Source organism: Bombina bombina, chromosome 12, assembly GCF_027579735.1.
Source record: "Bombina bombina isolate aBomBom1 chromosome 12, aBomBom1.pri, whole genome shotgun sequence".
Taxonomy (NCBI): domain Eukaryota; kingdom Metazoa; phylum Chordata; class Amphibia; order Anura; family Bombinatoridae; genus Bombina; species Bombina bombina.
Window position 1 is genome coordinate 106,377,649 of NC_069510.1, and position 70,016 is coordinate 106,447,664.

General features: G+C 37.8%; 2 protein-coding genes across 2 annotated transcripts in view; both read right to left on the reverse strand.

Annotated features, from left to right (window-relative positions):
* Positions 1-23,718: 23,718 nt before the first annotated feature.
* HSD17B10 (hydroxysteroid 17-beta dehydrogenase 10) lies at positions 23,719-37,727 on the reverse strand. Its single transcript, XM_053695927.1, has 6 exons — positions 37,644-37,727; positions 31,724-31,888; positions 29,059-29,223; positions 27,347-27,475; positions 26,852-26,960; positions 23,719-24,275 (listed from the first exon to the last, which is right to left on the reverse strand). The coding sequence occupies exons 1-6, from the start codon at positions 37,665-37,667 to the stop codon at positions 24,085-24,087; spliced, it is 783 nt and encodes a 260-aa protein (XP_053551902.1). The 5' UTR covers positions 37,668-37,727; the 3' UTR covers positions 23,719-24,084.
* Positions 37,728-67,565: 29,838 nt separating this feature from the next.
* RIBC1 (RIB43A domain with coiled-coils 1) overlaps positions 67,566-70,016 on the reverse strand; it is a 52,098-nt gene continuing 49,647 nt past the window's right edge. Inside the window, exons 7-8 of the mRNA XM_053695495.1 lie at positions 69,932-70,016; positions 67,566-67,756 (exon numbers count right to left, since the gene is read on the reverse strand). The exon at positions 69,932-70,016 is cut by the window's right edge and continues 82 nt beyond it. Coding sequence (XP_053551470.1) covers positions 67,675-67,756; positions 69,932-70,016 — 167 coding nt within the window. The 3' untranslated portion in view covers positions 67,566-67,674. The remainder of the gene's footprint in view (positions 67,757-69,931) is intronic.

The following is a 70,016-nucleotide window of genomic DNA, read 5'->3' on the forward strand; positions in this document are numbered from 1 at the left end:
CATTTGCTGTGAAGGGTGGGATATCTGGCCTCTGGAGATGAGGCGTTACCCACTCTTCAGCGGCAATGGCAGCAACACGCCTCCTTCTAGCAGGGGGGCTGGCAGGGGGGCTAGCAGCCACAGATACATCACTATCAGTTGAGACTGCATCTAATGATGTATCTGAGCATATGGCAGGGTCAAAATTGGGGTCTGAGTCAGACATAGAGGCATCTGACTCTGACGCAAGGATGGCATACGCCTCCTCAGCACTATATCTTTTCTGTGACATTTTTGTATCTGTCACAGAAAACCAAAATTAATTAACTAAATGGCCTTTGGTTTTTTTTTTTTAAAAAAGTACAGCTATGCTAATGCCAGTGATTTATAGCGATCACTGGCAAGCTAGGGGTTAAATACTCTTTAAATTAAATTAAATTAGCTAAATGGCTCTGAAAGGAGCCTTTGGGTTTTTAAAAAATTACAACAACAAAAATTAACCCCTAAAAAAATGCACAGACAGCAAAAAAGTACAGCTATGCTAATGCCAGTGATTTATAGCGATCACTGGCAAGCTAGGGGTTAAATACTCTTTAAATTAAATTAAATTAACTAAATGGCCTTTGGGTTTTTTTAAAAAAAAGTACAGCTATGCTAATGCCAGTGATTTATAGCGATCACTGGCAAGCTAGGGGTTAAATACTCTTTAAATTAAATTAGCTAAATGGCTCTGAAAGGAGCCTTTGGGTTTTTAAAAAATTACAACAACAAAAATTAACCCCTAAAAAAATGCACAGACAGCAAAAAAGTACAGCTATGCTAATGCCAGTGATTTATAGCGATCACTGGCAAGCTAGGGGTTAAATACTCTTTAAATTAAATTAAATTAGCTAAATGGCTCTGAAAGGAGCCTTTGGGTTTTTAAAAAATTACAACAACAAAAATTAACCCCTAAAAAAATGCACAGACAGCAAAAAAGTACAGCTATGCTAATGCCAGTGATTTATAGCGATCACTGGCAAGCTAGGGGTTAAATACTCTTTAAATTAAATTAAATTAGCTAAATGGCTCTGAAAGGAGCGTTTAGGTTTTTAAAAAAAATACAACAACAAAAATTAACCCCTAAAAAATGCACAGACAGCAAAAAAGTACAGCTATGCTAATGCCAGTGATGTATAGCGATCACTGGCAAGCTAGGGGTTAAATAGTCTTTAAATTAAATTAAATTAGCTAAATGGCTCTGAAAGGAGCCTTTGGGTTTTTTAAAAAAAAAATACAACAACAAAAATTAACCCCTAAAAAAATGCACAGACAGCAAAAAAAAGTGCAGCTGTGCTACTGCCAGTGATTTATAGTGATCACTGGCAAGCTAGGGGTTAATGGCTCTGAAAAGAGCCTTTGGATTTTAAATTTTTTAACAAATAAAAGAAATAAATCTCTCTCTGCTGAAATACAGGTCTCTCTCTCTCTCCAACAAAATAGCAAGTGAGGAGAGGGAGGGAGATCCACACTGATCAGAGTCAATATTTACAAATATTGACCTGATCAGACAAATGGGAGATTTTATTATTATTATTTTTTTTTTCTAAGAAGGCTCAGATTGGGTGACCCTAGCTTGCCCCTATGGTGAGACAGGCTAGGGACACCCCCAGAGGCCCCATGATGCACCGGGCATCGCCATTTTGGAAGCCTCATGGGGGAGGGGGGGGGCTATATGTGGGGGCTTTTTATTTTATTACTGTTTTTTTTTTTTTTTTAATTTTTATTTAATTTATTTACTAACTAAGTGCCTCGACCCACCGAGGCACTTAGCACACTAGCAGAGCATCGGAAGCGTGTCCGATCGCTTCCGATGCTCTGCTGCACTGCCGGGCTCCACGTGGAGCAAAACCGGAAGTGATCACTCAAGGGGGAGTGATCGCTCCGGTCCCGGCACTCCGTAACAGCACTGCAGGGATGCCCAGACATCGAGGCATCCCTGCAGTACTGTAATAGTGCCTGGAAGCGATCTTGATCGCTTCCAGCACTCACTTTAGCCGAGGACGTGCAGGGTACGTCGTCAGGCGTTAACTGCCTTTTTTTTTCAGACGTACCCTGCACGTCCTCGGTCACTAAGGGGTTAATACTGCACAATTAGAATCATACACTTATTAGCATATTCGGCTGTAGTCCCTTTTCAATTTGAGATGACTCGAAGGGCTCCATTTATTTAGGCAGCAGATGCTATTTCGGAAGCCTAAAACAAAAGTTAAAAGGGACAGTCTACCAAGAATATTTATTGTTATAAAAGATAGATAATCCATTTATTACCCATTCCCTAGTTTTGCATAACCAACACAGTTATATTAATACACGTTTTACCTCTATGATTATCTTGTATCTATGCCTCTACAAACTGACCCTTATTTCAGTTCTTTTGACAGACTTGCATTTTAGCCAATCAGTGTTGGTTCCTATGAACTCCACGAGCGTGAGCACAGTGTTATCTATATGAAACACATGAACTAACTCCCTCTAGTGCTGAAAAACTGTTAAAATGCCCTGAGCTAAGAGGCGGCCTTCAAGGGCTTAGAAAAGAAAATTTATGCTTACCTGATAAATGTATTGTCCCTTACATTTTCCTGAGAAAACTACAAACAATGCAGAAGACTGACAAAAGTCCTTAGTCACCTGCAGGTAAAACTTTAAAAAAATCCAAATTGTGTAGAAACCGATCCTTCTGAGAAGTAGGATTGGGACACAAGAAAGAATAACAATCTCCTGATTAATGTTCCGATCAGAAACTACCTTAGGAAGAAATCCTACATTAGTAAGAAAAAAACTACCTTAACAAAATAAAAAATAAGGTGAGACTCGTACTGCAGTACCCAGAGCTTTGACACTCTGCAAGCAGAAGAAATAGTATCAAGAAATAAAGGTTTCCAAGGAAACAACTTAATATCCAAGGAGTTAATAGGCTCAAACTGAGCCCCTTGAAGAATTCTTAAAACCAAAGTAAAACTCCATGGATGAGTAACTGGCTTGAACAAAGGCCTGATCCTGACCAAGGCCTGACAAAAGAATTGTACATCTGGGACATCTGCCAGACGCTTGAGTAATAAAATCGATAAAAAAAAAACCAGAAATTCGACCCTTTAGGGTGCTTGACGATAGTCTTTTCTCCAACCTCTTGGAGAAAAGACAATATTCTAGGAATCCTGACTCCACTCCAGGAATAATCCCTGGATCCACACCATTAAAAATATTTATGTCATGTCATAGGAGTAAAATTTTCCTAGATACAGGCTTACAAGCCTGATTCATGGTCTCACTGATCAATTACTAATCCACGCTTGGATGAAATAAAACTTCCATCTTACAGTAGTCCGCTACAGAGAAACCGTTTTTGGATAAAGGAAGGGTCTTTGAAGTAGAAGGTCCTTTCCCCACGGAATTTCCAGGTGGAGGAAGTGACATGTCCACCAGGCCTGCATACCAATCCTACGGCCACGCTGGTGAAAAGGGAATCACCGATGCCTCTTCCTGCTTAGCTCGAGCCAAGACTAAGAAGAAAAAATAAACAGAGGAATTAAGTATGCAAGACTGAAATTCCAAGGTAACGAGTCAAGAAGCCATGAGATTCAGTTGTAACTGACCCCATTGAGAATCCGGCTGGAATTCCCCCTCCCCTGGGCAAAAAGTCTGCTTACTTACTAAGACCGCCACTCAGAAGTCCCATCTGGAATGCAGGTTGTCAACAGACAGCAATTGTGGGTCACAGCCCACTGAACGATCTTGACTACTTCTGTCATGGTCGAGAAAACTCAGAGTCCCCGACGGTTGAAGTAAGATCTAACTAAAACCTGATAAACCCAGCCGAAGCTAACTGAGGCCAGGCTAGGAGATGATTTACTCTTTCAAAACGGTTATGGGAAGAACCGATTCCACCCAAGTCCATGATCCCTGCTCTTAGAGGGTCCCAAATAGATCCCCAGCCCAAGACTGGCATCTATTGATGCATTCACCCAGAAGAACTGTGAAAGCAGGTTCCCTGGGAAAAAAGAATTCGAAGATAACCACAAAGAATTATTAACTGTTGAGAACTAAGGTGGAAACGGGCAACTGGAAGGATGTCCATTGCCGCTACCATCAGCCCAATTACATCCATGCACTGAGCCACTGAAGAATCGAAAACCTCGAATTCCTGACTACTGTCAGCTTCATTGATGAGGAGACTAATATAGCTCTCCAAGAAAACTACCCTTATAGATGGAACTAAGGAACTCATTACCAAATTCACCTTCCATCCGGGAGACCACAGGAAAAATCGAGCGTTATCCTGCATGTTTAAAGGCAGGCTGGAATGTTTGTCTAGAAAGGCAAAGCCTATTAATTTTTAGATAGTCCTTATGGATGGGAAGATGCAAGTATGCATCCTTCAAATCTCCCGTGGTCATCCTTGGACCAAAGGAAGAATGGAACGATAGCGTCTATCTTAAATACGGCAGTCTAAGAACCCTGAGTGGGTTCCAAAATAGGTCTGAAGGTTCCCTCCTTCTTAGAACCACGGACAGATAGAGGTAGCATCCCAGGTCTCATTCCTGGATTGGACCAGGAACTATCACTCTCAGGTCGGAGAGGCTCCTTAAGCGTAAAAGCGCCTATTTAGTCTGGTCTGCCGATTATCTTGAAAGCAGACACCTGCCCCTGGGAGGAAATCTTTAACATCATTGATTGGACAGCAGGCTTCTTGGACTGTTTTCTCCTATTCTAAGACTGATTGGGTCTTCCATGAAGACTAAGACTGCTCCTGCTTGGGAGAAGGAGGGAAAGGATTTCCCTAGAAATCTCAAAAGGACCTAAAATCTCTGACGTCCCTTCGCTTATTTCTCTCATCCTGTGGATGAAACATCTGCAGACCAAGATTTTAACCATAATGCTCTACGGACCAATATGGCAAAGCCTGAATTTTAGCTCCCAGTTTAATAAACCTCTGTATTAAAGGAGATTACTAACTTAAGGGCCTTCATTCTATCCCTTTGAGAGGGGAATCTGTCCAATAGAAACAGACAACGCATCAAACCAGTATGCCGCCGCACTGGTGACCATAGCCATACCAACCGCAGGTTGACAATGTAAACCCTCTAACTTCTGACCATAGGGTCTAAAAGGAACTACTATCCTCTATGGGAATAGTATCTCCCTTCTGCAACGACTCCTTGATAGAGTCTGCTATAGAAAGCATCCCTTTAAATATAGGGGAGGAGAAAAACAGGGATACCCGGTTTCTCCTATTCTTGAGCAAATATCTGCATAACCCTATCTGGTACAGGAAATGCTTCCACCATGAAGGGCACATCACAATATTTGTATAATTTACTGGACTCTCTAGGATAAACTACGCCGGTAGTGTCGGAGCTGTTCAGGGTAGCTAAAACCTCCACAATTTACAAATGTAAGTATTCAAGCTAAAACTAAAGGAAGCAATCTCAGGATCAGATAAAAAGGTATTACCCCATCTGAGTCAGAGAATACCCCCTCAGATACCACCGAAGTATCCTCCTCTTTCAGGATACAGGAAAAAAACATTAGGAATAGCTACTATTGAATTAGTCACAGTATTCATTGATTGAATATATGTCCTCTTGTACTTTTCCCTACAGTATGGGAAAAACAGACAGACAATGCATGAAATGCAAGGTAACTCCAGGTGGAGTGCGAGAGGAAGCGCAGGGCACTGTGTGTGGGCTATAAATTTTAGGGACATATTAGGAAACATTTGTGGCATATCATGACCATTGTCAATAGACTCCTAAATAGCATGCGGCTTATAAGAATTAGTTTCAGAAAAATCAATTTCTATAACACATTAGCATCAAAGCATAAAACCAAGAGACCCCTAGCAGGGCCTCTAGGTCCATCCTGAGTCACAAAGGATAAGTTAGACAAAGAAACAGGTTACATTTTGTAAACAAAATTAACACATAAAAACGTTACTGTCTCTTTAAATTTTAAAGTGCAAGTTTTTATTTTTGTGTGCTGAAAGAATCTAACATAGTACGCAACTACTGCAGACCATATTTACACCTCAGCCTATCCTTGCTGAGATGCCCATCTGCCCTTTTGCTACCAATTATATTTTAAAAACGTAGGTAACCATAGACAAACGTTACACATAATTTGAGCCTAAAAGGTCCGGAACTCAGCTGTAACGCTGTCCGGCCCAACCTCTGTGTAGACACTAAGGACTGTAAGTCTAGCACTTGATGTTACTGTCTTTTTTGTAAGTAACCAGTCTCTCGTTTAGAAAACATGTCAGGAACTCAGCTGAAGCGCTGTCCGGCTCTACCCTTACGTCACTGTCTCATTTTTAGTAACCAGTGACTAGTCCCACTTACTGCAAATTAGAATTAGTGCAGGAGAGTGCCCGGGCCAAATTGGCGCCACACATAGCTCCGCCCATCGTGGGCAGTACAACAAGTAATCTCCCGGTCCCCATTGTTAACTACAGAGAAGCCACCGAGAGGTAATGAACCCACTGGAAAAAAAAAAAACCTGGAGGCAAATTGGGTCTACCGCTTCCTAGACAGTGGTTTACCCCAAAATGTAACACAATCAATCACCTCACACTGAGTCTTTTCCCCTCAATTTAGCGACTTTAGTCCCCAGAGAACCACCACCAATTTAAGTTTCCTGAGCCCCAGTGCCTGCTATGCTGTCAAGTCCTCTCCCGTAGGAGACATAAGGTGTCCCAGAGAATAAAGGAGTTTAAATCTTAAACCCATTCATTCTCTCCTTAGTAAATAAAGTGCGCACTTAGTCTGAGAGAAATCCTTCCCCAGAATATAATTTAAGTCAGCACTTACCTTAAATTGCTGCCCGACAGCAGGGCAGTGCACTCGGCTTGTGAGGTCCTCTCCCTCACATGGGCCTGTGTAGAAAAGAAAAGACCGAGTATATCCCCTCAGACTTTCATAAGTAGGGCAGCATACATTTATGGGAGGCGCAGTGAGAATTATGTCCCACAAGTTACCATTGCTCTACTGAAGAGACTGATATGGACTATGGCTACACCCAAGACAAAAGCAGCACAATCTGGCACCACTTTAAAAATCATAAACTCTTGATTGAAGAATCTGTTCTAACACCTCACTTTACCACATCCTATCACCAACGTAGGCAAAGAGAATGACTGGGGCGGGAGGGAAGGGAAGAGCTATTTAACAGCTTTGCTGTGGTGCTCTTTGTCGCCTCCTGTTGACCAGGAGTTCAATATCCCATTAGTAATTAAGATGATCCGTGGAATCATTGTGTCATAAAAAAGAAATTAGCACATGAACCTCCTAGATTTAGCTTTAAACTAAGAATACCAAGAGAACAAAGCAAAATTGGTGATAGAAGTAAATTGGAAAATTGTTTATAATTACATGCCCTATCTGAATCATGAAAGTTTGTTTTGGACTAGACTGTCCCTTTAAGAAGCTGCTCCTTAACCTCTCCACCACCTAAAAGGTGGTGGCTTGAATTCATCCTGATACGATCGAGATGATTGACAGCCCCTGCTAGTGGCTGATTGGCCACCAGTGAGCAGGGGGCGGCTTTGCAGACGCATTTCTGGTGAAATCCTTATGCAATGAGAAATGAGGACAGCGTATGCTGTCAGCATTTAGCAATGTCCAGCGTACATGATTCGCTATAATGAATCATTTCCGCTCGACACCTTAACTTGGGACAGTCCTGTTCAAGGTGATAACAATCCAATGATTCAACAGATTTTCAGGAATATTCACTTATCAAATTAACACCTGAAATATGACAACTTGGAATAAATGTGAAATACACTATGAAATAGACAAAGATGCTATTTTAGATGTCTATTCAAATATGGTCTAGAATCATTAAACCTATATTCCCTATTGTATAGGCCTATATGTATAGGCACGCTATATGTGATCTCATACAGCAAACGAGTTCTTTAGGAAATGCAAGATAATGGACATTCCCTTCACAGCATCTAGAAATCACATTCTTAAAGGTTTCCTTTATTTCATACTAACATTTGTCTTTTTAAATAGGCTTTCTATTAGCAATCATATCATCATGAATGGGATTTAGTTTGCTGTTTCACTTTGTTTGTTGATTCCTTAGTCCTTTTTTTGGATATTTAAAGAAAATCTTAAGTATCAAAAACCGTTTTGTGAATAATTATGGATTTACAATACCTAGAGCATTATACCGCCATCTTTTTACAGTATTCTGACGACAAATGTGTCATGCCTGCCTGCTTGCTGTAACCGTCACTTTAAGACTGCTTCCTCTGCTTCTGTCAATCAGGTTGCTTGGGGCATTGCCTTCCCCTCCCTACTACTGCCTCATTATACTCCACCTGATACACCCAACTATATAAGAAAGACTTAAGCTTTCATTCATTTTTCCTGCATAGTCTATCTTCTAATTGGTTCTACTGTTCCTGTCCACAAGTAATTGGTTATTTTGTTCCTTCATTGATTATTTAAGTTTATGTTTTCTACCTGCTTTATTCTCAAGTGCATATTTACTCTGCCCTGGACATTGCTTCCTATAAATATTACACTTACTAAGTTTATACCAAAAGCATTTATCTGCTAAAGTTTCTAAGTTTATGACGGTGAACTGTTTCCAAGTATATTTCTGCTTCACCCTGGATTGTATGGCCTTCTCTGTGACTTACTGCTTTATCCTGGACACTGCTTATATTACCTGGTAAATGCAACAATGTTTCTCTGACCTCTGTTTCCTATTTCACATTACTTTCCATAATGCTGAATCATGTACTCTGACCCGTTATTAATTGATTACTGCTGTACTTACTCGGTAATTCTGCAAAATCTTAGAACGGTTGTTTTACTCTGGTCTGTCCAGTCCTAGTTTGTAACAGTTCTTCTCAATTCAAACTTGCATTTATTCTTCAAGATTTTCTACAGTAATAACCATCAGTATCACGTTTATCCACGTCCAGGATCCTGATTCCTGAGTCAAGGGTTGATGTCTCAATATCTCTGCCAATGCTCCGAGGGTCCCGTTCCTGAATGATTTTATGCCAAATCGCAACAAAACATATTTCTGTACAGTGAGGTTTGGAATTTTTGGCAATATTTTAAACCTCTTAACAAAGCAGTTTCATGATTTACAGTATGAAAGCAGTTAAAATTGTGTTATAAAAAAGTTGATATGTTTCAGCCTCTTTCTCTGAAAAATAAATTCATGCAATGTTCTTGGATTCAGAAAAAAAAATCTTGACTAAAGTGTGTTTTCTAAACAGATGATTGAAATACTTTGAAAATATTAAAAGTTTAAATAAAATCAATGAGCAAACATGCTAAGTATATCGCATCATGCCCATATACAAATGGCATTCAGATTTTTTTTTAACAGGATGATTTAGTTAATAAAAGGTTAATTTTAATTACTGTAATCTAATCTTTAGAGGTGCTAAATGACCAAATTATTAGTTTTGATCTTGATTACCGAAAACATATTTTCAAGAGGTTATGGGACCCTTCTAATTTCTGCTGAAAGCTTGTTATCAGGAGCCAATATCAGAAATAATGTGATTGTGCCCTAAAAGTTTTTAGTGACATGAAGAATTCTGAAGCGGCAGAGAATGATTAGAACTCAGTTTAAAGAGATATGAAACCTAAAAAATTATTTTGTGATTCAGACAATTTTTTTCAATTTACATCTATTATCAAATGAGCTTTGTTCCCATGGTATTCTTTGTTGAAGAGATATCCATGTAGGGCTCTGGAGTACTACATGGCAGGAAATAGTTCCGCCATATAGTGTTCTTGCAAATGGATAATATTGTTGTAAAACAGCTGCCTTATAGTTATCCAGACATGTGCACGCTCTTAAAAGGGACATTAAACACTTTGAGATGGTAATATAAAATGATACATTGTATATAATAAAACAACTCTGCAATATACTTTCATTATTTATTTTGTCCTCTTTGCCTGTAATTCCATTCTGAAATTGTGATCTTTTCAGTTCCTGTTAGAAATAGAAGTGCAGAACACTGTTAAATCCAGCACAACCATTGGCTGCACACTCTAGTGACCTATTTATAAATGTCCCTAATTGGCCACAGCAGAGAAGGTAACACAAGTTACAACAACATGGCAGCTCCCATTGTTTTATAGACACTAAAACTTTACACTTATTTTTTTAAACAACTAATGAAACTTTAAAAATACATCTACATGTTAGTCATGGACTAATCTTTTCTTTGAATGCATCATTCTATCTAGCATGTATTTAGTGTTTAATGTCCCTTTAAGCTTAGGTCCCTGCTTTTTCTGATAATAGAAGTAAATTAGAACATTGTCTAAAATTGCATGCTCTATCTGAATCCTGAAATAAACATTTTGGGTTTCATGTCTGAATGGCAAATAAAAAAACACCCAACAGTAATTTTAGAAAATAGAGGACATGCAGAGAAATTTTAAGAGCCATTAAACATTTAGCTGCGGAATAAAGTTTAAGCATATTGAAAAAAATGGTACCTATTATCTCTTTATTTGTACTGTCAAAATGGTAAAGAGAGGGTTGTACATAGGCTGTGTATACAAAAATAAAAAAAAAAAAATAACTCCATTTAAAAAAATAAAAATAAAAAAGAAATCAATCTGCCTCATACAGAAAGGACTACTGGATGCCAGCTTAACATTGCTTGGCGTTGTCATCTGCTGCACTCTTGGAGGATCTGGACTCCAAAATTTAGAAAGACTTGCTGCTACCTTTAAAATTCGCACAACAGTGATCTATGGTCAGAAGTTGAGTCAGGCTTAAGCTTGTTCCTTATAACCTGTATATACTGTATATAAAACAAGACTTATTCTAACAGAAAAAGAAAATTTATGCTTACCTGATAAATTTATTTCTTTTTTGACATGATGAGTCCATGGATCATCTTAATTAATAATGGGATATTCAACTCCTGGACAGCAGGAGGAGGCAAAGAGCACCTAGCCTCCCACTCCAGTCATTCGACCGAAGTTAGGAAGAGAAAGGAAAAACCAAGGTGCAGAGGTGTCTGAAGTTTACAATAACCCACAACCTGTCTAAAACAACAGGGCGGGCCGTGGACTCATCGTGTCAAAAAAGAAATAATTTTATCTGGTAAGCATAAATTTTCTTTTTTAAGACACAATGAGTCCACGGATCATCTTAATTATTAACGGGATTCAATACCCAAGCTAGAGTACATAGATGATACGGGAGGGACAAGACTTAAACTGAAGGCACCCCTGCTTGAAGAACCTTTCTCCCAAAAGCGGCCTCAGCTGAGTCAAATTTGTAGAACTTTGAAAAAGTGTGAAGAGAGGACCAAGTTGCAGCCTTGCAAATTTGTTCCACAGAAACTTAATTTTTGAACGCCCATGAGGAAGCAACAGCCCCCATAACTCTCTCTGGAGGCTGCTGTCCAGCAGTCTCATATGCAAAACGTAGGATACTCTTCAGCCAAAAAGAAAGATAAGTAGCCGTAGCTTTCTGTCCCTTACGTTTTCCTGTGAAAACTACAAACAAAGAAGAAGACTGACGAAAGACCTTGGTCGCCTGCAGGTAAAAAATTTAAATCACGGACCACGTCCAAATTGTGCAGAAGTCTTTCCTTCTGAGAAGAAGGATTAGGACACAAGGAAAGAACAACAATCTCCTGATTAATGTTCCAATCAGAAACAACTTTAGGAAGAAATCCTAATTTAGTACGTAAAACTACCTTATCTGAATGGAAAATAAGATAAGGAGACTCATACTGTAATTCCGAGAGCTCTGACACTCTCCGAACAGAAGAAATATCAACAAGAAATAAAACTTCCCAAGATAACAACTTAATATCTAAGGAATGCATAGGCTCAAACGGAGCCCCTTGCAGAACTCTGAGAACTAAATTCAGACTCCATGGAAGAGTAACTGGTTTGAACACAGGCATGATCCTGACCAAGGCCTGACAAAATGATTGTACATCTGGGATATCTGCCAGACGTTTGTGTAACAAAATAGATAAAGACAGAGATTTGACCCTTTAGGGAACTTGACGATAAACCTTTCTCCAAACCCTCTTGGAGAAAAGACAAAATTCTAGGAATCCTAACTCTACTCCATGAGTAGCCCTTGGATTCACACCAATAGAAATATTTACGCCATATCTTATGATACATTTTTCTAGTGACTGGCTTACGAGCCTGAATCATGGTCTCAATGACAGACTCAGAAAAAACCCAGTTTGGTTAATATTAAGCGTTCAATCTCCAAGCAGTCAGTTTCAGAGAAACCAGATTTGGGTGAAGGAGGGGCCCTTGAATTAGAAGGTCCTTCCTCAACGGAAGTCTCCAAGGTGGCAGAGATGACATGTCCACCAGATCTGCATACCAAATACTGCAAGGCTAAGCCGGTGCTTTGAAGATCACCGATGCCCTCTCCTGCTTGATTCGAGCAATGACCCGAGGAAGAAAAGCAAACCACAGGCAGCAAGAATGGGGCTCCACCCACTGAATTATATTGGATAACTCTGTCATCGCTAAGGAACACCTCGTTCCTCCCTGATCATTGATGTAAGCCACTGACGTTATCTTGTTCGACTGGAACCTGATAAACTGGACCGAGGCTAACTCAGGCCAGGCCAGAAGAACATTGTAGATCTCTCTCAGCTCCAGAAAGTTTATAGGAAAAACAGACTCTAGCTGAGTCCAAACCCCTTGAGCCCTTAGGAAGCCCCAAACTGCTCCCCACCCTAGAAGGCTGGCGTCTTGTCACAATCACTCAAGATGGTCTCCGAAAGCAGGTTCCCTGGGAGAGATGATCCAGAGACAACCCCATTGAAGAGAATCCCTTGTCTCCTGCTCCAGTAGTATTCGAGGAGACAAATCTGTATAATCTCCGATCCATTGCCTGAGCATGCTTAACTGCAAAGGTCTGAGATGGAACCGAGCAAACAGGATGGTGTCCATTGCCGCCACCATCAGCCCGATTACCTCCATGCACTGAGCCACTGAAGGCCGAGGAGTGGACTGAATGACTAGATAAGTATTGATAATCTCTGATTTCCTGACATTTTGACAGAAAATTCTTCATGGATATGGATCTATTATGGTTCCCAAGAAAGATACCCTTATGCTTGGGACTAAGGAACCCTTTTCCAAATTTACCTTCCACCCGTGAGATCACGGGAAGTATAACACCATGTCCGTGTTAAATCTTGCTAGCTGTAAGGATGGCGCCTGGACTAGAATGTCGGCCAGATAGGGCGCCACTGCAATGCCCCGTAACCGAAGCACCTTTAACAGCGCTCCCAGAGCCTTTGTGAAAACTCTGAGAGCTGTGGCAAGGCCGAAAAGAAGAGCCACAAACTGAAAGCGTTTGTTCCAGAAAGGCAAAGCATAGAACTTGTGAATAAACCTTCCTTTAAATCCTACACTAAGAAAATTTGTTTAGACTCTTGAGATCTAAAAAGTGGTCTGAAGGTTCCCTCTTTTTTGGGAACCACAAACCGATTGGTATAAAAAAAAAAACAGACCCAGTACCTGTATTGGAACTGGATCATTCCCAGGTGTGAGAGGCCTCCTACGCAGTGTAAGAATGTCTCTCCTTTTGTCTGATCTGCAGATAATCTTGAAAGCAGAAACCTGCCTCTGGGAGGAAAACTTTTGAACTCTAATTTGAATCCCTGGGACACTATTTTCTATTGCCCAGGGATTCTTAACATCTCGAACCCAAGCCTGAGCGAAGACTGAAAGTCTGCTCCCTACAAGATCCGATCCTGGATCGGGGGCACGTCCTTCATGCTGTCTTTGATTCAACAGCAGGCTATTTAGATTTTTTATTTATTTTTTTCTGTTGAAATTCTTTAAATTTCAAAAGAGATTATTTACGCCAAGCCAGGTCCCAACAAGATCTTCCCCTTGTAAGGAATCGCTAAAAGCTTAGACTTAGAGCATACATCCGTAGAACAAGGCTCTAACCATAAGGCTCTGTGAGCTGGAACAGAGAAACCTGAAACCTATGCTACCAGTTTGATAACTTGAAGGGAAGAATTTGAAATAAAGGAATTAGCCAATTTGAAAGCTTTTATTCTATCCTGGATCTTATCCAGGGGAGTTTCTGACTTAGTAGTATCAGACAACGCATCAAACCAATATGCCGTCACACCACTGACGGTAGCAAAGTACACAGCTGGATGCCATGGTAAACCCTGGGGTACATCCCTTTTCTAATTTCTGTCCATAGGACCTTTGTAAAATCTAACTATCCCCAAGGAAATAGTAGATCTCTTAGCTAAGCTGGAAACTACTTCTTCCACCCCAAGGAAAGTTTTCCCAACCTCCTTAGCTGAGTCAGCTATAGGAAACATCTTTCTAAATACAGGGAATGCGGTCTCTTCCATTTCTTATAAAACTTACCGTACGCACACAGATAGATTACACCGGTAGTGTCGGAGTCGCCCAGGGTAGCTAAAACCTCCTAAAGTAACAAATGGAGATGTTCAAGCTAAAACTCTGAGAGAAAAACAACCTCAGGATCAAATAAAAATAGTATTCATTTGAGTCTGATAATTCTCTCTCAGACAATCCCGAAGTATCTTCCCCTTTCAGGTAAGAACCATTTGGAATAGCACCTACTGAATCAATCACCCTAAACGATTGAAAACAATTTCTCTAGTAATGTCTTCTGCCACGTGGGAAAAACATATAGTGCATGACATGCAGAGTAACCCCGGGTGGATTGTGAGAGGAAGCGCAGGGCACTGCAAGTGGGCCATAACATTTTGTGGGACACCAAATGAGAAATTTGTCCACAGACTCCCAAGCAGCAAATGCCCTAGAAAAAGTAGGTGCAGAAAAAAGTGATATTTTTTAAGAAAAATTGACACATAAAAAACATTACTGTCTCTTTAAATTGTAAAAGTAATTTCTTATGTTGGTGTGCAGAAGCAAGCAAATTAGCATGTCAACATTGCTGTTCATAGACATCGCCATGACATTAAAGAAGCAATGTCTTTTGCAGCAATTCCAGATGGAAATTGCAAGGAACCGCAAGGCACTGCATGTGAAATAGAAAAGTTAATGTACACTTCTTTAATTAACCTGCCTCACATATAGCAGATTAAATAAAAATTTAACCAGTTGCTAATAAAAATCAACATATAGCAAGTGATACTGTCTCTTTAAATGTTAAAAAGTAACATCTTTATTTTTACTAGGTCAAACATGACTAAGATGTATGAGGAATTGTCAGTACTCTATACTTCAGCTTGACCCAGCAGAAGCGTCAGCCAGCCTGCCTATACAGAAAATGAACTTATTATAGCGCTGACTGAAGCGCAAGAATTCCTTTGTGTCTTCCGATAACCGGAAGGAAAAGTTTTCTGTAAGGCGCCATCCTCCACTCCTAGCGTATATTCATAACTGTCAGGAGGGAGGAGAAAAAAAAAACAACTTGGCACCGTTTATCAACTCTGCCCCTCGTGGGCGTTACCCAAGTCATCTCCCGGTCAACATTGTCTGAGTAAAGGCACCGGGAGCAAAAGGCTAGACCCTTACTTAATTGCCAAATTGAGCTCTACTCAATTTAAAAGATGCTAAGCCGCTGTTATCGCAGAAACACCGTTCACACTGTACCAACAGCTCATCCCTATACATGAATAAAAATGCACCACCGGGATCAAGCAGACAGACTGAACAGCAACATATCTAAACAGCTGCTCAGCCCAATAGTTCCACTGTTAGCAGAGTCTCCTCTGTGCACTTGATGTTACACAATAAGCATTGCACAGATTCTATGTCGTCAGCCCCTTAGGCTTGTAGACAACTTCACATGTTTAAGAGCACACCGCCATGCAAATTTCTGTGTGCAGATAAACGTCTCTTTCACCCAGTCAGCCTCTTATTAGACCGGGAAATGAAAGACATGCTAGTGTCTGCATCCTAACTGCCTTAATGTCCCCTACTAAAATTAGGAGAATCTGAATCCAAGTATAATAAGGTTAGATGGAAAATTTAAGAAAGTGACCAAACTTTCTCTGAGATCTCTACACCCAGAAAAAAGGTTAGCACTTACCTCATTTTCTGCCTGGCCGCAAGGCAGATCCCAGGTTTAAGAGATCCTCTCCCTCCCATGGACCTGGAAAGAAACGAAAGTCCTGAGTAAAAATCCTTCAGGTTTTCTTAGTCAGGGCAGCATCAGAATATGGGAGGCGCAGTGAGAATTAGGTCCCACAAGTTCCCATTGCTTTAAAGCCACCAAAGCTCTACTGAAGAGACTTATATGGACTACGGCTACACCCTAGAACAAAGCAGCACAATCTTGCACTACTTTAAAAATAATAAACTCTTGATTGAAGAATCTAATCTAACACCTCACTTTACCTCTTCCTATTACTAACATAGGCAAAGAGAATGACTGGAGTGGGAGGGAAGGGAGGAGCTATTTAACAGCTCTGCTGTGGTGCTCTTTGCCTCCTCCTGCTGACCAGGAGGTGAATATCCCATTAGTAATTAAGATGATCCGTGGACTCATTGTGTCTTAAAAAAGAAATACATTTATTAATAAATCACAACCAGAATTGTTGTGCTTAGATTTTCATCTTGAGAAAGGCTTTCTTGGAATCAAAATGCATTGTTACCTCAAAATTATAGTGAGCACAGCACAAATCTTTGACTGAAATAGAAGAAACAAACTAGGAACAATGCCCCTAAATATACAATCATGTCAAGCAGGAATTCTAAGGATAAGGACAAAGTCACAATAATGATGTGAGAAGAGAGAGACAAGCAAGACTCAGCAACATTGAGACTGGAATGTCTCAATGTAAAGACGGCATCCCAACATCACAGAGGCATTCTTTTGAAGAAGACTTCTGGGGATGTTCTATTTTACACTTTTTTTGCAAGAGCACTAAAACATACATTAGACGTATGACTCTTATTTCATATATGTTTAATTGTATATTAACAGCGCCCCTTTAGCGGACCTATTTAATTTACAATTTAAGAATCTTAATTTAAGAACATTACTTTTCTCTCATGAAATACTGGGATATTTATCTGACTTTTATGCTGAGCGAACAAAAAATGTCCTAATGGAGAGACCACTCTTGAATGGACCAATCGACTGCTGGGATGATCCACCTCCCAAGAGTTCACACATGGTATGTGAATTGCCAATAGGGAGCAATAATTCCTCTCTAGGCACTTCATGCATGGTCAGTGGACAGCAATTACCCCCTTGATGATTTATGTAGGCCACCGAGATGCTGTCCGACTGAAAACAGGAACTTTTCCTCCTTCAACAGGTGCCAGGGCTGAAGAGCCCAAAGATTACTCAAAGTTCCAGAATATTGATTGGTAACCTTGCCTCTAGAGCAGTGTTGTTTCATTATAGCTGAACTAGTGCACAGGTTAAAGGGACAGTCAACACTTACTTTAACATGTTTTGATATTGAAAATAAAAAAAAACGGAGGTCCGCATACACTATACCCCTCCTGCCTTGCGCGTGCAATTTCTGTCCGAGGACTCGATTCTGATTTGCTTATCAGTTGAAGAAGAAGGCAGCTACGTAATGGTGGGGGGAGTTCGGCATCCATATTTACCGGGTATTAGAGTAGTTAGTGACACTGATTAGGACAGAAGCAAGGCAGGAGGGGTATAGTGTAGGCGGACCTCCGTTTTTTTATTTTCAATATCAAAACATGTTAAAGTAAGTGTTGACTGTCCCTTTAAATAATCAGCTGATGGCTGAGAGCAGATTCAGCTGAAACTTCTATTAAAGCTAAGTTTTATTTAGTTATTCATGGCTCTCACCCCCATAAAACAGTTGATTTTGTGATCTCCATTATTCTATTTCTTTAATAAACCCACAGACTCCAGATTGCTTCATAGTGTATTCTTCAGAGGGGGTGTTTCATCTCTCTCTTTTTTCTTCAGCTGAATATTTAACCTGTGTACTGGTTCAGCTATAATGAAAACATGGCCTGTTGGAGGAACTTGAGGTCCGCGGTTGAGAAACACTGCTCTAGAGGATACAAAACTCCTTGCACTCTTCGAGAAACCCAGAACGCCCCGCATCCTGAGAGACTGGTGTTCGTCAGCACAATAGATCAAGACTGATGAAGGATGGATGTCCCAAGGATAAAAGATAGACTTTGTGTCCTCAAGAAAAAGATTGACTGACAGAGAAAGCCAAAGCAATCTGTATGCCAAATTTAGATAGCTATTTGACCACTGAGGTAGCAAAGCCATTAGAGGGGTCTCCAGTAAAGAAGGGACAAGAGAAACAGTGACTGAAGCAGTTACCATAAGACCCACAGCCTCCATGCAATGAGCTACCAATGGAATGTAGCTCTTAGTGGGGAGAGACATGCCCTCTGATCTTTAGTTTGAGAAGTTCTGTCAGGAACTAGATGCATAAGAATTGAGCCTAATATGACTCCTGTAAATGCTACCCTTATAGCAGGATATAAGAAGCTTTAGGTACATTGATACTAGCTTTTAAAAGAAGACAGGAGCTTGAGAGTATGAACAATAGCTATTGACAGTAAATAAGCTTGCACTAGATATCAGCCAGATAAGGAGCAAATGAAATGTCCTAAGTCTGATCACCGGCAAGATTGCATCCCACACAGAGTGGCAAACTGGCAGAATTTTGCATATATACAAACCTCAGGAACTGAAAGTTATCCCTGTTTATAGGGATGTGCAGATGAGAATCCTTGAGGTCTATAATAGCCAGTAATATGAACCTTTAGATTAAAGGTTGAAACACTTGAATAAATGTTGAAACACTTGAAAGTGATGCAGTATAGCTGTAAAAAGCTGACCAGAAAATATCACCTGAACATCTCTATGTAAAAAAGAAGATATTTTACCTCAAAAGTTTCTCAGTAGCCACATCCCATTGTAAAGGACTTCTAAGCAGCAAATCAGTATGTCTGTCCCGGGACAGCAGAAGGAACTAGCTTTTGTGCACACTCATCTTATTTCCCTATTCAGTGTAAGGAAGTTTACAATGAAATCTCATGAGAGTTAAGTGAAATCACTTGAGATCACAGTAAAAGAGTTCACAAACCTCAGCACTGTTGATGCTGATTGATTGCTGTTCATTTCTTAATTTTTTATTTTTTTTTTTACCTGCAGCTGGGCAGCAGCTGAGTATACCTTTTTACACAGAACTTACTCTGCTGAGCTGAGGAAATTGTGAGGTAAAATATCTTCCTTTTTTACATAGAGATGCTCAGGTGATATTTTCCTCAGCTTTTTAGTTATACTGCATCAGTTTCAAGTGATTTAGCATATGAGTATTATGTCCCTTTAAGGGGGAAAAAAAGTGAGAAATGTTCCCATTATGGAAACCCTGGCCAATATGTCTAGGGATGTTAAAATCTAAGACAGGATTGTAAATCCCTCTGGACAATGAACAAATTGGGGTAAAAAAAAAAAAAAAATTTTTTTAAAAATCTCTTTACCCTGAAATTACACAGGTACTGGGATAAAAATTTCCCCTATTCTCCAAATCCTTTCCTAAAGGTTGGCGCCTCTAAAAGATTATTGGCAACTTTTAGATGGGACTGTTGGCCAATAAGGAGAACAAACACACTCGATCTCTTGAAGGACAAAGAGAACGAATCCCAAAATGTACAAGCGTATACACAAGTTTATACAAAGTTTAATAAATCTGTACATGACATAAGCATCAGATGTAGTATACATGTACTTATTTAAGCATCTGTAGATATTTAGACTGACATGTGGCCTTCCTAACTAAAGGAGCAGGTACACAGATATTTGTAAATCCATGTCCAGAGAAAATATACTCATAGTAAATATACAATGTGCATAGTCAACGAAAATATTCATAACTTAATGCTCAGTGTCTGCATAATAAATGTGCATAAATATAAATTAATCATACAATGGTATAAAAAAAAAAAAAAAAAAAAAGGAGATACCAATAGATCTCTACCGACAGTGAAATTATATTTATGACCAATGTTCAGTATCTGCATGAAAGAACCTTTGTGCGTATAAATTACTAATTACATAGGTATACAAGAGATACCTATAGATCTTTTTTCAAAATACAGATAAAATCGGCAGGACTGCATTTGGAAATAAACATGCAGAGTATGTATGCATGCAAGGTATATACCTAGAAGAAATATACTATAGATTGTGTACACTAATAGCTAGGGATGCACCAAAATTTCGGCCGCAGAAAGTTTCGGCCGAAAATAGCATTTTTTGTTATTTCGGTTTTCGTTTTTTTTGCCTTTTATTTTCGGCAAAATTATTGTGTAGCATATTTTAAATTTGATGCCAGCCTAGAGCTGCTGTTTGAGTTCATTACTTGACTTACTGTTTTGCATATAATAATAGTTTTCTAGGACTATACTTTATTTTGATAATTGGTAACGAAACATAAACGGTTAAATGTGATTCTGTTGCACAGAACTAAATAAAGAATAATACTAGCGATGCACCAAAATTTGGGCCGCCGAAAATGTGCAATTCCAATTTCGGCCCAAAGAGGACCAAAATGGCTAAAAATGTACAGCCCTCCCCTGTTCTATTGAGTTACATGTCTATCCTTAGCATAAGGTGAGCAGCACAGCAATGGCATGGTACACAGAGCACACACATAAGTACCATTACATGATGATATTTGAAACTAGCAGAGAAGGAAACCAAAGTTCAGAATAGTGAATACAAATATCAAAGGAGGATAAGTAACATGTTTATAAACACTTGATATTATCAGACACAGCCCTAAGCACACACAGTGAATATCTTTAAAGCCTTATATACAGTGCTCATACATCAGCCTCTTGTGCGTAGACATTCTATTCGCCTGAGGCAAATATGCGTGCACACTTTATAAGCATAAGCCCCAAGCTCGCACACAGTTGGTACAAATTAGCACCCACCAGACAGTGTAAACAAAAAAGCACGGTAACTTTCTATAACCACCTTGCACGTAAGGTTGTAGCTAAGTCCAGTGGTCCTGGTGATAGGTGACAGGCAGACTCCATTTGGGGCTCTGGACATATAATCTGACGGGTCAGTGTGAGACCCGAACCAGGAACTAGGCAGAGATACGATGAGAGACGATCAGGTGCAGCCACGCTCATCGCACGGATAACTATACCCAAAAACAAAAACACATGTCCACCTCGTATTGTTGTCTGGCTATAACCACGCTCTCCCTTATAGAGCTCCAGTTTCACTGCAGATCACGCCCTACTGTACAAGTGAAAATGTCCATTTATTGGAGCTTTCCCGCCTACAAGCTCTCTCAGCTACACACACACACACTGTAGTTAAAAAAGAAAAAAACAATTTCGGTTTCGTTTCGGTTTTCGGCCAGGATCATCCTGAATTTTCGGTATCGGTCCATAATTTTCATTTCGGTGCATCCCTACTAATAGCATAGGACATGTAATGTCTTGCATATCTACAGAGACAGAAGCTCTGCCTATGTAAAGAATACTATTTGTGCTGCAGAACATGCAATGAACATAAACAGCTTTTAGTGATTTGTATATCATAATAGTGTACAAAACCTACCTGAGGTACATTACTGCAAATAATATTACAAAGAGCATAAAATAAACAACAGTATGTAAAATGCAGACTGACACTATCTATTTACATCCCCTGACAATGATGGGAGTACAATGCTAAAAGTAACTTTTAAATAAGTATTAATAGCGCGGATAGTTATTAAAAAAAAAATGGTAATGGCAACATATGTCATTATGTTCAGTACAATATATAATTGCACATATTATAATAAACTGGTACACTATAGATCACATAAGAATATGCTGTGGTGTACAGCTGCCTAAAGGTCTTTGCAAAAACACCTGCATAGAGGATGTTAGTAAAAACAGTAGTTTCTCCCTGAGTGACAAGCACAGGGAAAATTCCCTCTGGAATGTGCACGGTTGCAGCTGATATGTATGCAAAATTTGGAGGTATAGAATTCTCAGACTTGAGGGACCTGGCATACTGGAACATAATTACAAAATAAACATGTATATGGAGACATAGGGATATCAGAAACTGACTAGTCTTACAGAGATATCAGTGGGGACAGAGACATTTTGTTCCAGTTACCACTTATAATAAAGTATGCACTGACACTGTATTTAAGTATTAGTACAGACAATACCTGGTAGAGAGCCCTCTATAACAAGTTTACACTCCCTCAGAAACCTCAATTATCAGACAGTGCAGTATCCACTACAGCCCTTGTTAGCCCTTAAGTACCCCCTGGCAGCTCCTGTATGGGTACTTACCCCCTTCCTGGGACTGGCAGGATCTGGCCCACACAGCAAGAAAATATGATTTGGAGCTGTAGAGACTCAATACTGAGGATAAAAATCCCGGGGCTTCAGGAAAGCAAAAAAGATCACTTTTGGATAAAATTTAGTGCACCGAGCATAAAACACCTAACTAAACAAAAAAATATTACCATGCCTAACTGGAGCCTGCTCTACTGAACCGCACACTGCACTAATGGCAGATGGCAGTTTTCTTAAAGGGCCATACACTTAATTATGAAAAGTGCCTCCAAAAGTATCCCCAGAGGTGCCAGAGGGCTGAAAATGGTGATAGGCTTCCCAGACTATGTCCATGAGCATGACAGGTAGGGACCTGAAAAGGAGAAAAAAAAAAAAAAAGTATCATGAGGAGAGCATGTTAAGTCCCCTGGCTATGCTATACCTGTGTCAGAGTACCTACAAATAGCCTCTGTGCTGTGTGTGTGCTGTGTAAAGTAATTTACCTTACGCAGCACCCCTCCACTGGCTTACCAGGCATGTCCATGCAGCAGTATTCAGTAGAGAACTCATCCAGTGCAGAGGATAGCAGTAGTTAATACCCGAGTCCCTCAGGAGGAGGCTAGGGACAAGTCCTCATGATGCCTGAGGGTAGTTATGGCTGAAGTCCAGTTAGGGAAATGCTGTGCACATAACAGTATTCCTATGTCCCTGTATCATTCAGCTGCTGTGAAGAGTCTCTTCTGTTTTCTTTGTAAACGATACTCCCCAGGGACTCTCAGTCTCACATAGGTCTGAGTTTCCAATTTGTAATCCATAAGCAAGTAGCTGGAACAACCTCTATTCTCAACCATCTCCTACAAGGCCAAGAACAAAACTAAGAGAGAGATGGGAGTGATTTTAAGCTCTGATATTTGTCTTGACCTCTTTCTAGTGGTAGGAAATATATCCCATATGTTATGGAGGACTGTGGACCATCATCATTTTACTAAAGAAAACTGATTTAACACAGCAGGGTTTGTTTTTGTTTGTCACTTTTCTATTACTTGAAAAAATATATTTTTTTTCTGCTGGGCCCTCAGACACCTTTAGATGATCTTTAGAAAAGTAAAGCTTACGTGTTTTTTTGAGGAATTTAAACATATGCACAATAACTTCTCTATCAGTTTGTTAAGTAATTATTTTATTGGCAAGGGTCAGGAATGCCAACTGAAATAATGCTTTGGATACATTCCTATCTTTGACAGTTGGATAACTAGCATCTCTGCATACCGTATAACTGACCTTATTGAATCCTCTGTATTAGACCCCAATATCCAACTCAAGAAATAGCCATGACTAGACACACTTATTGTGCTCAGCGACCTACGTACATTTCAAAGATCTGGGGGGTTTTTGCACAAATTTAGTATTCTTGGACAACAATTCACTCATACGAAGAATGTGTTTTGTTTTTTTTTAGTTGATTTTATTGAACCAACATATGAATTACAGTTGAAAACATGCCACCTCATATTTTTATCAAAAGCTTTTCAATATTTTACTTTTCCTAAGTGGCAAAATTTATTGATTTATCATTAAAATCTTCAGTTCCATGCCATCAGTGTATACCTAGGGACAGAGAATAGTCTTTGAATGGCAGTGCAAAAGTGAATGGCTAATTAAGGCACACTAAGTTACCTCATTAGACCAGGCATGAGCTGGAAAGCACCCCATATTGCCAACTTCATTTCCCATGTGACAAGCAACATGGACGGCATTGCATGGGGTCTCTAATTTAGTTGAAGGTGATAGAGTTTCTTCCATTCCTTTAAGGTTGCATACGGAGAGCTCCATCCAACCGAATAACTTCACCATTTAACATGGGATTTTCAACAATGGACTGAACTAAATGTGCATACTCGCCTGGATCACCAAGACGACTGGGGAAAGGTACTTGTTTGGCCAGGAATGTTCTCACCTTCTCAGGAAGACCAAGGAGAAGAGGGGTCGCAAATAAGCCTGAGGATGGTAATGAACAATATATCAGGTTTTATGGCAGTCAACATATACGAGAGAGACAGAAGGGGGAAATGGGTAACATCTAGTCATGATTCCAAAAGGTGGCATATATTGTGGCAGCAAATTAGCTGTTTACATTGAGTTAAGAAACCCCTTGAACTGTAAGAAATCCCAGGAGCCAGGGCGTCACAGCTCCTGATATTTTACATCCGATTTTGACATATTACAAATATCTTTATAAAAATATTCATTCCCTGGCTACTAAATAAGCAAAAAAATAAATTAATTAATAATAATTCAAAAAAAAAAAAAAAGTGATTGGCATCTCAATATACTAGCTCGCTCTTCATTTTTCTACAATATTTGCCAACCTCTAATAATAATAAACAATATTTGTTCCTATACATTTTCTTTAATAATAAGAATAAAATGAAATGCTTTATTCATGTCTGTTCTCTCTTGTAATCTAACCATAAATAAGCAAGGAAAGCAAACTATTACAATTATAAAAAACTTTTAACATGAAGTGATCTAATTTTTAGATAACTGCCATTTCCCACCATGCCTCTGCCCTCTGTTACATTGTCCAATTTAATTTTGTGCAGACAACTTGGTCATATTCCACTATATTTGCCAATGACATACATTGCACTGGAGACAGTAAAGTCCCATTGTAACAATAAAGAACGATAATAAAGGCAATGTTTGCAAAGCTATGTGTGAGTTGCAACATAAGCAAGACTTAAAGTAATCCAATTTTTTATTTATGAGACAAAAATGCTTAACACACACACTTAAACCAATGGTATTAAATATGGTTATAATCACCAGTGGCATTTGAAAAACCTTGAAATTTGTTTTAAAAAAATGGTTCAGATATAATACCACCGTAAAAAGCCTTTTGCTTGCTCCCATATACCAAAACAATAACTAATTGTTAACGTAAAAGGATGTTTATACTTAGCAGTGTTAGTCTTCAAGTTTAAAGTAAAGTAATTTGTGAAAATTTGCAAATACTTTATATTTTCTACCAAATGTACAAATATAATTTTTAAATATGTAGATAATCACACACATGTGTATATATGTATATATATATATATATATATATATATATATATATATATATTTTTTTTTTATTTTTTTTTAAATTGCATGTCCTATCTCAATCATGAAAATATAATTTGTACGTTACTGTCCCTTCAATCCATTGGTTCCCCTGCAATTCAATTTACACAATCAACCCCTTACTAAGTTTCAAAAAGCTCAATGAATAGATTGTTTGGAGTGGAAAAGATCTGCACAAAAGCCTAAGTGTGAGGAGGAACAAGCAGTAAAAATGAAAGTGAAACCTATAATATTGTATTAGTTAAATTGAATTGTTTTTTTTTTAGTAAAATCAAACAATTTAAATGGTTATTATTAAAAAGGTAACAATTATTTTTCTCCTTCCAATAAAGTATATTTGAAAAGTTGATCAAATATGAATAATTAACCCAATATATAGCTTGTCTAATAATTTCCTAATTATCTATGTATTTCTAATACATTTCTTTCATTTTCTAATATAACTGGAAAATAATCGGAAAAGTTATTCTTAATATAAAACCTTTATGTGGAAAACCATGATTTATATTTGTAATATAAATGAAACTTAAATTGGACAAGATTTGCATAATTGCATAATTCTAAATTGGGTGGTTGCTTAGGATATGTAATTTTTCAATAAAAAACAAAAACAAAACTAAAGTAAAAATACTGATGGAGTACAGTAAGCTATGACAATGTAGTCGCAAAATACAACTTAAAGTGATGGTAAACCCAAGTGTATAACAAACGCTAGGATTTATCATCACTAAAAATGAACATTAGTTTCTCTCGTTTTGTAATAAACAATGCTAAACTCACCCTATCTGTAAAGAAAGCATATCGCCAACACATTCAATGAGGTGACATTTCCACCTCTAGACCAATAGCTGTGCGTGTCAACTGACATCCGTCACCTAATTGGAGAAAGCACTGTGCCGTGGGTGGCCGGAGGCGCTGTGTTAGCAATATGCTAATTTTTATTTTTAGTGATAGTAAATCTTAGTGTTTGTTATAACACTTGCATTTGGCATAGGAATATGGTATTTGGATAGCAGTAGAAATAGATTTTTGTGTCCCTTTTAGTCTGAAAAAACAACATCTGAGATATATATATATATATATATATATATATATATATATATATATATATATATATATATATATATATATATATATATGTGTGTGTGTGTGTGTGTGTGTGTGTGTGTGTGTGTGTGTGTGTGTGTGTGTGTGTGTGTGTATATACATACACACATTTTTTTTTAAATTATTTACCACATGTTGCTTATAATTAGAGTTGTGGACTGAGATGCAAACCCCTTTTATTACTCTCTATCCTATGCCTCAGTATTATTTCCTCTTTCAGCAAATACCTGGTAAAATCTGCCATTAATTCCAACTTGCACCAATCGCACAAAGTAAAGTTTTCAGATTGGGTATTTAGTCTTTTTTTTTTTACTTGTTTCAGAGCAAACAAGGTCACATACCTGGAGCAATGGTTACCACTCTGATCCCCAGTGGGGCAAGATCCCTAGCAATGGGAAGTGTCATTCCTACAATCCCTCCCTTGGAGGCTGAATAGGCTGCCTGTCCCACCTAAAAACAAAATGCACATGCATTAAATATGGCACATGAAAGCCTATGCTTGAAGTGCATTGCACATCTGAGCCAACGTCTTGTCAGAAAAGTGCTTCAAAGAATTTTAGGAATGCAAAATTTTGCCTGAGTGTGTTTTCTCACTATATGGGTTCTATATGTGAAAGAGACACATAAATTACAATATTCTGCTCAAAAGAACTGCAAAAATGTTGCATGGATTTTTCTCCATGCCAGTAACTTTTTGTTCATTAGGCCCAGTCTCAGATCTGTCACATAAAAGAAAAAAAACAAAAAAAAACAACGTAGATATATGGACAATAACAAACAAATTTATGTGATGTAGGTTTGATCAGCGAGAAACATATTCCCATGATAATATTTACCTGACCATCAAATGCAGCAACACTGGCTGTGTTAACTATCACTCCTCTGAGTCCATCCTGATCTGGCTCATTCTTTGCCATTTCACCAGCTGCAAGACGGATAACATTAAATGTCCCAGCGATATTCACCTGAACGACACAAACAAATCTATGAAAAGAAGTAGCAGGTTGCCGGACAAATGATTTCACAAGTGTGCTAGCCAATCGTGTTTATTTTTCCCCATGCAGCACAAAGAGAGCACGTTTTGTTAAGAGGATAGAAAGGTTAAAATTAAAATGTGCATGGGTTTTGCAATATACTTCCATTAGTACAATTACTTCTAGTAAAACTAGTTTTTCAGCGGCATATGCACATATGCTGAGGGCCTGTGCAACAATATACAAAGCTTCAGACAGCAACATGTGTGTATGCTGCTGTAAAAACAGCAATAACTTTAACTAGAAGAAATGTTGCTAATGCTTCTATTTACAATTTAAATGCACCCGTGCACAGTTCAGTTTTAATCTTTCTATCCCTAACGTTTGTAAGAATAGTTGATAATTGCCAGTGAATTTAAAGGGCCATAATACCCAAATGTTTAAACACTTGAAAGTGATGCAGCATAGCTGTCAAAAGCTGACTAGAAAATATCTCCTGAACATCTCTATGTAAAAAAGAAAGATATTTTACCTTGAAAGTTCCTCCGTAGCCACATCACATTGTAAAGGATTTCTAAGCAGCATATTAGTATGTCTGTCCTGGGACAGCTGAAAGGATGAGCCGCGTGAACTCTCATATTATTTCACCAATCAGTTAAAGGAAGCTTACTATGAAATCTCATGAGAGTTAAGTCAAATCTCATGAGATCACAGTAAAAGAGTTCATGACCTCAGCACTGCTGATGCTGATTGGCTGCTGTTCATTTCTTCATTTTTTATTTTTTTTTTACCTGCAGCTGGGCTGCAGCTGAGTATAACTTTTTACACAGAACTTACTCTGCTGAGCTGAGGAGATTGTGAGGTAAAATATCTTCCTTTTTTACATAGAGATGCTCAGGTGATATTTTCCTGTCAGCTTTTTACAGTTATACTGCATCAGTTTCAAGTGATTTAGCATATAAGTATATGTCCCTTTAAATAGACATAGTTAGAACACCTGCTTTGTATACAATTGCCAAAACAAGAATACATTAAAGTGAATGAATCAGTGCCCGGTTTTTAAAAAAATACTATTAAAAACAGGGGCACTTTCATTCATGAAAGTTTACATTGCAGAGTATTTTTACAAATACTTACCTTTCTCTTCTGCAAATGCGAATCGGTGATCCCCCTCTGCAGGTCCACTGTACATATGTCTCCAATGACGAAACTGGCTTCCTCCAGTCATGGCTTCCCCCCCAGAGGCCACGCCGTGATTGGAGGAAGCCGGTTTCATCATTGCTGTGTACAGCAGAAGATGCGGGCGGGGGGGGGGGGGGGGAAATCGGCGATCCAGCTTGCAGAAGAGAACAGTAAGTATTTAAAAAAAAAAAAAACGCAATGTAAGCTTTCATGAATGAAAGTGCCCCTGTTTTTAATAGTATTTTTAAAAACCGGGCACTAATTTATGAAAGTTTACATTCACTTTAATTACACCAATAAATAAAAAAAAGTAAATAATTCTTAAAAAAAAAAAAAAAAAAAAAAAAAAAAAGCTATTGTGTGGCAATATGTATTTTCCTTATCAATCTCACATTGATAACTCTCTGGAAATCTTCTAGACTGTGAGGCAGTTGTTTGTTTATGTTGTACGTTTTTACAGCAACAGCAATCCCTGCGCAGTTCACCACAATATCCACACGTCCAAATTTTGATCGAGCCAGTTCCAGAGCATTCTTCACATCAGCCTCAGACGTCACCTGAAATTCAGTTAGCAAACAGCGGCAAATTTATTAAAAAAAAAAGAAAATGTGCAGCATTTAGACCTGCTTTCTTAACAGTAACTCACAGCCTTGTAGCTTATCAAGCATAAAGTGGAAGATTGCTTAAAGGGACAGTCAACACCAGAATTTTTATTGTTTAAAAAGATAGATAATCCCTTTATTATCCATTCCCTAGTTTTGTACAACCAACACAGTTATATAAATACACTTTTTACTTCTGTGATTACCTTGTATCTAAGCCTCTGCAAACTGCCCCCTTTTTTCAGTTCTTTTGACAGACTTGCATTTTAGCCAATCAGAGCTGGCTCACCTGAACTCCACGTGGTGAGCAGTGTTATCTATATAACACGCATGAACTAACACCCTCTAGTGGTAAAAAACTGTCAAAATGCCCTGAGAGAAGAGGCTGCCTTCAAGGGCTTAGAAATTAGCATATGAACCTCCTAGGTTTAGCTTTCAACTGAGAATAACAAAAGAGCAAAGCAAAATTGGGGATAAAAGTAAATTGGAAAATTGTTTAAAATTACATTCTCTATCTGAATCATGAAAGTTTATTTTGGACTAGACTGTCCCTTTAAAGGGACACTGAACCCAAATTTTTTCTTTTGTGGTTCAGATAGAGCATGCAATTTTAAGCAACTTTCTAATTTACTCCTATTATCAATTTTTCTTCGTTCTCTTGCTATCTTTATTTGAAAAAGAAGGCATCTAAGCTAAGGAGCCAGCCAATTTGGTTCAGACCCTGGACAAAAATTGTTTAATGGTGCTGTCCAATCAGCAAGGACAACTCAGGTTGTTCACCAAAAATGGGCCAGCATCTAAACTTACATTCTTGCTTTTCAAATAAATATACCAATAGAATTAGGAAAATTTGATAATATGAGTAAATTAGATAGTTTCTTAAAATTGCATGCTCTATCTAAATCACAAAAGAAAAAATTTGGGTTCAGTGTCCCTTTAAGTGCTCATAAAACTTGTTCAGAATAGTTTTAAAAAGGGAACAGGAAAATAAAATGCTTATTAAAGGGACAGTAAAGTCAACATTAAACTTTTATGTTTCAGATAGAGCTTGCAATTTTAAACAACTTTCTAATTTACGTCTTATCAAATGTGCTTAATTCTCTTGGTATCTTATTGCAGAGTAAAACTAGGTAGGTTAGTAAGTGCTCAGGAGTGTGCACGTGTCTTTAGTACTTTATGGTAGCAGTGTTTTCCAACATTATTTGTAGCTTTGTTATACAATGTGGCAAAACACTGCTGCCATAGAGTACTAAAGACACGTGCACGCTCCTGATCTCTTATGAGCCTACCTAGTTTTACCCTAAGTAAATTGGAAAGTTGTTTAAAATAGCATGCTCTATCAGAATCATGAATTTTGACTTTACTGTCCCTTTAAATCTATTAACTTCTAGTGTGTTGTAAGAGATATTTGTTCAGCTATGAAGAATGAGTACCCAATAGAAGTATATGCTAAATTGATCTCCTTAAATTATACATGTACGGTTATGTTTCATTGTATATGTCAAACTGATCTTCTTTAATTATACGTTTAGTAAAGGGTTAATTCCTTGCTAAAATTGATATATATATTTTAGCGCTGCAGAATCTGTTGGCGCTCTACAAATACCTGTTAATAATAATTATATATATTTCCATGTATCTCAATGTTAAAGCCCATTGCCTGCCTTTTTTAACACCTGAGACCTCATATCTTTCAGCCCATATAACTTTTGTGTGCGATATTTTTTGTGAATAATTTTTATTAGGTAGTGTTATTATGAGAGTAAGTGTACTTGGTATTTGATGTATTTTGTGCAACTTTTTATGTTTTGCGAAAAGATGTTAACCAGAGCTCTGAAGTCGCTGTAATCATTGTAGCGTAAACTGTGATTGCGCTCAAGCTATAGTCCCATAAATATAAAATAAAATCCTAGCAACCTCCTTTGTCCCTTACCTGTATCTGAAGTCAAATACACACTAAACATGTAAAAAAAAAACATTGTATGGTCCCACACCACTCCAATCTGTGTTACCCAATAAAGGTCCTCTGGCTATGATATACATAACAACATGTACCTACTGATAGCCTGTTGGCTGTGTGAGGATTACCTTACACAGCCAAGTACTCTCCTATGTCCGCTTTTTTCAAAGTTACACCTTTTGAGGAAAACTGGTTCTAAGACCCCCTTTTCCTTTTCTTTTTTTTTTTAAAGAATCTTGAGCACCTCAATTCTTCCCCTTCTCCTGGTCAGGCAACGAAAAGACTGGGCGGTATAGGGAAGTAGGAGGGATTAAAAGTTCTGGCCTCCTCTTAGTGGCCAGGTTCTCAACAGTAAGAACTTGTGCGCTCTTACCACCTTAAGAAAGGAATAGTAATAATATGTATCTATATAACTAAAAAATGTAATAAACCTGAAGACGTGTCAGCAATAAGATGAAAACCTGTGATATAGAAACTTCTAAGAAACATACTTACATCAGTGGGAGAAAATGCACATTGCTCGCCAAGTGACTGAGCCACACTGCTTCCCTCAGACTTGGGCAAGTCTAGAATCACAGCACTAGCACCTTGACGCACCAACCGTTCCGCAGTAGCGCGACCAAGCCCTGAGGCTCCTCCAGTAACAAGGCCAACCAGACCCTATAGATACATATATTCATAAAATAAAATCAGAACGGCCTAAAAATCCATTATAAGAGCATGTCATTTTAAGATTATCGACCCTAGACTCACCACAAAGGGGTTAAACACACATTAGAAATACCATTCTGGACTCACAGAACACTGCTGGTCCTGAGTGGAAACCTTCGCTGATCCAAATCAGCAGAGCTAGTCGCTCGGGTCCAGCTGTGCTCTGCAAGTCCCAAATGGTATTCCTACTGTGTGTTTAACACCGTTAAACACACAGTAGTCAATGGTCCTAAAATTACATGCTCTAACGGATTAAAGCATGTAATTATTTTTTTATATAATAATGGCCCTTGAAAGTGTAAAAATTAAATGATCTTTATCATTAGAGATTTAAATGTATAAACAAAATACATTTTTTAACTATGGACCCCGATTATCAAAACCTCACCAGCATGAAGTATAATCTTGTAATGTATGTGTCTTTTCTTCAAATTTAAAACCCAACTCTTAGCGAGATAGACAGTTTTTAAAGGTGATTTATGGTAAAACTCGCCTTCTTAATTAATTTTACCAGAGCAGAGAAATTTAAATGAATCAGGGCCCTGCAAACTAGTTAAATTCACTCAAACCAGGCTAAATGTATAACAGTGCCTGAAAAGGACATGGCTGGTGAGACAATCATGAACAGGAAGATATCCACCAATCACTGTCATTCCATGTACTGTGATTTTTTTTTTGATTCAGCTTTATTGAAACTTATTATTTACATTATTATGTACATTACAAACAATACAGGATTTTTTTAATTTATTTTTTTTCTTCTTCAAAAAACAAAATTGACATTGATTTAAAAAATAGCCATATAATGTTGGTTCACTTGCAATACAATTAAAAAGTGATCATTTTTGGACGTCAGGTTCCATTTTACCCACTAAATATACTAAGCATATGTTGTAGATGAATTTCCCAGGTAAGACTCCCAGTAAAATTGCTTTAAGCTGAGATTTCTCATTTATGCAAATGGTAGAAATTAAACTCCTTTAGTTCTAGAATCTCTGAAACTTTATGTTTCCACATTAATGCCGTTGGCTATGAGGTGCCTTGCACTGTTTACAATAATTTGAAATAGTTTCTTATGTGGTGGTGAGGGCAGTTTTGGTAATTTATTAAAGTAGCCATATCAAGGGGAAACAGTGTATTTAAAGGGTTACTTAACCCACATGATTTATTTCATGATTCAGATCAACTTTTTAATTTACTCCTATTATCAATCTTTCTTAGTTCTCTTCCTATCTTTATTTAAAAAGCAGGAATGTGATGCATAGGAGCCGGCCCATATTTGGTTGAGAACCTGGGTTATGTTTGCTTATTGGTGGGTAAATGTAAGCATCCAATAAGCAAGCACTATCCATGGGGCTGCTAAGCTTAGGAGCCAGCCCATTTTAGATTCAGCACCATGGACAGCGCTTGCCTAATGGTGGCTACATTTAGCAAAACCAATAAGCAAGCATAACCCAGGTTCTGAACCAAAAATGGGCCGGCTATTAAGCTTTACATTCCTGCATTTTAAATAAAGATTGCAAGAAAACAAAGAAAAATTGATAATAGGAGTAAATTATAAAGTTGCTTAATATTGCCTGCTCTATCTGAATTCTGGAAAAAAAAATGGGTTTAGTGTCCCTTTAAGGCTGCTTCTATTTCTGATATAATTTGTTTCCAATAACCATTAATAAATTAACAACACCATGTGTCCCGGGTTGCTATTAACATGGCCGCATCTCCAATATTTGTTACTCCTATGCTTAAATAATCTATGAAGTTTATTGGAGGTGTAATACCACCTATGTAATATTTTTTTTTTTAAATTTTATTTATAACCAACAAAGGGTACAAGGTTACAAGTTATGTCTTCAGCCCATCTCGCAGGATGAGCAAATAAAGCAGATAAGACAATACAGGTAGCTTGTTATAACATACATGAAGCTTTAAGGGCTGTCAATAAGGCAGCTGTTGTCTTGTTAGATATGGGTTTGTACCACTATGTTGGGGTTTTTAACATTTTAACAAACAAACACATAACAGGGGAAGTTTGGGGGGGGGGGACAGGGGAGAGGTAAGGGTAAAATGATAAGGGAGGGGGGGGGGACACATCAAATATATGCAATCCTATAAGTTACTTCTCTGCCTGTCTCCCAGGATAATTCATGTTATGACAGATTAAGATTAGTACAACAATGGGTCATCGACAGTATTCATATGATATGTCAAATTTTTTCACACGGGAGATGTTAACAGAGAGGTGTTTGCACTTCAGGAGGTTAGATGCTGGCAGAGTAAAATAACATTCCAACATAAGCACACAACTTAAGAAAATATATCTACTGCAATATAACATGCATTTGTGTCGTTCTCAGGCAATAAAATAGGTTTCCCTGATAAATGATGTGGGGTCCAGGAGAGTAGGGGGGTCTGTAGTAAAGGCTACTGAGGAGACTGCAGGTGCATAGTAAGAAAGCTTGATAAAGTTGCCGATATTTTTGGACAGAAAATAGGTGTGGCGCTTATAATTGAACGCTAATAGATTACTAGCAGGCTATGTTGCATATAGTTCAGTATTTGTCTCCCTTAGCTTACTCAGGTTACATCCTGTACAGCATGTTTGCACCGTCAACCCAGATTAAACTAGTGATATAGTAAACAGTTGTGCCCTAATGGTATATAGAGTGTAGAGAAGTACAGAATGTGTATTTCAGGTGGAACTCTCAGTTCTATGTATGCAAGGGAAGTGTGAGAAGATCAGGCAAATCTTAAAGGGTTGTAGTGTACCAAGCAAGCAAGAATATATCCAAAAACATCAAGTTGCAATTCATGGATAGATCTGCATGCGGAAATAAGTAAAATAACAACATTGCACTTGAACCATTTCTGTTACAGTATAAGTGGCTGCCTTGATCTTGAAGGAGCATATAAGTTATGTCCTGAAAGCCTCATTGGATGCGGACCCCACTTATACAACTGTTGCAGTATACCCATCGTAGATGAATGTGTGTTAGAAAACAAAAAAAAACAGATCGGGTTGGATTCGCTCAATATCCATAAAGCAAGCAAAGTAAAGACAACAATATATACTGTCCAACATGTCTAGATAGTAGCTGGATGCGGTTTAAATGAAAACAAAAACTGAAACAAAAAACGTGTGAAGTTCTACACAACCTGACATCACACCTTGCCCAGTGTGGTAGAGCCGGTCAGATTTTGAGGAGCGTTAGTCCAAATTCCACGCAAGTCAGCCTGCGTGTGTTCTTCCCACTCTACCCGACACCAACCCTGCCTTGAGCTAACGATTGGTAAGATGGGTCCGGTAGCCAGCCAGCCTGACACACAGAGCGGCACAGGATGATCAGCTCCCCTGAAGGAGAGAGCCATGAACATTGAAGGATGTGTGCAGCAGCTTTGTTTCTGCAGGGTATATCAGCAGGTAGATGTATCGCGGTCAGCTTGGTGTGTTGTTCTAGGAGTTGGTACTGGAGCGGGTCAGCGGAGCAAGACAGTAGAGAGCGGATTCCACTCCGTTCTCGGGTAATGCTGGTTGATGTCATGTAGGAGATTTCAGGCTCCGTCAGCTCATGTGTAAAGCCCGATGATATGCGGATCCCACTCGTTCTCTTAGCATCCGGAATGGTGTTTACAGCCTCTTGTTTCGGAATTGGCGCCCATTCCTTTACACTACCTTGCCGGGCTCCGTCGTCAGAGGTCTGGGCCGATTTCAGCCGGATTGTTTCACCCAAGCTTGAGCACTGAGTAATGAGTGCGTCAAATAGAGGCAAGAAAATGTCTGATAGTTCGGTCAGCACCGATTCAATTGTACACTGCCTAGTCATAGCAAGAATGTGCGATGGTGGTTACCGTCAGCACGGCAAAATCTTTAGTATTTCTTTAATATGCCTTCCGGGGTAGAAGAGATGTACTTTCTTCTGTTCAATGTAAGTTCCCGGACAGCGTATCCTGTCAAGGGAGGCACGAATGGCTAGAAATAGTGGTCAATAAACGGAATAATCTAGGTTTTTCTGCGTTGCAAAAAAGACTTGCCACCATCTTAGAAAGCCGCCCACCGGAAGTCCACCTATGTAATATTTTATAGTTAATTTCCATTAACTCTAAGGAGACTGAGGAAGGTGGAATAGAAAGAAAAATGTAATTACTTAGTTGAGGGAGCATTATTACCCCCAAGTCTCTTTCCCAACTTTCCAAACTATCTGGTAAATATCCAGGGGGGGGGGGGGGCTTTGGGTGAGTATATTTTAAATAACGAAATCATATTTGAAACTGGGGGAGTAGTCACAAAGTTTTTCAAATTTTGGTAAGTTTTTCAAATTTGGTCTAAGCATGTTCTGGGCGGCTTTGTGCAAATATAATTAATTATGAATCCATGTACTGTGATTTAAACGGTGTATAACCTCTTTGCAAAAGATGTGTGGCTAAAGCAAATGTATAAAACCAAATGGCAGCTAATTAAACGGCCCGTAAAGTCAAAATGAATCCCTTTAATCCGTAGCACAACATACAACCATATAAATACTTCTATACTTTGTATGCAATTTCTCAGAATTGTATTCTTCCCAACTGTTTTGCATTAAAACTGACTAAAGCTCAGGAACTGGCAATATTTGAGGGCTTTTTATTTTATTGGAACAGGTTTCCCCTTGTTATGAATTATTTATTTTACCTGCTGAAGTGCATTAAATTGTTTACAAATAGCTCATTTACTTTTATTTTGTGAAATGAAATAGCTACTTCTGCCTGCTGGAAACCCCCACCGATACTTAGAATATGAATACTGCAGTATTCCCTATAGAAACACTATATAAATAAGAAAAAAAAATCAACCTCAGAGTGGGGGTATGAGAGAGAGCCTGGTTCATTTAAAGGGAAATTAAAACACTAAATGAATGCTAGGTAGCATGAGGCATTCAAAGAAAAGATTACTCCAAGAATAATATGTAGTTGTATTTGTGTTTCATTAGCGGTTTAAATATTGACAAAATAAGTGTGAAGTTTTAGTGTCTATAAAACTATGGGAGCTGCCATGTTGTAACTTAGGTTAACTTCTCAGCTGTTGCCAATTAGGGACAGTTATAAATAGGTCACTAGAGTGTGCAGCCAATGGCTGTGTGGGAATATATCAGTGTTCTGCACTTCCATTTCTAACAAGAACTGAAAAGCTCACACTTTCAGAATGGAATTACAGGAAAGGGGGGCAAAATAAATAAGGCAAATATATTGCAGACTTATTTTTATATATGCAATTTATCATTTCATATTACCATCTCAAAGTGTTTAATTTCCCTTTAAAATGGTGTTCCTGTAGTGGCTTAGAATACAATTAACGTATCTGCTACTTGTTTTAACATTGCACCAATAAATAAAGAAAGAAAGAAAAATCACCATGAAGTAGCTCCTTGTAGAACTGTTACCATTATTTATTATATACTTTAAAAGATTTACATATGTAGAGGTTACACTATACATGGTTACTGATAATACAGTAAGCTGTCCTCTCACGTGACATTCACGTGTAACTATGACAATGACACCCCAGGACAGCGTGTCCTTGCTTTGTACGGTAACGACCACTAATAAAGGACTTATCACCCGCACAGTCACGCGCGTTCCTCTCGGTCAGTGATCGCGATTTTTACCTCAGATACCCCCTCCCCCACATAACGGTACAAATAACAAACCTTGTACCTGGCCAATAACTCACCTTCACACTTCTCACAGCCGCCATGTTGCTACAGAAGACCTGTCAAAACAATTATCCTATCAGAATCCAGCGTATCTCACAGAGTGCCCGCCCCACAAGCTTCAGCCAATAAGAACACAGCAATTACAGCGCGCCTCCTGATAGGGTTCAGCCCTACTATTAATTATACGATGATATTGGACGAACGCTTGTCACTCACTCTAGTCTAAATGGGGACGCTTTTCATGGAAAATATAGTGGTGGTTTCTTCGTTCACGTTGGTGAGAGCAAAGTAACTGTGGTAGTTCTGGGGTTAATCAAGGTTATATATATCCCTCCGTCTCTATCTAATGTGAAGTTAACTCGTGTGGAAGAAAACATTAATCTGAAGGAAACTTCATGTAAAAATAATGTGTAATCAAATCTGTAATCAAATACATTGAAATTAATTAAACTTTAAACAACTATTTGGTGAAACTCAGATTTTTATTGTTTGAAGTAAAGTGTAAAACAAAAATACGTGGTAAAACTCAGGATATGAAGTAAACTTGCTTTAATGTGACCTTACCTCAAATTTATTTATTTGATCGCATTTGGCGGTGAAATGGTGGCATGAAATATACCAAAATGGGCCTAGATCAATACTTTGGGTTGTTTACTAAAAAAATATATAGTTTTGATAGGTAAATATAAAAAGGCTCTTTCTATTTAAGAGTAGTGATGGCAAAAATGCTAAAAATACTCTGGTATTTAGGGGAAGTTTTTAGTCTGAAATGCCCGGTCCTTAAGGGGTTAAGCAGCGAATAGTGCTTCGGAAGCCCCATCGTTTCAGGTCCGCCTGAAACGGAAGTTGAGAAGCAGCCGTTGCTCCCCAACTTGTCTACCACCTTTTAGATGGCGGACGGAAATCATCCCAATACGATCGGCTGCTTGACGGCCTTTTGATTGGCCACCACAAGCATTTCTGGTTAATGTTAAAGGGCTATGATACCCAAATGTTGAAACACTTGAAAGTGATGCAGCATAGCTGTAAAAAGCTGACTATGAAATATCACCTGAACATCTCTATGTAAAAAAGGAAGATATTAAACCTCAAAAGTTCCTCAGTAGCCACATCCCATTGTAAAGGATTTCTAAGCAGCAAATCGGTATGTCTGTCCCGGGACAGCTAAGGGATTGAGCCTTGTGCACTCTTATGTTATTTCCCTATTCAGTTTAAGGAAGTTTACTATGAAATCTCATGAGAGTTAAGTGAAATCTCATGAGATCACAGTAAAAGAGTTCATGACCTCAGCACTGCTGATGCTGATTGGCTGCTGTTCATTTCTTTATTTTTTTTTACCTGCAGCTGGGAGCAGCTGAGTATAACTTTTTACACAGAACTTACTCTGCTGAGGAGATTGTGAGGTAAAATATCTTCCTTTTTTACATAGAGATGCTCAGGTGATATTTTCCTGTCAGCTTTTTTACACTTATACTGCATCAGTTTCAAGTGATTTAGCATTTGAGTATTATGTCCCTTTAACCCCTTAATGACCACAGCACTTTTCCATTTTCTGTCCGTTGGGGACCAAGGCTATTTTTACATTTTTGCGGTGTTTGTGTTTAACTGTAATTTTCCTCTTGCTCATTTACTGTATCCACACATATTATATACCGTTTTTCTCACCATTAAATGGACTTTCTAAAGATACCATTATTTTCATCATATCTTATAATTTATTATAAAAAAAATTATAAAATATGAGAAAAAAATGGAAAAAAACACACTTTTTCTAACTTTGACCCCCAAAATCTGTTACACATCTACAACCACTAAAAAACACCCATGCTAAATAGTTTCTAAATTTTGTCCTGAGTTTAGAAATACCCAATGTTTACATCTTCTTTGCTTTTTTTGTAAGTTATAGGGCAATAAGTACAAGTAGCACTTTGCTATTTCCAAATCATTTTATTCAAGATTAGCGCTAGTTACATTGGGACACTGATATCTTTCAGGAATCCCTGAATATCCCTTGACATGTATATATTTTTTTTAGAAGACATCCCAAAGTATTGATCTAGGCCAATTTTGGTATATTTCATGCCACCATTTCACCGCCAAATGCGATCAAATACAAAAAATTGTTCACTTTTTCACAAACTTTCGGTTTCTCACTGAAATTATTTACAAACAGCTTGTGCAATTATGGCATAAATGGTTGTAAATTTTTCTCTGGGATCCCCTTTTTTCAGAAATAGCAGACATATATGGCTTTGGCGTTGCTTTTTGGTAATTAGAAGGCCGCTAAATGCCGCTGCGCACCACACGTGTATTATGCCCAGCAGTGCAGGGGTTAATTAGGGAGCTTGTAGGGAGGTTGTAGGGTTAATTTTAGCTTTAGTCTAGTGTAGCAGACAACCCAAAGTATTGATCTAGGCCCATTTTGGTATATTGCATGCCCCCATTTCACCGCCAAATGCGATCAAATAAAAAAAAAGTTCCCTTTTTCACAAACTTTTTGTTTCTCACTGAAATTATTTACAAACAGCTTGTGCAATTATGGCATAAATGGTTGTAATTTTTTCTCTGTGATCCCCTTTGTTCAGAAATAGCAGACACATATGGCTTTGGCGTTGCTTTTTGGTACTTAGGCCGCTAAATGCGCATCACACGCATTATGGGTAGCAGTGAAGGGGTTAATTAGGTAGCTTGTAGGGAGCTTGCAGGGTTAATTTTAGCTTTAGTGTAGAGCTTAGCCTCCCACCTGAAACATCAGACCCCCTGATCCCTCCCAAACAGCTCACTTCCCTCCCCCACCCCACAATTGTCCCCGCCATCTTAAGTACTGGCAGAAACTCTGCCAGTACTAAAATAAAAGCTATATTTGGGCTTTTTTGCTGATATTTTTTAATCTTTCCCCTTTTCTGTAGTGTAGCTCCCTGCCCCACCAAAGACCAACCCCCCACCCCCTCCTAGATATGTTCGATTTATATTTTTTTAAAATTAAAATACCCCTTATTCAAACTTTTTAAAAGTTATATTTTCTGTAGTGTAGCGTTCCCACCCACTCCCGCCCCGTGCACGCGCCCGACCGCCGCCCCCCATGCACGCGCGCGCGCCCGTGCTCGCCCCCATCGGCCCTGCCCCCGATCCCGCCCCCCTCTACATTACCCGGCCCAACGATGGCCGCCCACCCGCCTCCCAAGTCGGCTCCCACCCACCAACGATACCGGCCATCGATGTCCGGTGCAGAGAGGGCCACAGAGTGGCTCTCTCTGCATCGGATGGCCATCTAGAGTTATTGCAGGATGCCTCCATATCGAGGCATCACTGCAATAACCGGAAAGCAGCTGGAAGTGAGCAGGATCGCTTCCAGCTGCTTTCCACACCGAGGACGTGCAGGGTACGTTCTCAGGCGTTAACTGCCTTTTTTTTGAGGACGTACCCTGCACGTCCTCGGTCGTTAAGGGGTTAAATGTCGACAGTGTATGTCGGCATTTTAGCGAGGTCGAGCGTGAATCATGTCCACTCGCCTTTTAATAAATCTACCCCTAAACCTTTACACATATATTTTGTCTTTATTCAAACTAATGAAACTTTAAAAAATACATCTACATGTTTTTCTCAGACTAATATTTTCTTTGAATGCATTATTCTATCTAGCATTTATTTTAGTGTTTTTAATGTCACTTTACTAACTGCTATAGAACTTACCTATGTAGAAACATGTTTGTCTATTTTGTTATAACTTGTAGATCTTTTGTCACTATTATGTAATGTAACAAGCCAATATTCCTTAATAAAATACAATTCTACAAAAATAAATAAATAAAAAATAGCAAACACACAAATTCCATGTTAACTCAATGCTAACACAAATGCTTTCAAAAGCATTTATAGGCAGATGTAAAGCATAAGATACTTCTTATAATAGAGTTCCATAGATTCTCTAGTCCAGATTTGTAATTATTCTTCTGTTTAGATCCATAGCTGTCAGTATGATGAGATGTATTCGTCCCATAAAAAAATGAATGGAGAGAAAATCATTCAAATGTTTATTTCATACAAAGTGGTATTTTTCCAAGAGTAATGTGGACGTGACTAAATCTTTCCATTCTAACAAAGTAGGGGCATCTAGTTTCTTTGGGATCAATTACTTAGCACACTTGATCATAATAGATAACAATTGAAATGGTAGATTACATTGTATACAAGTTAATTTAATAAAAGACCTCTAAGTTAGACCTATCACTTTCCATTTCTGTAATTATTAAGAGCCAATATATGTTTATTTTTTAGCACTACCACCATATGTGTATAGGAGTACCCATGCCTCTACATCCTCTCCAACAGTCTGCTGATGCACTATGATACAATGTGGCTATCTTAGAGGGTGTTAAGTACCACCTACATAAAAGTTTTAAAATTATTTCCATATAACTTATTGATGAAGAGGAGGCACTCATATTTTTAAAAATCTTATATAAATCTAGTTTCCCATTATGTATCATGGAATGGCAAGGTAAGATGTTTTGTAGGGTGTTTAGTCCTGAAGATTTACAATTTAAGGGATATAAAACAGTCTCCTTTTGTTTTGCTAGGAGACACATACACTAGCTTTCACTGTACCTCAGCAAAAGAAAGTCTGTTTCTTGCCCATGCTCAGTAGAGGTCTTTTGCAAAAATCATGCGACGGGATTCCTGAGGAAGTGTTATCATGGCAGTTCCCTCCCTTCCGATAGGCAGTTGCTACACTGAGAATTTCTAAGTACTGATTTTGCAAGAAAAATAGTAAGATGTGTGTGTGTGTGTATATATATATATATAGATATATAGATACAATTAGATTTCCAAGACTCATGTGCAAAGGAGACTCTAATGAGTCTACTAAGTGAACAGCTAAACACAGGAGAAAAAAATGCCCATATAGGTTTCAAACCTAAGTCCACCTTTTACCCCATTCAGTCCAGGGGGACAATTTTAGAACAATTTCAAGAAAGAGTGGTTAAAGACTTAGAAATACTAAACACAGCCAGTAGTCCCTATCAAGACACTAATTTAACAAGAAAAGAGAGAACAGCTCTGAAAGAAATTGCAGAAAATGATAACATAGTCATTAAAAAATCGGACAAGGGGGGTAGCATAGTGGTACTAAATAAGACAGACTATGATAAAGAAATAAAAAGACAACTCAATGACACAAATAACTATCAAATATTAAGAGGAGACCCAAAATCAAACTATATGCTCCAACTCTCCCATTTATTGGATGAGGGCCTAGCCAATGGTTTTATAAATAAAGAGACACATGATTATATGGCAAATAAACATCCAAAGACACCATTATTTCATATATTCCCAAAAGTACATAAAAGTACAGAAAATGTTCAGGGGCGACCCATAGTGTCAGGGATGGGATCACTACTAGAACCGGTATCAGAATGGGTAGATTCCATCCTACAGCCATTAGTTCTAAATCTAACCAGCTATCTCAGGGACTCCACACATTTAATACAAAAAATAAAAAATATAACATGGACCACCAAAAGCAGATGGTTATCCCTAGACGTAGTGTCACTCTACAGTAACATACCACATGTACTAGGTATAGAAGCAGTTAAGTACTTCCTACAAACACGTAGCAATTTGGATGAGAATTTTCAGGAATTTCTCTTAAGAATCATAGAATATCTTCTAACACATAATTATTTTTCTTATGGAGGGGTGTTCTATCTGCAGAGATGTGGCACAGCTATGGGGGCAAAGTTTGCCCCCACTTACGCCAACTTATTTATGGGCTGGTGGGAGCTGTGCCACATCTATGCGGATGGAAGCCCCTTCAGGGAAAATATCAAACTTTACCATAGATTTATAGATGACCTGATTCTAATATGGGAGGGAGATGATGCCTCAATAGAAAATTTCCTGCAATACATAGGAAACAATAAGATGGGAATAAGATTCACACATGAGTTAAAAAATAAGGAAATTAATTATTTGGACCTCACACTGCGAGGTAATTACTTTAATGGCAAAATTGACACCACAATATATAAAAAACCAATAACTAGGAATGCACTTTTACATGCAAGGAGCGAACACCCTAAAGAAACCTTCAGAGCTATAGCAAAGGGCCAACACATTAGAATAAAAAGAAACTGCTCTAATGACGAGGATTATTTAAAAGAAGCAAATCTTCTAGATAAACAACTTAAAGTGAGGGGCTATAACGAACAAACTATAAAGAATGCACGCATGGCAGTGTCCACTAAGGCACAGGGAGATTTGATTGTAACTAAACCCAAAAAGAAATCCAGATTTGACACAAATAGAATCAAGTTTGTCACACAATATTCACCCCAATATAACCAAATATGTAATATAATAAAGAAACATCTACCTATTTTGAAGGCCGATAATAGTCTAGCAAAGATAATAGACAGTAATTGTCTTTTCTCATATAGAAGAGGCAGGACTATAGGGAATATAGTCTCCCCAACTAATCTAAAAGTGAACAAAAGAACAACTTGGTTACAATCTAAAGGCCTCTACAAATGTGGTTATAGTGACTGTAAAGCTTGTAAACATGCAGATATAGGAAACATCTTCAAATCGACCAAGACAGGAGAAATACTCCAGATAAATAAACATTTAAATTGCAGAGACAAAGGGGTAGTGTACCTCATAGAGTGCAATATTTGCAAACTTCAGTATATTGGAAAAACGGTGAGAGAAATAAGAAATAGAATTAGGGAGCACTTATCCAGTATCACAGTAGACACTGAAAAGAGCAGACAAAGAGAGGACAAACTGCTACCAATAACTAAACATTTTATAGAGGTACACAATAGGAACACCACATCACTCAGATGGACAATAGTAGAAAAAATAACCCTAGACTCAAGGGGGGGAGATCTTGACAGTATACTCAGTAAAAAAGAGGTATACTGGATGTTCCGCATGAAAACAAATGTACCCTATGGATTTAATTCCAGGTTTGAGCTTATAAATTTTTGGAAATAAACCTATTATGTAAGGAATTCTAGTCAAGAAAGTAAAGGATTAAGATATATTCAAGTAACTAGATAACCAAGGGTTTAACCTAGAGCTCTGGAATTTAAACAAAATAAAATTAAATAAAATTTAAATCCTGTAAATAACAATTTCGAGATGACACTAATGTTTAAACCAATGACAATGATTTTGCTAAACTCGAATTAATGTTATATTTTAAACAACAATAGACTTCAGAAGCCTACAATTAAAAAAGCATATACTCACAATAAAAGTTTCAGGTACCCCATACCATATAATATAATAGAGAGGATACTATACACATTATAACACTCAGGGGTTAACTGTCTGAAACAAATTGGGCAAGACTGTTTTTAATTAACCTCATTATGAAATGTATATAGTTGTGCAATTACTGCACCAGATCAGAGGTCTATGAGTACGGCTCAACAGAGCTGAAACGCGTAAGACCTGACCTGATCTGATGCCCTTTTATTTCCCCCATGTTTTGGATATGCTTTTAAATATATTTCAATAAACTTCAAGTTTTAATCTACTCACGGCTGGAAATTCCTTTGCTTGTATTTGGATATATATATATATATATGCACAGAGCTGTCAATTCACACCATGAAGATGTGGGTCCAATTCTCTGAATCTCTCTATTCAGGCTATATTCTCTAAAAAAAAAAAAAAAAAGTTTTGTCAGTACTATGAGGTCCTTCTTGGGATTCTTTAAAGGCAAATGTTAGTTTCAGAGCTACGTATCTCACTCAGGGATTTAACCTACATTTCTGTATGTGAAGGAGGTACATATAACACAGTATAGTGCTCAATAACATAAGCACTGTAAAAATTATAATCAAGCTACACATTAAAAATCACAGCAATCATATTCATTAAAATTAATATTGAAGGTATGCATCAAAATACATATTTACATCTCTCTGTAAAAAATCTTGGGCGTATCTGAAGTTTTCTCACAGGTCTCCCCTTGTTTTCTAAATATGTTAGATTTGCAGGTCTCACTGTTTTATTTTCCCAAATGAAAGCTGGCAACTTTGGCTCAAAATATGTGATGTACTTATTGCACCAATAAAAAAGGCAGCTCTCCACATACCTTTTTTTTTTTTTTGAGAATTGAGGTCTGATATTTCACTCCGTGCCAGTGAATTTTAGATAATCATGCCCTGTGACACTAAACAGATCAGTAAAAACACAGTATAAAATGAAAAATCAGTTTGTGCAAACCTCAACTGATCACGTAGGCTCAGAAATTGGATACAAATGTATTTATGTTCACCATTATGGTTTTTACTTATTAAAGTACTAAATTCAATCTACATTTCATAAAACGTGTCCAGTTACCAAAATTCTAAAATGAACTAACATGAAAATGTTAGTTAATATAAAGAAAATCAGTGTTTTTAATATCCTTTTATAACAATATATTTATATTTTCACAGTAAATACTAAGATCACAGTTTTAAAAACTAGCAGTCCCTGTGGCCGGGAATGAAAAGCCAGAGTAACCTTTTTTTCTGGCTACCATTTCATTAAAGGGACAGTCAAGTCCAAAAAAAACTTTCTTGATTCAAATAGGGCATGTAATTTTAAACAACTTTCAAATTTACTTTTATCACCAATTTTGCTTTGTTCTCTAGGTATTCTTAGTTTAAAGCTAAACCTAGGAGGAGGTTCATATGCTAATTTCTTAAACCTTGAAGACTGCCTCTAATCTAAATGTATTTTTCACCACTAGAGGGCATTAGTTCACGTGTTTCATATAGATAACATTGAGCTCATGCACGTGAATTTACCATGGAGTCAGCTCTGATTGGCTAAAATGCAAGTCTGTCAAAGGAACTGAAATAAGGGGGCAGTCTGCTGAGGCTTAGATACGGCTTAGATACAAGGTAATTACAGAGGTAAAACTTGTATTATTATAATTGTGTTGGTTATGCAAAACTGGGGAATTGGTAATTAAGGGATTATCTATCTTTTAAAACAACAACAATTCTGGTATTGACTGTCCCTTTAAACATTTAAACTTCTCCCCATTGATTCAAACACCTCATGATAACCGATTTAAAGGGACATTAAACATAGAAAAAATATTTTCTCATTATAGTTCTTAGTTTGTCCACTAATATGCCTATTTAAGCATTTTAAAGGCATATTATGGTCAAAACTGGAATATACATGAGTGCAATTCTGAATAGAAGCATTTTTGCAATATACTTAAAAATCCTTCTAGTAAAAGTCATACCACATACATCAGTGTGCTGCTGAAATAATAATGGCTTTTACTAGAACTATTCAAGATGGCAGAGGAGTAGGGTAACTTATTGGTAGTTTTATAGGTATTTTTGTGGTTTCTGACTTTTGACTCATCCTGTATATATTATATACCCATGCATATTTTCAACATTTGGTCACCTACACTGTATTTTTAACGTAGAGTTACTTGCCCTGTGCAGGAAAATCAATTTTTATTTACTGATCTGACACCTTCTGTAGCTCCAGATGAAGAAGGCAATTTCCAATGAAATCATCAATGATGGGGCTGATTATATCCTCTGTGGGCTCCATTAAGGACATCGGGAGCTGCAGAAGACATCAGATAGGTAAGTACTACCCTCTTCCACTACTGCATAATTCTGCAACCTGCTAAAAAAAATGAAAATTCAATATACAACAGCCTCCCTAACTGGATAACGGGGGTTGTGGTGTGAGGGGATTCACAAACCTAGCAGCATACTTCCCTTCTTGGACCGGAAGATCTAGGCCGTGTGGGGGAGCCTTGTGGGCTGAGCCACAGGTTTTAATTGGCGGGCTGTTGTCATGGAATTCTGACCACAAAAAATAAGAAAACAACAAAAATGATGCATGTAATCTAATTTATATAACATTTAGACCCACAATTTGTATCCATTGTACCATGAGTATGTTCAACTATTCATTGTAATACCTAGGATTATTGTCAGAAAAAATACAGGCATACATTGTTTGTGTGTGTTTGGCATAAGGCAAAAATTCCAGAAGAGGGAACAACTACAGCTCATGCTTTTTGAGGAAAAAGCTATCTCAAGATAATTTCCTATTTAAGAAATATTATAATCCAAATGTTTTTTATCCTGAAATGCTACAATTTTAATTTTTAATAAAATACACACCACTGTATTTTGAGGGCATTTGAGGCACATTTATAAAATAAATGGCGGGTTATTTATTGCATGCCTGCAAACGGGCAAATTTGCCATTTGCGGGCGCACAATAAATTAACACTCCACTTGTTATCTAGCCCTAAACTGGAGATAGTTCACCTCCCAATAATTTCATAATTATCTATGTATTTCTAATGGTATATAACCAAATCAGTAATTTTTTTATATAGCTGCAAAATTAATCTGAAAAGTTGTTATTTTGAAAACAAAACCTTAATGTAGAAAACACAATTTAAAGTTAGTCTTATTGACTAGTGATTAAAATTGTGATTTAAATCATGATTTAAATTGATTTGATTCATATCAAATCCACCCTGGCTAGCCATGTGATGTGCATGTATCTGAATATGTTGAGCAAAAGCTGGAAAAAGTTTAAAATAAGGGAGTCATCAGTCAACAAAAGGAATATAGTCAGATCAAAAGTTATTGGGAAGTCTAAGCCCTCAATTAAGTATTCTGCCCATGAGTGGCATAGATTTATGCAAATTAAAAGAGCACGTTTACAAAATAATAAGAAACTGCCCCATAGAATCCTGAATTGAGCCCGATAATGTCCAGGGAATGGAAAAGAGGGATGCATCAACAGCCATACACAGACCTGTGGGTGAATTTAATAATGTAAAGTGTGCAGAAGCAAGGAATGTCTGGAGTGCTGTGTAGACTGAGTTATTACCAGGCTATTGCTGTAGTATAGTTTTGTAGATAGAGGGATTTATTTTAAAATTAGAAAGTGCCTCATGTTTTGCCAACAGCATCTCCAGTTACATCTGCTGCAGCAAATAGTGTAGTCACTTACCTTGTAAGTATAATTTTTGAGGTTGACTCTAATCTTTCTGATTTTTTTTTATATGGGAAAAACAATTACAATGTTTCGGAGTCAAAAACAGCTCAGCTGGATAACTGCCACAAGATTCAATCTCTATTATTTTCCAATGGCATGGAGAGGCAATTATTCCATTCATTACTGATGGGAAATTCACCACCTGGCCATCAGGAAAAGGCAAAGACACCCCAGGCAGAGCTTAAGTATCACCCGCAATTCCCAGACTCTCCCAGTCATTCTTTGCCTCTGTAACGTGGAGGATGGCGAAGATGGTGCTCTGAAGATTATTGAATTTAAGTCCTTTAATGGGTAGTTTCCCTTCAAGATAGGACTGGGGTTAATGCTGTGTCCATGTAAACCTCTTAATAACAGTATTGGTAGCTGTTAGCTGCTGGATGTCGCAGGGAACTTCTCTGTCCTCTTTCCAGCAATCTGTGCTAACACCCCCACCTGGCAATCAGTGTTAGCTTACACTGCTTTACTTTTCATCTCAGGTCCCGGTCAGAAGTGAATGAGGTATGCTGTCAGAACTGGAAGGCTGTGTCTGCTCAACAGCGTAGATCATGGAGGGTAAGTCCTTTCTATTTTATTTATACTCTATGCTGGGGTCATCCTGGGACAGAGTATACTACTAGGTGACCTACTGGCACCTTTATATCTCTCGGTAAGTGATCTGGTATTTGTAGATATCCTTTTTAGGATATTTGATAAGATGAGCAGCTCAGATTATTGTTTATTCCCAAGAAGAGAAAAGGTTTTAGTATGCTCTCCCCTGCCTGCTGAAAAGAGCGAGACCTATATAAAGATATAGGATTACACAGAGACCCTGTGAGATGCGCTCGCCGTAGGTCCGGTGCAAGATCAGGGAACCGACACAATAGAGCGTGGGCGGGGACACACCTCCTTGATTCTATCCTACGATAGGCTGCTACTCCGGGCGGAACTGCCAGGCACGCCCCAAATTAAATATACAGATATCACACATCAAATATTAGCGCACAACTCACAGGATTAAACGGAACACCCTCTGAAGGGGTATAAGCAGGAGACTCCAGGCAAGGCTTATTATAAAAAGATGGCAAAATTTATTCATTAAAAACGGATGCCAAAACATACATCCAAATAGCAAGAGCCAGCAGCTGCAACAATCAGGTGTTAGAGCTGATCTCCACGCAGACGCGTTTCGTGCCCATGCGCACTTGTTCACTGCTTACCTGGAGACCAGTTCAACACCTTTTTATAGCTGTATGATTCAAGTAAATTTTACACCTGATTGAAGGCTGACCTTATTAGAAAACACTCCTCCATATGTGGTAAATAAAGAGCGATACATTAAAGGCACATTAGTCTAAGTGAAAACTATTTTTACAGATTAAGCCAAAAATGCTAAAGAAAAAATACAAGCAAGCAAAATGTTAACAAATATTTGATAAATCTTAGCAGACATCCTTAATAATTCTTAGTTACAGATAAAGCTATATTTTAGTATAGAAATTATTCTAATATCACTATAGCTAAAACTCAGACACTGTGCACTGTGATTGAAACAATAGATGAACCAGCTTTTACTTTTTTCATTTCCTAGAAGTTATTATATTTAATAATGCATTGCACACATAGTTGCATTGCTACATCATTGAGTTTAATATTTTACAACGTATCTTGTTAACACTTATTATTTCTCATTTATATATACTCCAGAAAATGGCTAGCAGGAAAATGATATGGTTCTTCTAGATTAAAGTCTTAAATAGTAAATTTAAGTAAATACATCAAGATCTCTTCTGATGTTAAGACCATCAGGTTCACTTGTTTTTAGTGTGAACATCCAAAAGATTTCTCTTTTGCTGAGCACCATCTCTCTGTTGCCCCCCCCCCCCTCTTCCACTTTGTAATGTGATCTATACCTTGTATTTTCAAGGATGATACATCAGAATTGTGAAGCAATTTGAAATGTCTAGATATCGGAGTGTCGCTGTCGACATCCTCAATCGATCTTAAGTGTTGGAGGAACCTATCCTTTAGGGACCTCTTAGTTTTCCCTGTATATTGTTTTTTACATTTATCGCAGGTGAGTAAATAAACAACGTGAGTTGTTGCACAATTTATAAAGTATTTTATGTTATACTCTTTATTTGTGGTACAAGACCTAAATCCACTACCTTCTATAACAAAACTACAGGTTTTGCATATAGGACGCCTACATCTATAGAATCCTTCTTTCCTAGTCAGCCAACACATATTCTTGGTTGGTTTCATATCTGAAGGAGATAGATAGTTTGCCAACGTTTTGGCTCTCTTAGGTATAAAGTCACACCCAGATGACAGAATTTCTTTAGTGATTGGATCAGAGTAGAGGATAGGGAGACAGTCTCTCACTATTGTGCACACTTTATTGTATTCAGCACTATAAGTAGTGATACATTTTGGTTTAGTCTGTTTGTCTTTTGCTTTTTTTGATTTGTATTGGAGAAGATGCTCCCTCGGAATTTGATCTACATTGTCCTTAGACCTCTTCCTTATAGCCCCTATCAATGAATATTTGAGTAGCTACATTTGCTTGAGCTTGATATTCTATTTAGCTAGTACAGTTTTTTTTAATGCAAATGTATTCCCCTTTTGGGATTCCTCTAAGAACGTGTCTGGGATGACATGATTCATATTTTAAAAGGGTCCCTAAAGGATAGGTTCCTCCAACACTTAAGATCGATTGAGGATGTCGACAGCGACACTCCGATATCTAGACATTTCAAATTGCTTCACAATTCTGATGTATCATCCTTGAAAATACAAGGTATAGATCACATTACAAAGTGGAAGAGGGGGGGGGCAACAGAGAGATGGTGCTCAACAAAAGAGAAATCTTTTGGATGTTCACACTAAAAACAAGTGAACCTGATGGTCTTAACATCAGAAGAGATCTTGATGTATTTACTTAAATTTACTATTTAAGACTTTAATCTAGAAGAACCATATAATTTTCCTGCTAGCCATTTTCTGGAGTATATATAAATGAGAAATAATAAGTGTTAACAAGATACGTTGTAAAATATTAAACTCAATGATGTAGCAATGCAACTATGTGTGCAATGCATTATTAAATATAATAACTTCTAGGAAATGAAAAAAGTAAAAGCTGGTTCATCTATTGTTTCAATCACAGTGCACAGTGTCTGAGTTTTAGCTATAGTGATATTAGAATAATTTCTATACTAAAATATAGCTTTATCTGTAACTAAGAATAATTAAGGATGTCTGCTAAGATTTATCAAATATTTGTTAACATTTTGCTTGCTTGTATTTTTTCTTTAGCATTTTTGGCTTAATCTGTAAAAATAGTTTTCACTTAGACTAATGTGCCTTTAATGTATCGCTCTTTATTTACCACATATGGAGGAGTGTTTTCTAATAAGGTCAGCCTTCAATCAGGTGTAACATTTACTTGAATCATACAGCTATAAAAAGGTGTTGAACTGGTCTCCAGGTAAGCAGTGAACAAGTGCGCATGGGCACGAAACGCGTCTGCATGGAGATCAGCTCTAACACCTGATTGTTGCAGCTGCTGGCTCTTGCTATTTGGATGTATGTTTTGGCATCCGTTTTTAATGAATACATTTTGGCATCTTTTTATAATAAGCCTTGCCTGGAGTCTCCTGCTTATACCCCTTCAGAGGGTGTTCCGTTTTAATCCTGTGAGTTGTGCGCTAATCTTCGATGTGTGATATCTGTATATAAAGATATAGGTTGTAGCCTAGGTTTTATCCTCGCTATATAGGGGTTAATAGAACATTTACATTTACAGTCTTGGAATACCCCTTTGGATTTATTCCCATGTTGGAGTGCCCTCCTATCCAGGCCAATATTAGAAAGGGGATCTGAGGGATTTAGTGGCGCCACAGGACCGCTCCATGTGGGTCCAGATATGCGCCATTATTATGGGAGGTAGCGGTATCTAGTTTTAGGGGTTTGATGGTTATCACCCCGCAAGAGATATTATGATATTTGAGAGTCTGCTCTCTTTTGGAGTTCACCTCTCTTAACGTATCTGCCAGCAGCGGCGGAGTTAAACAGGCTGAGTTTTGGCGTGCTTGTCAGGAGCTAGACGTAGAGATGGGAAGTTCGATTAATTTAGATGAATCGGTTCATTTCGGACGGTTCGTTAAAGTGAACCGGTTCATGAACCGATTCATCAGTTCACCTACTGGACATGTGACACAGAGCTGCAGATTCATGTCTTACTGATGCTCTGCCTGCTGACTCGCAAATCCGATTCTTCCTGAATCGTTTAAATGCATGACTCCTGAGTCACTGTGTAACAATCTGACTCCTCCTGAGTCCTGGACTCCACTGAACACGGAGCATTGAAGCACTTAGTCTGAAGTTTATTTATTTTTTTTAAACCATACAGTGTGGGGCTGTGTAAACAATAATAAACATATAAAAGACTGGTAATGTTATTCAGGCAGACCGGTACCATTACCAGTCTTTTATATGTTTATTATTGTTTACACAGCCCCACACTGTATGGTTTAAAAAAAAAAAAAAATTAACTTCAGACTAAGTGCTTCAGGCACTGTTATAAATAGCAAGCACTGGGGATAGGGAGGGTAAAACCGTTCTATTATATTTTAATTATTGTTTAAACAGCCCCACACTGTATGATTTAAAAAACAAATCTAAACTTCAGGCACTGTTATGTTATAAATGGCAAGCACTGGGAAGGGAGAGGGAGGGTAAATAGCAATAGTATGTACAGCAGCATCCATTATACGCTGATCAGTTCAGTTGGAATAAAAGAAAGTGCATTTGTATCAGTGTACCGAATCGTGTACTGTTAACTGATTCATTGCAAAGGAGTTAGTTAACAGTACACTGATTCGTTTGCAAACAGTTCACTTCTTGAGTCACTAACAACACTGGTAATATGATCCTAGAGTGAGGCTGTCTGATTCTGCTGTGTGATTCATTACAAAGGAGGAGTTAGCAGAAGCAGAACTCACTCTAGGATCCTATTAACGGTGCTGCTGCAGACTCAGGAAGTGAACTGTTTGCAAATGAATCAGTTCAGTCTGGTGAACCGATTCATACAGTTCACTGAAAAGATCCAGTTCAAATGAACGATTCGTTCACGAACTGGACATCACTAGCTAGACGGTGCCTAGTGAGTTTGAATGTCTGTGCAGTAGCCCAGCCGATCTCGATTTTTTCCGGTACCGTGATCCATTATTCAGCATAGCGCTGAGTCCTGAATTTAATTTTAGCCGGCTTCTAGCTGCTTGTGTAGCCTATTGTAAACAGTGTAGGTGCAATAGCCTGCCGTTCAGAAGCTGACACCTGATGTTTTTATTTACATAAAGCGTTAATATGTGGGGCTTCATATACTTTCCCTAACGGACACATCTAAACACATTAGCTGATGTTATTCAGCTGAAAAGGCGCGCTCCAGAGAAGCTCCAGGGTGGTTCCCTTTCTCTGTGGTCGAGCCGGTGAGAAGTCTGTGATGACTAGGAAAGGGTCTGATTACATTGCGCTTCCCAGTACACCCAGACAGTTCCCTGCAGCTTCTCTAGTTTCCTATCATGCCCTAGACATGCATACATTGGAAATGAAGCCGCTGACATATTAGGATAGCTTTCAATCACATAGCTCTTGGCGTCCATTATAGTATAGAGGTGTGCGGGGCTGAGAATGTTACATTGCATGATATAAAGTTTTCAAGCTGAGACTTAAATATAATTCTCTCCATGATCGTGATATTTGTGCAGAGTGTGTTAGTTTTATTAACTCTGAGTTCCTTCAAGGGTTAACTCCCTGTCTGTGGTTATCCTGTTGTGATTGGGACTGATGTTTTGGAAAGGTTTATAGTTCCATTCCATATCCTTTGGTGCACTTCTATGTGTTTTTATGTATTTTATTGGCCCAGATTTAAAATCAGATTTTTTTTCTGTTTTTTTTTTAAATTTCAGTTGGGATTACCAGGTATCTGCTACCACCTAGTGGCGGTTAATGGTAATTATCCATTTATTCTAGGGCTTCATCAGGTTCTTATATTAAGTGCCATAGGAAATTTTGTTTTTTTATTATGATATTCATTTCTTTTTTTTTTTTTTTTTAAATAGAATTTTATTAGACAGAGACAGCATATATGAAAATCACAACTCATATTATAGATGTCACGCAGGACAAAAACAGTAACAATATTGATCATATTAATACAGCATTAAAAAACTGCTGCATGGCATATATAAATTTAATCCTTTATGACATAAGCTAATTTTTAAGCATATTTAGAGGAATTTGGAACATACTGAATAAAACAAAATCTAAGGCTGACTCGTACTTTTTCTTTTATCATAATAAGAGAAAACAAAACAAAACATAGAAATAGAGGAAAGAAGGAAAAAAAAAAAAAACATGCATCCCCCTCGCCCTCAGCTCTGTCCCGATCATTATCATACCCTAAGATCTAGTCTATATTCAGAAGGAAGCTTATTCTCTATAGCAAGAAATCCAGGATGCTGGAAATTCATCATACAGTACAAATTCAGCGAAACTATCTGAACTTAAAAATGGCGACAAGATGCGTTTTTGAATATTAAGTGTATACGATTTAATAATAGGTAACCAGTCCGACATAAATTTCTTTATTTTTTTCTCTTTAGCGGATTTAAGATAAAAGGATTAGAAGATTATTTGATTTTGTATTTCCTGAATGACCATAGAAAAAGAGAGGGCCGATTTGGATTTCCAATTTTTTGCTATGAGATGTCTAATCGATAAGATGATGGACACAGCAGTTTTTAATCTTAGCTTAGAGTTTGTGATATGAAAATTAAAGAAAAGAATATTGTCTGGAGTAAATACTATATTAATGCTGTAATACTTTTTTAACCAAAAGGATAATTTATTCCATAATTGTCTTAGTTTAGGGCAGTAATAAAACATGTGTAATAAATCCGCTTTAGGGTATGAGCACCGAGGGCAAGCGGCAGATTGAGAGCTATACATCTTTGACAATCTTAGAGGGGTTATATAAGATCTATTTATAATTTTAAAGTGTGATTCTTTCCAGTTCGAAGGAATCCGACATTTATTAACTAAAATACAGCTAGCTTTAATCTCATCATCCTCCAAATTTGGACAGTCTCGTGCCCACGAAATAAAAATATGATTAAAATTGAGTAGGTTCTGTTTATTAAGCATTATGTTCATTTCTTTCTTATCCAAGGATGAATATTATATGTATATGGCTTAAAGGATTGATTAAAGTCCCCTTTTTCTTTTCGTTTCAGAGACCAGGTTTATGGGGATTTTCTAAGTTTAGCTGTTTTATCCCTGCTTGGTCCTGTTACACTGATGTCCCTTTTCTTATTTAAGAAGGATTTTTTTTGCATATCAGTGTGCCCTCTTGTTTATGATGTGCCCATTAGAGTCTGATCAAGTTGAAACTAGTCTATATCCTTTACAGTTTTTCTCTTTCTGGATAACTATTAGCATTTCCAATGTTTAATGCTTATAGCTTATTTTGCATATGTGATAAGGGATGTAATCTTTTTTTCTATCATGATATCTTGTTTATCTCTTAAAAAGAGGTTAACTTTTCTGGAATTTTTATAGCCTTCCAGTAGGTACTTATCTTCTCAGACATAGTTGATGCTTAGTCGAAAGAGCTTTGGTCTCTCATTCTGAGGGTCAAGAAACCCTGTTTGGGAAGTTGTTGTCGACTTTGATATGTGTAGTCTTGAGTTTGTTTTCCTGGGATGTTTTCACTGCCTATTACCCTAAATAGGTCTATTAATGGGTGTCCCACAAAACTTAGAGAAGTCCATATCCTCCTGAGGATGCCTGTTCTTCTCTGTGTATGTTTTTTTCTAAACGTTTTTGTCCTTTTTATAAGATTTTAGACAGTCTTTTCCTAAAGATTCCTTTTTTCAAATATGAAGTCTTTCAGACTGTGGAACCTGTAGGCTAATTGAAAAAGAGAAGGAAGCGTGGTTGTGCCTGAAACTGATTACCCTAACAGGAAAGGTACTCAGATAAGTCTAAAAGTGGGTTAATACCGCTAATATCTAAGACACTATTAAAAGATGGTATTATAGGGACGTTATGCTATGTGCAAAATTATTATATATAATATATAAATTTATTGTGTAAAAAATATAGATGATAACATAAGGTAGATAATAAAGATATAATGGTAATAAAAACTGAACTAGTGGTCTTAAAATATTTAATGCATATAGAAAAATTAAAAGTAATATAAATATACCAAAGAAAGAAAAACAAAGATATAAATATGTATATAAATAAATATTCAATTCAAAAAAGTGACTGGCCAGTCAAAAAACAACCCTTAATATATTAATATACTGCATCAGTAACCTATGGGAACCATTAGAACAGTATAAGCAATCTATAAAGATAGTAGAAATAATGAATATCAAAAATATAAACAATCTCAAAAAAAGTTATAATTACTTATCTTCTAACTATAGCATACTTTAAAATTATAATAAAATACTAAAGTCCTAACTATCAAACTAAGAACTGAAGATGTCAGTATCTGTAGTACAGGCGTGTTTTATAACACAGGGTGCCTAGCTAGAGTCTAGAGACTGAAATGTCTTTAATTCAGGCTTATTCCTTTTTTTAATGTTGCAACAAAGACAGGCATAAAAGTTTCTTCCAGTTACTTAGTCTTTATTTGAAAGAAAGTTCCTTTTTCCTTTGAAAAAAATTCAGGCTAATACCGGTAAAAGCTCTTTAGTATAAATCTTTTGTGAATGAAATAACACTTATTGGTCTTTGTTCGTTATCACAAAACAAACAAAAGTCTTACTTTTTAATTAGAAATCTTCGTGCTTTTCAGGTAGTATGGAATGTGTCAGGACTCCTCATCAAGTATAGCGAGATTCTCAGACTCAAACGGAAGTGAGTCTTTACTCTGTGATTGTTCCGTCCTTTAGATCAGTCCCACTTCTATGCACAGTTGATTTCCGGGTGTTTCACCCAATCTGTCCTCGGGTATTCCGTTCCTGTTTACTGGAAAAAGTTACGCTACGCGTTTCAGCCGCCAACTGCAGCCTTTCTCAAGCGTTCACCACTGCAACTAATTTTTCCTTTTGACTGAAGACTATCATTCGTCTGGCTTATGAGGAAGCTGGGCATCAGCCTCATGAGACGATTACGGCTCTCTGCCAGTGCTGTCTCTCTTCCCGGGCTTTTAAGAACGGAGCATCCATGGAACAAAGCTGTAAGGCGTTTACTTGGTCCTCTTTGCTTCTTTTTCTAAAATTTTACAAGTTTGATGTTTTGCCTTAGCTGAGGCTTCTTTTGGGAAATAAGTGCTTCAAGCGGTGGTACCTTCAGTTTAGGTCCGCCTGTCTTTAATTTTCCCTCCCTGTCCATTCTGTGTCCTCTCTGGCTTGGGTATTGGTTTCCCAACAATAATGAATGGAATCGTGGACTCTCCATGCCATTGGAAAGAAAACAAAATGTTTGCTTACCTTATATATTCTTTTCTTTCCTGGCATGGAGAGTCCACTACCCGCTTTGATTTAATTTTAAGGCGGCATTTATTTTTTATAAACTTAAGGCACCTATATACCCCTGGTGTTTCTCCTACTTTTTCCTTATTCCCTCGGCTGAATGACTGGGGGAGTATAGGAAGTGGGAGAGATACTTAAGCTCTGGCTGCGGTGTCTTTGCCTTCTCCTGGTGGCCAGGTGGTAAATTTCCCAACATTAATTAATAGAATCATGGACTCTCCATGCCAGGAAAGAAAATAATTTATCAGGTAAGCATAAATTTTGTTTTTCTCACAATAGCACCCTGAACTATCTATAATGGATTAAGAAACCCCGAAACCGATACACCAAACAAAAAGACGAGCAAATTTAAAATGGGAGCTTAGCACTGTTTTTTCCATAAATATCTATCGCCTCCATAGCCGATCAAAATAGCTGTTCCATTATTCTTATGGGGATTCTTTTTAAAAATAGTTCAGTTCTGTTTCAAGGTAATTTAAGGGCAGTTCAGGTAGTAGTCAGCCAATCCAATTACCTGTGGTTTACTTATTGCTTGTGCTTGGGTACAGGTAGTGTAATTTGTTTTTAAGTTTTTCTCCTTGAGTGGTTAAAAGGACAGTAAAGTAAAAATTAAACTTTCATGGTTCAGAGAGAGAGAAATGTATTAAGGCTTTGTGTATATATAGAGACATAGGAAATATAGTCTGCTGTTCTTGGTGGCTCAAGCGATGTAAATGGGCATGTTCTTGAAAACAATGTGTTGAGGTTTCAATGTACTAATAAAAACCCTTTTCAAGTACAACATAAACCTAAAAGAGCAATTTTCCTTACAATACATACATGCAGCTGGTATAACAAACCAATTTTTACAATACAGTGCCTTTAAGTGGAAATTATATGAATTTTAGAAGCATTTGTACACAGTCCATTGGGAGTTTTCAGCCTGCCTTATGCCATATGTCTTATTTTTAAAAATTGTAAACAAATCAATGTTAATAGAAGTGAGCACAATTCTTGCTGACCTACCTGTGCCAGTTTACTTATAGGCTGAGAAAGCAAGACACTTTACCTTACAGTACATCATTAACCTATCAAATGAGGAGTCCATGTCTGGTTTCCACTTTCACCCTTAGAGAGAGTTCCCCAGGGTCATATTTTAAATATATATAGAATGAAAAGCACTTTCTCAGGAAGGAACAACAACTCAATAACGTTCTATGGTGCTTCTCTTTTTGTATATATTTAAAATATGAACCTCGGGAAGTCTCACTAAGGGTGATGGGGAAACCAGATGTGCACTCCTTGCCCAATATGCTTAGAGGAATATGGCTGCACCTACTGACGAGGTCTAATGAAGGCCGAAATTATAATTTTAGGTTGCCATGTTAAAATACTCAGAGAGGGATTGCCCGGTATTTCAGGGCTGGCCTGATCTTGTTAGGTGGGATTAGAGTTTAGACTGATGTACTTTTGGAAAGTTCTTCTCTGTGAAAAGCATTATTGGGCTAAAAGAGGCTGCTCCCAAGTCGTAAATCACCATAGAACAATCTAACACGTTATTGAGCTGTTGTTCGTTCCTAAGAGAGCGTTTCTCTTTCTGTATGTATTTGTAATATTACCCTGGGTCAGTCTCCCTAAGGTTGATGGGAGGGAAACAATTGTCCAATGTGCTTAGAGGAATATGGCTGAACCTTACTGACGAGGCCCAATGAAGAAATTATCATCTGGGGTTGCCATGTTCCTTGTTCAGATAGAGTTTTCCTGATATTTCAAGGCTGGACTGATCTTGATAGGCGGGACCAGACTGATATACTTCAGACTGATATACTTTAAAAATTCTTCTCTGTAAAAAGCATTATTGGCTTAAAAGATGCTGCTCCCAAGTGGTATATTGCCATAGAACAAGCTAACAAGTTATTGAGTTATTGAGCTGTTGTTCGTTCCTAAGAGAGAGCTTCTCTTTCTTCTCTGTGTATGTTCGTTTATATATATATATATATATATATATATATATATATATATATATATATATATATATATATATATATATATATATATATACCATATAAATAAATGCACTCTCTGGTCTTTTTTGAAGTGGAGAACCAAAATCTCTTTTTAATGTAACTTTTTCAGGGAACTCATCGCCGTCATCAGCATCATATATATATGTATGTACTGTATATATGTGTGTATATATATATATATATATATATATATATATGTGTGTGTGTGTGTATATATATATATATATATATATATGTGTGTGTGTGTGTGTCTATATATTATATATATGTGTGTGTGTGTGTGTGTGTATATATATATATATATATATATATATATATATATATATATATATTTGTGTGTATATGTGTGTGCAGAATAGGAATGATAATTTAGCAAGAAAAAAGCACTCTCTGGTTTTGAATTTTGTTTTTGTATATTTTACTAGCGTGACGTTTCGAATGTATTCACCCCTTCCTCAGACAAAATCAAAGTGAACAATGAAAATATTTATACACATACAAAGTCAAAAACCCCTCCCCTCATTAGTGCAACAAATCACAAATAAAGCAACCTGATTGGTGGTTAAGGACACACCCTCAATCACATACAGGTGTGTAACATATATCAATCAATTATAATCCCAAAACCATGGGTACACAAGTGTAATTACTAGCACCATATCCAAAACAGTATATAGTTGTAACAAAACTAGAACATTTGGCATCAATTATTAGTTTATATTGATCAAATTGCATAGCCAACAGGACAAATTATATCATGAGAAAATCACTTAAAAAATCAACACCAAGCTCTAATCACAGGGAAAACCTTTGAAACATGACATGTATGGTGTTTAAACCGTAATATCTCTCAGTTAATACTTAAAGTATGTTAGGGAGAAAATTTAGCATAATCAGTAGCTTTATAGATGGCAATATGGACAATATGAACGACCTGTAATAGATGCTATGCACGTAAAGAACCTGTATTTGGAAGAGAGTTAAAACTGGGAAATACCGGAATGTAAATGTTCACACTCGGTTTCAGCAAACAAATCCATAATGGCGATGAAACGCCGACACACGCTGGTCACAGAGGGACGGGGCCTCAAAACAGGCAGTATGATGTCACTCTGGGGGTGTGGGAACTTAAACGGCTAGTGATAGGTTCTAAAAAATTAGGATAGATAGAACGCCCTCAGTCAGCTATAATGAATATCGCTGCCATGCTAAAACTAATACTGATAATACCGAGCCCCCAGACTGGACTAAAAAATAATAAAAGTAATGGAGAAGTGGGAAAGGGGGGGCGCAGAATGTACTCAAAATGGCCTCAAATAGATCCCCAAAATAACAAAGTCAAGTACATATTTAAAAAAGTAAAGTCCATAAGGTGGGCAAGCACATGTCCATATTTAATAATAGGTGATGCCCATATGCAAGCTCAAAGAGGAATAAAAATAATAAAGATATGACTGCCCTCATGCAGCCCTTACACAAAAGGAAATAGTCCACTATTCTTGGTAGGGATCAAACTATATCCATATAGTACTCATATATAGGGGGCAATACACTATCAAAACTATGAGAAAAGGGGAGAAGGCTCTATAGGGGACGAAATCTAGCAAGATCCCTAGTGATACATATCTGATAGGATTAACATATGGTCAGAAGTGTATAGAACAAACCCTAGGCTGTATGTCAAGGTATAAAGTGTAGGACCCTTACTGTGATATAAATATTATAATGCTACCATATTATGGCACAGGAATGCCAGATTCTCTAATAGAAGTTAATTACATGGCAAGTGTTAAAGATGTAATCAAGAGAACATATAAAAAAACACCTACAAGAAACAATCTGTTTTAAGTAAACAACAATTAAAGTAAGCAATGCCAGTTAATATTCACATTTAACATCTTAGGGTGTAAGGTGTCCAGTCTGAATATCTATTTGGCCTCCACATGTAGGAGTTTCTTCTTTCTGTCACCCCCTCGTTTGAGGGGTGGGACATGGTCAATCAATGTGAATCGCAAATCTTTAACCGTGTGTTTAGCCTCCAAGAAGTGTCTGACTACTGGTTGATCCGTCTTGCCAGTGTCCAGAGCTGATCAAATAGCACTCCTGTGATTCTCCATCCATTTCTTGATGTCATCATTAGTTTTACCTACATAGACGCCTAGATTTAGAGTTTTGCCTTAGCCGACAAAACCAGCGTTAGGGGCTCCTAACGCTGGTTTTGGGCTACCGCTGGTATTTAGAGTCGTGTAGGTAAGGGTCTAACGCTCACTTTCCAGCCGCGACTTTTCCATACCGCAGATCCCCCTACGCCAATTGCGTATCCTATCTTTTCAATGGGATCTTTCTAACGCCGGTATTTAGAATCTTGGCTGAAGTGAGCGTTAGAGCTCTAAAGACAAAACTCCAGCCGCAGAGAAAAGCCAGGAGTTAAGAGCTTTCTGGGCTAACGCCGGTTCATAAAGCTCTTAACTACTGTGCTCTAAAGTACACTAACACCCATAAACTACCTATGTACCCCTAAACCGAGGCCCCCCCACATCGCTGCCACTCTAATAAAAAATTTTAACCCCTAATCTGCAGACCGCACACCGCCGCCACCTACGTTATCCCTATGTACCCCTAATCTGCTGCCCCTAACACCGCCGACCCCTATATTATATTTATTAACCCCTAATCTGCCGCCCCCAACGTCGCTGCCACCTACCTACAATTATTAACCCCTAATCTGCTGACCGGACCTCACCGCTACTATAATAAAGTTATTAACCCCTAATCCGCCTCACTCCCACCTCAATAACCCTATAATAAATAGTATTAACCCCTAATCTTCCCTCCCTAACATCACCGACACCTAACTTCAAGTATTAACCCCTAATCTGCCGACCGGACCTCACCGCTACTCTAATAAATTTATTAACCCCTAAAGCTAACTCTAACCCTAACACTAACACCCCCCTAAGTTAAATATAATTTTTATCTAACGAAATAAATTAACTCTTATTAAATAAATTATTCCTATTTAAAGCTAAATACTTACCTGTAAAATAAACCCTAATATAGCTAAAATATAACGAATAATTATATAAAGTACAAAAAATAAAAAAAGAACTGTTACAAAAAATAAAAAAATTATTTACAAACATTATAAAAAGATAACAACAATTTTAAGCTAATTACACCTACTCTAAGCCCCTAATAAAATAACAAAGCCCCCCAAAATAAAAAAATGCCCTACCCTATTCTAAAATAAAAATAGAAAAGCTCTTTTACCTTACCAGCCCTTAAAAGGGCCTTTTGCGGGGCATGCCCCAAAGAATTCTGCTCTTTTGCCTGTAAAAAAACATACAATACCCCCCCCCAACATTACAACCCACCACCCACATACCCCTAATCTAACCCAAACCCCCCTTAAATAAACCTAACACTAAGTCCCTGAAGATCTTCCTACCTTGTCTTCACCACGCCGGGTATCACCGATCTGTCCAGAGGAGGCTCCAAAGTCTTCATCCAAGCCCAAGCAGGGGCTGAAGAGGTCCATCATCGGGCTGAAGTCTTGATCCAAGCGCGGGCTGAAGAGGTCCATCATCGGGCTGAAGTCTTGATCCAAGCGCGGGCTGAAGAGATCCATCATCCGGCTGAAGTCTTCTATCAAGCGGCATCTTCAATCTTCTTTCTTCCGGATCCATCTTCATCCCGCCGACGCGGAACATCCATCGTGGCCGACTACTTCCCAACAAATGACGGTTCCTTTAAGGGACGTCATCCAAGATGGCGTCCCTCGAATTCCGATTGGCTGATAGGATTCTATCAGCCAATCGGAATTAAGGTAGGAAAATTCTGATTGGCTGATGGAATCAGCCAATCAGATTCAAGTTCAATCCGATTGGCTGATTGGATGAGCCAATCGGATTGAACTGCACATCAGAAGAGTGCATAGCCTCTTTTTAGAAACATCTGGGACATCTCTTGTAGTTGCACCTCCGCTCTTTCTATCCTAGTGTTATTACTGATTACCCTTGTCATTTGCACTTTGGGAATGGCCCGTATGAGGGATCTGGGGTGGTTACTGCCGGCTAGCAGTACGGAGTTTCTGTCCGTGGGCTTCTGGAACAATGTAGTAGCAGTCTGTTATTATCCTTGAAAATCCTAAGGTCCAGAAAGTCTATTTCCTTTAGACTTTTATTGGTCTTAAACTTTTATTGGAGTGGACAAGCAGTTCAGTTCAGATACCCATGTATCAAGTTCCTCTACTGATGCTCTCCAGATTAAGAAGACATCATCAATGTATCTTTTGTAACCCTGTATGTTTATGTTGTCATATACCTTCATGTTATTGATCTCAAAATCCTCCATGAAGAGGTTGGCATATGATGGGGCCATATTAGACCCCCCTTGGGTATGGTATATAGTACTGGTGTGATGGGGTAAACAACCATCATCCAATCAAATGTGCTCTGTTGTATCAGGCCTTTTTCCAGTCCTTCAAGCAGAACTATTTTGATTTTGGCCTGAAATTTCTTAGTTGGATCACCCTCCAAGGGCATATAGGTGATGCCATCTTGTAGTTGGGACATCACATCATCTCTTTAATCTTGATAGTCAAGGATGACAGTGGCACAGCCCTTGTCCGCTGGTCTTATTACTATTGTGGGATCCTTGGCCAAACATTCTATAGTCTTCTTCTCTTCCAGGTTTAGGTTATGTCTCACCTGTGCTCCAAAGACAGTTTGTGAGTCTTGTGTCACCATTCTGATGTACGTCTTGATACTAGGGTTAGTTAGGTCAAAGGTGCTTTTGTTTATGTATTTAGATTGTTGATCCCATATAGGTGTCGTTTGGAAGAAGTCTTTTAGTTTCAAAAGTCTTTGGAACCTGTATAGGTCCAGCCAGGAGTCAAATTGGTGTTTACGTGTGGCGGGTACAAAGTTTAGTCCTCCATTAAGGACCTTCTTCTCCTGTGGGGACATTTCTCTTGAGCTCAGATTGATGACTAGGTCCTCCTCATCCTTCCAGGTAGAGTTGGTCTTCTTGTTGTACCCACCCCTCCTTGGATGGGGCCTTCTTATATCCTTCGGTGCCCAGACCTTGTGGCTCTGTTGTTGGGGTGCCGTACCAGTATCTGAGTTGGAGCCTGAGCTGGTATCCACAGTATTGAGTTGACGTCTAGTATAGGCTCTTTGGCGACGAGATCTACTAGGTCTTTATACCTTGACGTACAGCCTAGGGTTTGTTATATACACTTCTGACCGTATGTTAACCCTATCAGATATGTATCACTAGGGATCTTGCTTGACCCCGTCCTCTATAGAGCCTTCCCCCCTTTTCTCATAGTTTTGATAGTGTATTGCTCCCTATATATGAGTACTATATTGATATAGTTTGATCCCTTCCAGGAATAGTGGACTATTTCCTTTTGTGTAAGGGCTGCATGAGGGCAGTCATATCTTTATTATTTTTATTCCTCTTTGAGCTTGCATATGGGCATCACCATTTATTAAATATGGACATGTGCTTGCCCACCTTATGGACTTTACTTTTTTATATATGTACACAACTTTGTTATTTTGGGGATCTATTTGAGGCCATTTTGAGCACATTTTGCGCCCCCCTTTCCCACTTCTCCATAGTACTTATGGCAACTTCGTTATTTCTCGTGGCTGAGTGGTTTAGTTTTGTTTACTTTACTTTTATTATTTTTTTTTAGTCCAGTCTGGGGGCTCAGTATCATCAGTAGTTTTGAGGCCCCTTCCCCTATGACCAGCGTGTGTCGGCGTTTTATCGCCATTATGAATTTGTTTGCTGAAACCGAGTGTGAACATTTAGATTCCAGTATTTCACAGCTTTAACTCACTTCCAAATACAGGTTCTTTACGTGAATAGCATCTATTACAGGTCCTTTATATTGTCCATATTGACACCTATAAAGCTACTGATTATGTCAGATTTTCTCCCTAACATACTTTAAGTATTAACTGAGATATATTACGGTTTAAACACCATACATGCCATGTTTCAAAGGTTTTCCCTGTGTTTCTAATTAGAGCTTGGTGTTGATTTTGTAAGTGATTTTCTCATGATATAATTTGTCCTGTTGGCTATGCAATTTGATCAATATAAACTAATAATTGATGCCAAATGTTCTAGTTTTGTTACAACTATATACTGTTTTGGATATGGTGCTAGTAATTACACTTGTGTACCCATGGTTTTGGGATTATAATTGATTGATATATGTTACACACCTGTATGTGATTGAGGGTGTGTCCTTAAAGGGACAGTCAAGTCCAAAAAATACTTTCATGATTCAGATAGGGCATGCAATTTTAAACAACTTTCCAATTGACTTTTATCATTAAATTTGCTTTGTTCCCTTGGTGGTATTTTTGAAAAGCTAAGCCTAGCTAGGCTCAAACTGATTTCTAAACTGTTGAAAACCGCCCCTTAGCTCAGAGCATTTTAAAAGTTTTTGACAATTAGACAGTACTACTTCATGTGTGTTATATGGATAACATTGTGCTCACTCCTGTGGAGTTATTTAGGAGTCTGCACTGATTGACTAAACTGCATGTCTTTCAAAAGCACTGAGATAAGGGGGAAGTCTGCAGAGGCTTAGATACAAGGTAATCACAGAGGTAAAAAGTGTATTAATATAACAGTGTTGGTTATGCAAAACTGGGGAATGAGTAATAAAGGGATTATCTATCTTTTTAAACAATAACAATTCTGGTGTATACTGTCCCTTTAACCACCAATCAAGTGGCTTTATTTGTGATTTGTTGCACTAATGAGGGGAGGGTTTTTTGGCCTTGTATGTGTATAAATATTTTCATTGTTCAATTTGATTTTGTCTGAGGAAGGGGTGAATACATTCGAAACGTCACGCTAGTAAAATATACAATTTTTTTTTTAAAAACCAGAGAGTGCTTTTTTCTTGCTAAATTATATATATATATATATATATATATATATATATACAATGTTCAAAAGAGAGCACTCTCACCTTAATTTCAGCTGTCAGGGTGCCAACAGTTAAATATAGAAATAGAAGGAGGCACTCACTGGTCTTTTCGAAAAGTGAATTTAATCCTTAAAGCGTGACGTTTCAGGGGAACACTGAGGAAGGGGAGTGTGTCCCCGAAACGTCACACTTTAAAGATTAAATTCACTTTTCAAAAATACCAGTGAGTGCCTCCTTCTATTTCTATATATATAATCAAAATTGTAAATGTTAGCAGTTTTCTAATAAAGTGTAACACATTTCGTGGATCAATTGTCATTTTTTGTCATACTTATCTTTAGCTCCCCCCCTCCCCACAGAAACCCCACAAAATAAAAGCAAACATTTCTAAGTTTCCATAGTTGTTTATATATTTGTAAGTAATGACAACAGCAAATAGTAGATTGTGATCCAGTTGACTTGGTCACAATAGAGGAGACTCTTGTAGAGTGTCTCAGCGACTGCTGGTGTTGAACTGAGTGAAGAAATGTGCAGTAGGCTTGTTAGTGTATACTTCTTTTTGCAGATATTCCAAACTAAAAAAAGATAAGACACATAATTATAAAGAAAAACAAGATTTAAAATCTTGTGAATATGATTACAGAACACCAGTGAGCTACAACCTTTATCTTGTATATCCCATATACCAAATAAAACAATCCTTTCTGTAAAAAAAAAAAAAAAAAGAATTGTATATTCAAGATCAGATGTAGATTTGTTTTATGGAGTTTATTTTTACACAGTTACTACTGACCACACATATATAAAGGCTGTTAATTTTTACACCTTTTTTTTTTTTACCATGCAGAGAAAAATAGCTGAATTATAATTTCACAGAGTACTTACTCTGGTGAGTTGAAGACATTTTGAGGTAAACATACAGTTGTACTCATAAGTTTACATATCCTGGCAGAATTTATGATTTCTTGGCCATTTTTCAGAGAATATGAATGATAACACAAAAACTTTTCTTTCACTCATGGTTAGTGTTTGGCTGAAGCCATTTATTATCAATCCTATGTGTTTACTCTTTTTAAATCATAATGACAACTACCCAAATGAACCTTATCAAAAGTTTACATACCCTGGTGATTTTGGCCTGATAACATGCACACAAGTTGACACAAAGGGGTTTGAATGGCTATTAAAGGTAACCATCCTCACCTTTGATCATCTGTTTGCTTGTAATTAGTGTGTGTGTATAAAAGGTCAATGAGTTTCTGGACTCCTGACAAACCGTTGCATCTTTCATCCAGTGCTGCACTGATGATTCTGGATTCTGAGTCATGGGGAAAGAAAAATAATTGATCTGTGGGAAAAAGGTAGTTGAACTGTATGAAACTGGAAAGGGATATAAAAAGATATCCAAGGAATTGAGAATGCAAATCATCAGTGTTCAAACTCTAATCAAGAAGTGGAAAATGAGGCGTTCTGTTTGATAACATACTGCATTCATCTTGCCATCAATTCTGACCAAATTTCCTGTGCCTTTGTAGCTCACACATCCCCAAAACATCATTGATCCACCTCCGTGTTTCACAGTAGGAATGGTGTACCTTTCATCATAGGCCATGTTGACTCCTCTCCAAATGTAGCGTTTATGGTGTTGGCCAAAATGCTCAATTTTGGTCTCATCACTCCAAATGACTTTGTGCCGGAAGGTTTGAGGCTTGTCTCTGTGCTGTTTGGCGTATTGTAAGCGGGATACTTTGTGGCATTTGCGTAGTAATGGATTTCTTCTGGCGACTCGACCATGCAGCCCATCTTTCTTCAAGTGCCTCCTTATTGTGCATCTTGAAACAGCCACACCACATGTCCTGTATTTCACCTGAAGTTATTTGTGGGTTTGTTTTTGCATCCCGAAAATTTTTCCTGCCAGTTGTAGCTGAAATTTTAGTTGGTTTACCTGACCGTGGTTTGGTTTCAACAGAACCCCTCATTTTCTACTTATTTATTAGTGTTTGAACACTGCTGATTTGCATTCTCAGTTTCTTGGATATCTTTTTATATCCCTTTCCTGTTTTATACAGTTCAACTACCTTTTTCCCGCAGATCCTTTGACAATTCTTTTGCTTTCCCCATGACTCAGAATCCAGAATCGTCAGTGCAGCACTGGATGAAAGATGCAAGGGTCTGTCAGGAGTTCAGAAACTCATTGAGCTTTTACACACACACACTAATTACAAGCAAACAGATCACAGGTGAGGATGGTTACCTTTAATAGCCATTCAAACCCCTTTGTGTCAACTTATGTGCATGTTATCAGGCCAAAATCACCAGGGTATGTAAACTTTTGATCAGGGTCATTTGGGTAGTTTCTGTTGTCATTATGATTTAAAAAGAGTAAACACAGTTGATTGATAATAAATGGCTTCAGCCAAACACTAACCATGAGTGAAAGAAAAGTTTTTGTGTTATCATTCATATTCTCAGAAAAATGGCCAAGAAATCATAAATTCTGCCAGGATATGTAAACTTATAAGCACAACTGTATACTGTAAACTTGTTAAACGTTGTACTGACCTACATGCTATTGCACTTGTAAGCTTACCTAATAGTAACAACACAAGTTAAATACATTAACTTTTATGAATACTTGATGTTACAAGCAGGTAGAATGGTTTACAAAAGTGGTACCATCAAGACCTCAGCTGATATAACTATAAATCTGATTATAAACTGTTTAGGATTGTTGGCTGCTAGTTACTTACTGAGCCCTCTGCTCTCTGCCCAGCTGTTCGTTGTAAGAATCAATCCTCTTCCTCAGCTCCTTGTTGAATTCCTCTTCCTGCTGCT

Excerpts from the sequence above, each read along its gene's own strand:
- HSD17B10 (XM_053695927.1), bottom strand. The coding sequence starts at position 37,667 with ATGGCGGCTGTGAGAAGTGTGAAG. Across the intron at positions 27,476-29,058 it reads ATTTCCAGAGAGTTATCAAT|GTGAATATCGCTGGGACATT; the intron begins GTGAGATTGATA and ends TGTGTCGTTCAG. Across the intron at positions 26,961-27,346 it reads TTGCTGCATTTGATGGTCAG|GTGGGACAGGCAGCCTATTC; the intron begins GTAAATATTATC and ends TTTTGTTTTTAG.